At 30.7% G+C, this 55,236-nt stretch overlaps 8 protein-coding genes and 1 long non-coding RNA gene across 9 annotated transcripts; 2 read left to right on the top strand and 7 right to left on the bottom strand.

Moving 5' to 3' along the window:
* The first annotated feature begins 6,665 nt into the window (after nucleotides 1-6,665).
* LOC107932864 (ferrochelatase-2, chloroplastic) lies at nucleotides 6,666-10,443 on the top strand. Its single transcript, XM_016864979.2, has 9 exons — nucleotides 6,666-7,053; nucleotides 7,139-7,439; nucleotides 7,530-7,673; nucleotides 8,623-8,724; nucleotides 9,124-9,227; nucleotides 9,325-9,451; nucleotides 9,552-9,704; nucleotides 9,789-9,889; nucleotides 9,985-10,443. Exons 1-9 carry the CDS (start codon nucleotides 6,989-6,991, stop codon nucleotides 10,298-10,300), a joined length of 1,413 nt encoding a protein of 470 aa, XP_016720468.1. The 5' UTR covers nucleotides 6,666-6,988; the 3' UTR covers nucleotides 10,301-10,443.
* Nucleotides 10,444-10,815: 372 nt separating this feature from the next.
* Nucleotides 10,816-11,872, bottom strand: LOC121220012 (uncharacterized). The gene is made up of 2 exons (XR_005917080.1): nucleotides 11,597-11,872; nucleotides 10,816-11,060 (listed from the first exon to the last, which is right to left on the bottom strand). It is a non-coding gene; the product is annotated as an uncharacterized lncRNA (long non-coding RNA).
* Nucleotides 11,873-14,942: 3,070 nt separating this feature from the next.
* LOC107932889 (abscisic acid receptor PYL2) lies at nucleotides 14,943-18,676 on the bottom strand. The gene is made up of 3 exons (XM_016865008.2): nucleotides 17,815-18,676; nucleotides 17,669-17,715; nucleotides 14,943-15,762 (listed from the first exon to the last, which is right to left on the bottom strand). The coding sequence occupies exon 3, from the start codon at nucleotides 15,758-15,760 to the stop codon at nucleotides 15,191-15,193; it is 570 nt and encodes a 189-aa protein (XP_016720497.1). The 5' UTR covers nucleotides 15,761-15,762; nucleotides 17,669-17,715; nucleotides 17,815-18,676; the 3' UTR covers nucleotides 14,943-15,190.
* A 154-nt stretch (nucleotides 18,677-18,830) lies between these two features.
* Nucleotides 18,831-20,912, bottom strand: LOC107932888 (protein REVERSION-TO-ETHYLENE SENSITIVITY1). The gene is made up of 3 exons (XM_016865007.2): nucleotides 20,710-20,912; nucleotides 19,706-20,088; nucleotides 18,831-19,345 (listed from the first exon to the last, which is right to left on the bottom strand). The coding sequence occupies exons 2-3, from the start codon at nucleotides 20,042-20,044 to the stop codon at nucleotides 18,923-18,925; spliced, it is 762 nt and encodes a 253-aa protein (XP_016720496.1). The 5' UTR covers nucleotides 20,045-20,088; nucleotides 20,710-20,912; the 3' UTR covers nucleotides 18,831-18,922.
* A 6,853-nt stretch (nucleotides 20,913-27,765) lies between these two features.
* LOC121220011 (putative uncharacterized protein DDB_G0271982) lies at nucleotides 27,766-28,695 on the bottom strand. Its single transcript, XM_041099041.1, has one exon. The coding sequence runs from the start codon at nucleotides 28,634-28,636 to the stop codon at nucleotides 28,055-28,057; it is 582 nt and encodes a 193-aa protein (XP_040954975.1). The 5' UTR covers nucleotides 28,637-28,695; the 3' UTR covers nucleotides 27,766-28,054.
* Nucleotides 28,696-33,423: 4,728 nt separating this feature from the next.
* On the top strand, nucleotides 33,424-34,226 carry LOC107932841 (NDR1/HIN1-like protein 6). Its single transcript, XM_041100091.1, has 2 exons — nucleotides 33,424-33,571; nucleotides 33,655-34,226. The coding sequence occupies exons 1-2, from the start codon at nucleotides 33,424-33,426 to the stop codon at nucleotides 34,224-34,226; spliced, it is 720 nt and encodes a 239-aa protein (XP_040956025.1).
* A 3,340-nt stretch (nucleotides 34,227-37,566) lies between these two features.
* Nucleotides 37,567-39,234, bottom strand: LOC107932872 (delta(8)-fatty-acid desaturase 2). The gene has a single exon (XM_016864988.2). It carries the CDS (start codon nucleotides 39,060-39,062, stop codon nucleotides 37,719-37,721), a length of 1,344 nt encoding a protein of 447 aa, XP_016720477.2. The 5' UTR covers nucleotides 39,063-39,234; the 3' UTR covers nucleotides 37,567-37,718.
* A 4,792-nt stretch (nucleotides 39,235-44,026) lies between these two features.
* LOC107932840 (glutaredoxin-C6) lies at nucleotides 44,027-44,689 on the bottom strand. Its single transcript, XM_041099040.1, has one exon. It carries the CDS (start codon nucleotides 44,624-44,626, stop codon nucleotides 44,129-44,131), a length of 498 nt encoding a protein of 165 aa, XP_040954974.1. The 5' UTR covers nucleotides 44,627-44,689; the 3' UTR covers nucleotides 44,027-44,128.
* A 7,069-nt stretch (nucleotides 44,690-51,758) lies between these two features.
* LOC121220010 (protein IQ-DOMAIN 1) lies at nucleotides 51,759-54,127 on the bottom strand. The gene is made up of 5 exons (XM_041099039.1): nucleotides 53,847-54,127; nucleotides 53,574-53,753; nucleotides 52,929-53,156; nucleotides 52,548-52,661; nucleotides 51,759-52,477 (listed from the first exon to the last, which is right to left on the bottom strand). Exons 1-5 carry the CDS (start codon nucleotides 53,910-53,912, stop codon nucleotides 51,878-51,880), a joined length of 1,188 nt encoding a protein of 395 aa, XP_040954973.1. The 5' UTR covers nucleotides 53,913-54,127; the 3' UTR covers nucleotides 51,759-51,877.
* Nucleotides 54,128-55,236: the final 1,109 nt, after the last annotated feature.

Raw genomic sequence — 55,236 nt, 5'->3', positions numbered from 1 at the left:
ACTCAACAGAGCATTTAAATATAGTACATATAGACAAGGGCAGTGGTAAGCTTTTCAAAAAATTGAATCCGATTTTGTTTTGAACAATCTCATTATAAATAAGAGGACAATGCACTTCAAATACACTCGAATTATAAATATTTTGTAGTTGAATTGATAAATTAAAAAAAATAACATTTTGATATAGATGGACTTGGAATTTTGTGAATCTAGGCCTAGAATAATAAATGGCTTAATGGACGTCTTTATAATCTTTACTTTTTGGGTCCATTATGGGCTTATCCATGGATCCCGGCCATGCTGGAACTGAATATATAGGTAAATTCCATGAAAGGTCCCTGTACTTTGTATTTGTTGCGATTTCAGTTCTCCCTATTATAATTGACCATTTCTAAATTTTCTAATGTTTGAAATGTGGTATTCTCAATCATGAAGCTATTTTTTTTTTCCGCAAGTTGCATAATATAGACTATTGAAATGGTGAAATTGTATTTTTACTATTGTAAAAATTTACAAGTTAATTCCGCCTTCCAAAAAACATTTTCTTACTTCGCCCCTAATCATATCATCACATGTTTTAACATTTAAGCTATGTCAAATTAATTTTACTTTTATAAATAAGAGTTTTTATTAATATTCAAAATTATATTAATTAATTTATTATTGTTAACTATTAAAATAAAATATTAAAAATATTTCTTTATTAAATTTGTCTTCAAACTATTTAAAAACAAAATTGAATAGTAAAATTCAATTAAAAAAATCAAACTTTAGTTTCAGAATTCAATCAAGCAAAAGTGAATTGGTAAAATTCGATATAGAATTAAAATAGAGTGGTAAATTTACCTTTAGTTCAAAAGTATAAGGGCAAATATCAATAAAACTAAAAAATGGTGGCAAATTTCAAATTGTAGCTAAACTATAATGGAAAATCTGCACATTAATCCAATAAAATCCTTAGCTTATAAGAAAAAGAAAAGGGTTAATGTACCATTCGGTACCTGAAAGTGGCTTCAAGGCTTAATTTGGTTCCTAATTTTTTTGTCCTAATTTGTACTTAAGTTTGGCTTTAAGATTCAATTTGGTATCCAAACCAAACAATATCATGTGGCCAATGAATGTTTGACATATATGCTCTCAGTGAAAAAAAAAGGGTTCTTAATTAGGAAAAAGAAAAACTTAAATACCAAATTGAATTTTGAATCCAAATTTAAGTACTAAATTAAAGAAAAAAATACGTCAAGTATCAAATTAAAAAAGTTTAAGTACCAAATTGAGAAAAAAATCTCAGATGCTAAATTGCACATTGAAATTAAAATTAGATACCAAATAGTATATTAACCCAAAGAAAAATACTAATATGGACGCGGGTGAATAAAACACAGTGATGGGGCGCTAAATGAAAATTTTACACACGTATAAACAATTGACGAAATTAAGGAAACCCCTCGAAAATGCCAACTGTAACCACGCTGGAAATCCGGGCAGCTGCCCGAACTTTCCCTCTCTATATATCGACCCCACTTATCTCACAACTCTCACTACCCGCACAATTTTCTTTTGATTTAAAGCTTAAAAAGAAAATTTTCAAGTTTTTCAGTAACCAATCAACAATGGCTTCCTCAATGAATTTTCTGATGCTTCTTTCCCTAGTTGTTTTTGCTCTAATGGCTTCCGCCATGGCTGCCGAGGCTCCAGCTCCAAGTCCTACGTCAGGATCCGGCTCGTTCTCTCCTTCATTCGTCTCTGTTTTCGCCGTCGTGGCTCTGCTCTTCGGCTCCGCTCTCCGGTTCTGAAGGTGGTGCACCTTGTTATGGCTTCTACGGTTGCTGTAGAGAGGCTCCTGGATTTATATATATATTCGGCTTTGAATTTCAATAATAATAGTAGATCTAAGGGATGATTCTATATATAATATGAGAGAGATGTAATTTTGTGCATCAAAGATTATTTGATTGTTGATGTTTGGACTTCAATTATTTTGTTAGTATTATGAGTGGTATTTTCACTTTTTATATATTCTCCGTTTTGTTTCATAGTTTCTTACGTAGTTTTGAATATTTTCTTGCGTTTTCGCTGCAGCCAAACAATTAAAGCAGTTACATTCTCTACAATTATGTTACATTGCACGCTACTGATTATTCTACTTCCCTCTGAAATTTGTTCAGATTGTAAAGTCAACTTTACCCTTTCATTGCTTCACATTTCTCGCAATAATGCTAGTTAGTGCTTGCTCACCACTATTCTTTCAAAACATTCTTTTTTTTTTCTTTCTAAATTTTAAAGCATCTTTAAATACTTTACCAAAAATTCAATTTCGGTTCTAACTTCTAAACCTGGAAATTTGCTTCGTGGTTACGCACTTCGTGGATTCGAGACGAAAAGTTGATGCTACTTGATAACCATTTTTAATGGTTTATATTTTATTGAACTTTTTTTTTGGTACCTTTTTAAGTTCATGCTTTTTATTATTATAAATAATCGTTTAAATTTAAAAAAATCCCACACGATTTTGATTTGTCTTTTATTCTTATATTCTAACTGAGAAAAAAGGAGAATGAAAAGACTTTTCTTTTGGTCTGTTCAGTTTTTTCTCTAATAAAATTATGCTCATTTTATTCAAATCTAATCATTGTATGAAGTTATTTGGAGATAATAAACTCTCTATATCAACTTATAATTAAGGTATGTTGAGCGAAAATAATCTACATTCGTATCGGTTTATATTTTATTATTTCTTTTTTTAAGCCATCGAAAGAGCTTAAAGCTTATAGCATAAACTCATAAACCCGAGAAACCATCAAACTACCAACAAAACAAAGCCACAAATTCTAGTTCTTGCATTTCGGGCGGATACTTTACCGGAAATCTGACGAAACATATTGGCCGGAAACTTTACCGGAATAGAATGTATACCCTGAGGTTCCGTTTTACTACTGGTATGAGATGTACCAGCCGATACCATTGGTACTTCTTTGGTTTGAACGCCAACTATTAGTACATTAATCAAAGCCCACACATCATGTAATTAACTGTCATTGATATGACTGTTTTTGTGATTTGCTCATGTCAACGGTTGGTGAATCCTACCAACTATAATTTCTTTCTCCATAAAGTCATTGTCATTGAAATAAACATAACCAATATTAATGGTGAAAACTTTAACATACCAAAAAAATTACTGTGAAGGTAAAAGTATTATAAAAATTTTTATATTTATATTTTGTTCATTTTATTAAAAAAAATGAGTAAATCAGTTTATATATATTAAATAAAAAAGTTAACTCTTAAAAACTAATCACTATACCTTACGAGATATACATGGCACATTTAGTCTAACATACAGACTTATTTTTTAAATTAAGAATGAGAAAGTACAATCTTACCCTTATCCCTCGGCCGTACATTTACCCGAAATCTGTAAATGGAAATTTTATAAGCAATTAACCAAATTAAGGAAGCCCCTTGGATTTTGCCCCCAAAAAAGAAGCCCCTTGCAATGTGCCAACTCTAACCACGCTGGAAATCCAGGCAGCTGCCCGAACTTTCCCTCTATATATACCGACCCCACCTGTCTCACGCCTCTCACTGGCCTCAAAAAATTTCAAATATTTTTCTTCCTTTCGATTTATCGCTTAAAGAGAGAATTTCAATTTTTCATCAAAAAATGGCTTCCTCCATGGAATTTTTTTTGCTTGTTTTCGTCTCTGTTTTTGCTCTAATGGCTTCTGCCATGGCTGCTGAAGCTCCAGCTCCAAGTCCTACCTCAGGAACCGGCTCTATCACTCCCTCATTCGTCTCTGTTTTCGCCGCCGCCGTGGCTCTGCTCTTCGGCTCCACTCTCGTGCTCTGAGTATGATGCATCTTGTTACGGCGTTTCCATGAGTTTACGGCTATGGATGCTCTAGAAAGTGTTTCGGATTTTCATTTTTCTATATAATTCATTTTAAATCGGCTTTGAATTTTAGTTCTAGTAGCAGATCTATATATATGAAGTGAGGTAGTTATGCTATTTGCACATCAAAGATTATCGATATGGTTGATGTTTTGGATTTCAATTATATTCAGTATTATTATGGAGTAATAATGTTCTTATTAGTATAACGAGAGATATTTTCTCTTCATATACAACTCTGTTAGGACCTTTACTATATTTTCTTGCGTTTTCTCTGCAGCCAAACAATAAAAAACAGCTACATTCTCTACAACTATGTTACTTTCATCTGAAATTTTGATCTGTTTGTGAAGCCGAATTTACCCTTTCAGTGTTTTTGTATTGTTCTCGCAATAATGCTAGTTAGTGTGTCCACTACCTTGTTTTTTGTGTGTGTGTGCCGCTATCACTGATCATTCAAAACCTTTTTCTTTTTTTTTTTAATTTTAAAGCGATTTTAAAAACTTTACCAAAAATATATATATAATTTTGGTTCTAAGTTCTAACTTCTAAATCTGGAAAACTGCTTTGTGGGTACGCACTTCCGATAATTCTTTTTTCGGTTCGAGACGAAAAGATAATTGTTCTCTGACAATTGCTTGTGGTTTTATATATAATCTAATCTGGTATAGAATGTTTTATATTTTTCGGGTAAATTGTTCAAATGGTCACCTAATTGTGCTTGTGTTTTTGTTTTGGCCACTTAACTTTACAAATTTTCAATTTAGGCACTAGTATTTAAATTTGTTCTAAATTGATAATGGAAAGTCTTTTCTTAACTGGTATAATAACATATTTAGTCCTCAATTCTTAGTTATTATATCAATTTGGTCCTAATTTTGAACAATTCAATAAATTTAACCCTTCATATTTATAAATTTTATCAAATTGATCCTTAAACTTTCTAACTAAAACTTTTAGCTCTTAAAACAGAGACATTCCATATCTATTAATTGTCTTTATTTATAGTTGAAATTATCCAATTCGGTACATAACCCTTTTTGTTTATGTTTTTAAGAAATTAAAGTTAGAAATTAATTAAATATAATAGAAAATACAATTTTTAAATATATAATATATAATAAAATTATATAAAAAATTTAATATTTGTAAAAAATAATTTTTGTTTTTAATCCATTGGTAAATAATTTAACTCTAAATTATATTATTAGTGATACGTATTACTTATTATGGATTTAAAAATTAATAATAAATAATAAATAGAACACATGATAATCTCTTAATCAATTTATAAAATTAAAAAACACTATTAATCAATTCTTTTACATTTTTTCTTATGAAAAATTAAATGTTCATAATGTTTTCTTATATAATTATTGATTGAACAATTGGATTTTTCAAAGCTATATTTTTTAACTCTGGATTTTATTTCCAAATTCAAAGGCCAACTTCGAGGATTATTTCTATGTACCTTGAAGGAAATATCATAACGTTAACAACAAGAGTAAATCTAAAGTTTTTTTTTTTAAGGTTTTTCCATTTTCTTTAGACAAAATTTTATCAATCAAAGGGTTATAAAATATTATATTTAGAAGAAAACTAATGAAAAAGAAAATAAAGTTTCAATATAAACCCATTGGTGTCGGGAATTAACTTGAAAAATGACTTGTTAATCGAGAGAGGTTTTTTTTATAATAATACGTAAATTATATAGTTGGTCACTTAATAATGACCATTTGTATAGCTTACCATAGATTTTATCCTATCAACTAATCATATAATAATGAGTAAATTATATAGTTGGTCACTTAATTTTTATAAGTTTTTATTTTAGGCATTGAAATAAGAATTTTGCAATAAGGGTATTGTTCTTATAGATCTTTTTATTTTGGTCATTTGTTATTTGTTTGGGGTTAGGCGATGTTATTGTACACATATTTTAGTCACTTAGCTTTAATAAATTTTCGTTTTGGTCACTCTTATTTTCTTCTTCATTTTTTTTATATTTGATTTTAATTAAAAAATTATGTTTCAAAACAACTATTATATGAGATTTATTAATTATTATTTATTTAATTGATAATTTGATTTTTTTTGGAAATATTTATAAAAAAAAATCTCCACCTTTACCGAATTATGATTAAAATTAATAAAAGCTTAATTATTTAAAATAAGTCAGTTGTGAAAAAAATTATCTATATATACTTTTTTTTCTTTTTCTTTTTTCTTTTTTTTTTGTTTTAAAGGCTTGCAAAAAGTCGTTGAGCTAAAATATTATTAAGTTTTTGGAAACCTTCATTTACCAAATATTATAATGAGAGAGTTTTATTAAAAAAAATCTAAAACTCTATTTATTAAACACCCTCAATATGTTGATCTCTCAACAATTTATAGTTCAATTCCGATAACCCGAAAAAAAATTCTAAACTCACTATTGTGTACAAGTTCTCTCAAAGACTTATTATAATTTAACTTTGGATAATTCCAATTATTAATCAAATTGTGGCATGTAATCTTTAATTCTTATTTATAGTTAATTTGAATAGATATTTAGTGCTTATAATTATTTTTATTTTTTTGCTTAAAGCTTATAATTTTACTTAAAATATTCAAAAATAGGATATATATAATTTTTTAATAATATAAAATAAGATCATAATATGAAATATAAGTTAACTTATGCTTGCAAAAAAAAAATCAAGCTTGGGTGCTGAAAAATTCCAAAAAATTGGGAATATATATATAAAAAGTATAAAATGAGAAGCAGTGCCGTAGCATTTGAGCTTCATAGGAAGCTATGGAGGTTTAGGCCTCTCCATCACATTAAAAAGCCTACCTTTGAACGTCTTAATAAAAACACTAATAAAGCTCTTAACTTTCTTAAACAATACGTGTTACTCATTGGGACCGTAGACCGTAGTTGTATTCATTTGACTTTTTTATTTTTTTTCATAATAAGAATTTATCCATTTTCTTCTCAACTAACCCCGCAGAATTCCACCTAAAACTCAGTTTCCATTGATTTTTCTTTTTTATCATTTTCTTTTGCTCTTTTCTATCCCAAAGAGAAATAGTTCTTCAGATCAATAAACCATGGAAGCAGCAGCAGCATCTTTATCTGGATCCAATATCTTCCATCGTAATTATAGATTTTCAAGGTTAGCCCTTTGTTTCTTTCTGGGTTTTGATCAAAGATTTATATATGAAGTTTTTGTTTCCCATTTTTTTTGTTTTATTTTCCAGGTCGATTAATCGGCGCAGATATATTGCTTCTGGGTCACGCTATTTCTCAAATTCTGATTTGAATACTCAAAATCATAGCGTTTTCAAAGGACCCAATCTCAGTAATGTACAAATTCAAAAGAGAAATTTGAGGCTACAAATGAATTGCGCTCTGGGTGTTTGTACTTTCCCTGAAAATGTTATGGAATCTCATCACTCACATATTGTGGAAGAGAAACTTGGGGTCTTGCTTTTGAACCTTGGAGGTCCCGAGACACTTAATGATGTTCAACCCTTTTTGTATAACTTGTTTGCTGATCCTGTATGTTAGGTCTCCTTTGATCCTTTTAATAAACATTTCGGGGTTTTAATTTTAAGTTTCAATGGTGTGATTAACGTTTGTTTTATGTAGGATATTATACGGTTGCCTCGGCTATTGAGGTTTCTTCAACGACCATTGGCAAAGTTAATATCTGTTCTTAGAGCTCCTAAGAGCAAAGAAGGGTATGCTGCTATCGGTGGCGGTTCACCTTTGCGTAAAATAACCGATGAACAGGCAAGAATAGAAATCCTTCATTGTAGAAAAATTGGCATGTTACTTGATTCTAGGATAGTGTTGTATGAAAGTGAATGTGTTATGAACTGAATGACGTTTTTGGTTCGTGCTTAAAGGTAAAGCTTTTGTTGTTTGCATTTATTATTGTATTTCATAGCTTGAAGAATTTCTTAGATGTGGATGCTCTTAGCTTGATGTTGTTTTTTCCCTGAAGTGGACCGTGTTATGATTTGTGCTTTATGGTAAAAGCTTGTGTTGTTTGCATTTCATTAGTTTACTTATAGCTACAGGAATTTGTTTTGGTTGGATGCTCTTAGCTTGATGTTTTTTCCCCCCGAATTGGACCATGTTATGATTTGTGCTTTACGGTAAAGCTTTCATTGTTTGCATTTCATTAGTGTATTTATAGCTTCAAAAATTTGTTTCGGTTGGATTCTTTTTGTTTGAAGTTTCTGTTATTTGTATGGATATATTCTTCCTTCCAAACTGAACTGTTTATGATTCGTGCTTTATGGTATTGTGGTTGCCTTTAGCTTGAAGCTTTTGTTTTATGTATATCTATTGCGAAGTGAACAATGTTACCGGTTCGTGCTTTATGGTAAAGCTTTTGTTTTATTTTTTTGTTGTTTGCGTTTCATTAGTGTATTTATAGCATCTTGAATTTGTTTCAGTTGGATGCTCTTAGTTTGAAGTTTGTATTTCTTGTATGGATATTTTTTTACTAAGGCGCTCGTGCTTTACAGTAAAGCTTTTGTTGTTTGCATTTGGTAAGTGTATTTATATAGCTTGAAGAATTTGTTGCAGGTGGATGCTCTTAGCTTTGATGCTTTTGTTTTTCGTATGGATATTTGTTCTGAAGTGAACTGTGTTATGATTTGTGCTTTATGGTAAAGCTTTCATTGTTTGCATTTGATTATCATATTTTATAGCTTCAAGAATTTGGGTGCAGGCAGATGCTCTTAGAATGGCTTTGGAGGCAAAGAACATACGTGCTAATGTATATGTTGGAATGCGATATTGGTTCCCCTTCACCGAGGAAGCAATTGAACAGGTTCGGCATTTTGTTGGTCAAGCAAAATTGCGTAGTTTTTAAGTTTCATAATCATTGGTAATGCTATGAACTTTTGTGATATTATATCGAAAAGGAAAATTTTATGTTGCTCCGAGTTTTTATTTTTCTTGAAGTAGCTGTGTCAATGCATATATGTGGACATGAGCATGGGATATGACACTCCGAGGATCCTCCAAAACAAATTCGTATCAGAAACTCTCACTTGAGTTTGAGTATATACGAACACATTGACATGTCTTGGTGCAAGTTCTTGGTATCATATGAAAATGCCGTCGAAATTCATATAAATTGAAATTATACCTCTCGTTTTAACACTTAATGGTCTATCTCCAAAGTGCATCGAGTCTAAATTGTTTAGCTTTTCTTTTAACGGAACAGATTAAGCGGGACAGAATAACAAAGCTCGTTGTGCTGCCTCTATATCCTCAGTTCTCCATCTCCACAACTGGTTCCAGCATCCGTGTTCTCGAACGTATATTCAAGTAGGTTTTCGATAATTTGTGTTGCACCTTTCTGCTTAAAACATCCTTTACTTTATCTCCTTCGTAAATGGCTCTGAAATGCGGGTTTATGTTTCAGGGAAGATGCATATTTATCAAGACTACCTGTATCCGTCATTCTTTCATGGTATCAACGACAAGGTTATATTAACTCTATGGCTGACTTGATCGAGAAAGAGTTGGGTAAATTTGCAAAGCCTGAAGAGGTTTGTTGCACAAATTTGTTAATTGTAATTTGATATCCTCAAATTATGGTCCTCTGAACAACTTTATCATGACGGTTTCTAATATTCCTTCAAACTTTAGGTCATGATATTCTTTAGTGCCCACGGGGTACCTGTCAGCTATGTCGAGGAAGCTGGAGATCCATACAAAGATCAAATGGAGGAGTGTATCTACTTAATCATGCAAGAGCTGAAAGCTAGAGGGATTGGAAACGATCATACCCTCGCTTACCAGGTTTGTTTTAGAACCGAGTTTCTGCTTTCACTTCGGAAAACTGAAATCTTTATACTCAACTTACTCTTCACGCTATCCTCTCAGAGTCGAGTCGGTCCTGTCCAATGGCTAAAGCCCTATACCGATGAAGTTCTTGTCGAGATTGGTCAAAAAGGAGTGAAGAGTCTTCTAGCCGTTCCTATAAGGTGCGTTAGTTCGAAGAGTTCGTTCGATAATATTTGCTTTAATACTGGTTTATGTATTAGTTATATTAACTTTAACTTCCCATCTCAAATTCCAGCTTTGTGAGTGAACACATAGAGACTCTCGAAGAGATCGACATGGAATATAAACATTTAGCCCTCGAGTCCGGAATCAAGAATTGGGGTCGTGTTCCTGCTCTAGGTTGCAATTCTTTATTCATCACTGACTTAGCTGATGCTGTAGTCGAAGCTCTACCATCAGCAAAAGCCCTGTCAGCCTCAACGGAAAATGACGAAGAAGCCGAATATGATCCCTTAAGATACCTTGTCAAAATGTTCTTCGGCTCGATATTGGCATTTCTCTTGCTATTGACACCAAAGGTAGTGCTTGCATTTAGGAATAGCCTCCTTTAGATAGAAGATTAAAGGAAAAAAAAAAAGCTTACTATGTTCATCAAGATTATAGGGGTCTTTGATTTTGATAAAAATTACAGGAACTTGTTTGAATGCCACTATTTTGGCTTTGCATAAAGAAAAAAGAGATTTTTGAGGACTAAGTTTCAATTTTGTTGAGTTTAGGGTATTTTCAAGTTAGCCAATCGAATCATTTTGTGTTTGATACTCGAGTGTGGAGCATTTTATGTCAACTTTTTGTGATCAAACTAGATAGAATCGGATTTTGTATTCGAATTAATCTAGTTTGAAATTACATGTTTGGGTCAATTTGATAGGTTACAAGAAACAATTTTTCATGGAGGGCTTGTTCTTTCTATTAAAAAATGGATAAGTTAATCTTTTTACTATATATAAAAAGTACAAACTTATCCTTCTATTTAAAAATTAGATCCATTTCCACCATTAACAATATAAATTGATGAAATCTTATAACAAAAAGGATCAAATTACTTTTTCATCTAAGGTAATAGATATTAGAGGCCAACAAATATGGATTAACAGTTAGTTGCTTTTACAGTTTCCTCAACTTCGTACAAATCCAAAAAACTTCAACTTGAATGGACCAAATTCAGGAAATACATAATCACTTGACTCAAAAATCCTAAACCTCAATTTTGAATGATCTAACCCTCCCATTCGCAGCTTTGAGCAAAACAATCTAACCCACATGCAATGCCCCAATGCCTTTCATCTGCAATTCAATGTATCCTCCTTAACACTGCATCAAATTCAGAACATATATACAAGTATCATCATTAAGTTCAAAAATTCTCAGCAATTAATGAAAAACAAGTAAAAGACGCACGACAAGTGGGGGGGAATCGATTGATTGCAATGGATCAGCAATGAAGATTTTTGATCAAACGCAAAGGGAAAAAGCATTATGATGAGGCAACTGATTAGATATGTAGGGAGAAGTCTAGGCTAGCGTTTAATACTAAAAACACAGCCCACGCCTTTTTATTTCAACCCATATCAACAGCCATTGCTAATAAGCTTTAGGCATATTTGAATTTTGTTGTGGGAGAGGTTGCGCGAGTCGCACTGCAATGACTTTAAAACAAGGACTAGGGCCCTCTCCCTTTGCTTTTAACTTCGACGCCATTATCAACTACCAGCATAAGCTTTTTCCCTTTTGCTCAGACCTTTTACTTTACACCCATCATATCCATATCAATCATTTTCTACTATATACAATAATACATGCTACGATGAGGGAAACCAAAAAAATAAGTACACTAAATCAGAAACCACCGTAAAAGGCGTTCTCGACACGAGGACGCTTGGCTTCACTGCAAGATCAGGCGGCCAACCACCGGAAGAGGGAAGTGTCTGGCCACCATATTTGCATTGGTGGCTGTCGCCATTTGTGAGAGAGTATGGAAAAGGAAACCCTAGATGGCATACAGAGAGCGATTTTATAAGCAGTGGGAAGAAAAGTGGGAGCAAGCAACAATACTTTAGTTTAATGGGTCTAAACTCGAAGGCCGCGAGTGTTGCTTGCCTTTAAGATTAAACCCAACTATAGGCGTTTATGGTACATCTTCGGATTATATTAATATATTTTTTATTTTAAAATTAAATCTAATTTAAATATAAATTTAAAAATTCTTTTAATCCCGATCATATTTACAAATAGTTAATTTAAACTCGCATTATTTTAAATGTATATTTATTTTATTTTATTTTATTTTAATATTTTTTATTTATTATAATTTTATATATAATTTTTTAAATATTTTTAATGTTTACATTGTAGAAGTATTATATATTACTGTAGATTTAATTTTTGTGTTATAAATTACATAATATACAAAAATAATATAATATAAAATATTATAAATTTAAGAAAACAAGGTAGTTCAAGTCGTTGAACATATTTTAAATGGGTTTATTTGTTTGTTTAAATCCATTTTTCGTACATAATGTTTTTACTCAAATCCTACTAAATTTCAATCGGGCCTTGGAGCTTAGGCAAGTAGTTCAGCCCATAAATAGTCTAGACCCAACAAATACTTGCCTACCCACATTTTCAAAATGTCACACTTTCCTTCTATATATGTGTGTTAAAATATGTCATGTCTATATATTCTTAATAAAATTAAAATTTAGTCCCTATATTTTTATTTATAAGAATTTAGTCCTATTATCTTTTAGATTTCAAAATTCAGGTCTAATTGTTAACATTGTTTTTTTTTTGTTAAATTAGTTGGCGTGACATTTTGAAATTATAAAAAATCACCTGACAGTAGTGTAACTGAAAAAATGACAATATAATGAACCTAAATTTAACAAAATAAATTTAATTTTATTAATAGTTGGACTTGAATTATGAAATCTAAAAAGTAGAGGGACAAATTTTATAGAAATATAAGTATAGGACTAAATTTTAAATTTGTGAAGAGTACAGGGACCCATGGCATATTTAAAGCATGCATATGTGGGGTAAAAATACCTCTTTTATCCCTCTCAATTTCGATATTGAGTAAATCGGTCTCTCTAAAAAAGTCAAAGCAAATTTCATCCTTGTTAATTTCGAAAGTGAGCAACTAAGAACAATTAATCAAAACATTAATGTTTTACGTCAATTCTACATAGACCTATTCAAGGGTTAAGTAGCCCGCCCGGCCTGACTTGGGTCAAGCTTGGATATGGATTTTTGTACCTTGACTCAGCAAGAATTCAATTTAAATAATAAAAAAAATATTTACTATTTTAAATTTAATTATAAAAGATATAAAATATCAATTAAAAATATATTATTTTCTTATTTTTTGAACAATAAAATGGACTTTTTGGGCTGATCGGGTCGGCCTAAAAGTGGGCCTGGACATTAAACTTTTTTTGGAATAGGGTCTCGACCCGGCCCATGGATAACTCTAAATCTACATATACTATATCGATGTAATAACAAAATCATCTCTTAAAATTTGCACATTATGTCAATTTGGTATTGATTTAACAAGTTTAACCCACAACATTTACACATTCCCTCAATTTAGTCATGATTTAACAAGTTTAACCTACAATATTTGCACATCCTGTCAACGCTTATATAAAATATATAAACATCGAGAGAGTTTTACTTGAATATTATTTCTAATTTGTACTAATCAAGTTACAGATCGGATTGTTAATATGGTACACGGTGGTTCAGAGAGTATCAATATGATAGTAGAGCTCCCCCAATTTGATCGAAGACCTTGCTAATGATAAATCTAAGGATTTATTTTTCTCGACAAAGAAAAACTTAAACTTGTACCATAAAAATATGGTAATTATAATAAAAGAAACATGAATAATAAAAAAAGCTGATGAACTCCACTCATTTTTTTCTTGAATCAAAATTAATGTGATAGCATCACGGAAAAGAAAAGTTACGGATTTTATCTCTTTAAAAGAAAATCCATGAAAGCTTTATTTATGCCATTGGCATACATACATGAACAGTAGTAATTGGCTAAGATGGGGTTTGAGAAAATCAATGAAAGAGAAGCTTTATTTTAATGGGATTTGTTTGATAGTCACAGGTTTTTTGCTCACATTTTTGAAAAATATATTTGACTTTCATCTTTTCATGCCTCTTGATGTTGAATTTTGGGTTGACTTTCAAATCCACACCATGTTTTCACCTACTTAAACCATCACTCATAAATTGCACTATATATACATCCAATTCTCGTGAATTCCAAGTATCGAAATATATGGGAGGATTCCCTTACACTATTATGAAATTATGTTTTTTTTTGTAACGGTTGAATTTATCGATATAATTGTATTTGTCATGTATATAAATTTTTGAACCGATCAAATATTTCTATCATATCGGTTGTGTATATATTAATATTTATTGAATGGTTGACAATTTTTATGTAAAATAAATGTATCCAATTTAACATGCATGATCTCTATAAATATAATATGAAATATGACAGTTCGATTGTTATGAAAAACCTTTTTTCTTCTCGAAACCTTACAAAAATAGTAACTTATTTTAGCACCCAAAAATTTATAATTTATTTCTCTTTTTATCTCAACATTAAATAATATAAGTTAGAATCTTGATACAATACCTAGAACTACTCGTAACTCTTTCCCAACCCTTGAATAGGAGGGTAATGCATTTCAGCGCACTCGAACCTATATCTTTCTGCACCAACAATAATACTAATGCTAATCAAGTTAAGAGATTAAACTTGTAAGGTCGTACTCTTTTTTATTCAAATAAACTTTGATTTTTTATATTTTTTATTCATGAAACATTCAATTTTAATTAAAAAATACAATTCACCACTTCCCATCCCAAGCTAATTTTTTATTACTATAATATAACCCTTTATATATATACATACTAATTACGATAAATATTTAATACAAAATCTAACCTATCCATAACTTGCAATTTCCAAAATAAAAAATATGAAACGTTTAAATATTCAATCACTCAAAATAAAACCTAAAGATATACAATAATATTTTCAAACCTCGAATATCCAAATATCATTGAAATTAATATATTAGAAGTTAGATTATATTTTGTTTTCTTTACCTAAAAAATAAATAAATTAATTATTATACATTGGATCAAAGAATAAAGTAGTTATCTCAATTAAAATCTCATTTATTTTACTGTTAAAAAGTTAGGTGACTAATAGAATACTCAAACAGTTACATGTGATATATCACATATACCTTATCTTGACATATAAAGACCAAACTTTAACATATAGGAAAAGATAAAATTAAAAAAAAAAGGGATGGATTTAGTAAAAAAATAAAAAGAAGTAAAATCAAACTAAAAAACCCAACATCATCATCTTCTCAAAAACCACCCCTTAATAATAATATTCAATCATGTCCATGAACTGAACCGGCTATTGCAATAACCCCAAGCTTTTGTAGGTTCAACTTCACCACCGTGTCCACAAACATCTTCGTATCTTCTCCACTATTCCCTTCCGGTATATCAACGATATAAGATTCCAAAACAACTGTATAAACCTTACCTTCCTCTTTAAACTCACTCACCGACGTCACCGACCGGTAGTTCCTCAACCTATGTTCACCACCGACGACCCTAAAACTCAATATATGCTTCTCATCATCCAACATCTCCAACCTCTCCGTACTCTTCGACGCCGGTAGACCCGAAACGACGGTGACTTCCCTAACGCTTCCTACACCGCCGTCGCCGCTGCTCATGTTGCAGCTTTTTATGAAGTGCTTGTATTTTTGAGGTGCTTCGAAGCTACGAATGAATGGCCATACGGCTCGGACCGGAGCGTCGATGCGTTGGGTTATGAGGGACGTGCATGTGTTGGGTATTGGCTCGAATTTGTGGTATGTTTGGATCAATGGCTTAAGCTCGGTGTATTCTTCTTTGGTTAGGCCATGAGGGGGTGGCTCCGCTGAGTCCATGCCTGTTGTTGACGATGAAGAAAAAACAAAGGAGGCTTTTGAGTTCATATAGAAGGAAAAGAGACTAAATGACAAAGCTTACGAGAATGGGTTAAATGGCTTTTATATATACATATATATGGGTCAAATTATGATTTTGGTCCTTTTATTATGCTTAAATTAGAGTTTTAGTCCCTATAGTTTAACATCTCTACTTTTATAACATCATTAGTCACCTTATCAATTTTGATTAAATTGCTAATGTGGATTTTTTTCTTAAGAACACTTCTTCCATGACTTTTTCCTTGTTATTATATGTTCATGTATTCTTTATATATTTGTAATTCAATACCTTACTTTTACTTTTATGAATTTACTCGTCTGCTTTTTAGATTTTGAAAAATATAAGTGAGTACCACCATAACAAATTTTTTTTGTTGAATTCAAGTCGGTCAGAATATCATTTTTTTATTACATAGCTACCAAATAAATATATAGCGAATTTAATAAAAGAATTTGAACAATATTACCAATTTGACCTAAATTTTTAAATTTAAAAAAGTAAAAACACTAAAATTTTGAAAATAAAAGTATGCTCTAAATGCATACTAAAACTATAAGGACTTGAATTATATTTTAACATTTGTAGGAAGGAGGGTTTTTAAAAAAAAATTACATAAGTATTTTATCTTAAATACTTAGACTAACTAATGATATTATAGCTAAAAGAATAAATCATGTCAAATTAAAATATAGGGACCAATTTTTAAATTTAAGCGTACCAGATCGATAAAAAAATACTTTGACATATATATACATTGTTTTTTATGGACATATATGCCCTTTGGGGGCTTTTGAACCAACAAGTGAGTAGTTTGTGTTTTTGTGATTTCCTTAAAATAATAATAATAATAATAATAATAATATGCTCACTTCTAAGTTATGTAAGAGATTTCATGGTTAGAAAATTAGAATGGCTATATTGGGAAAGGACTTTGTCTTCTAGCTTTACTTGAGATTCCATCATTTGTGTTGGGATTTTCCCTTTTGGCAAGATGACAATATATATAATTTTTTAACAAGTTGTATGCATAGTTTAATTTCAAATCTCATAACCCAATGGTGAAATCTTACCTGGGTTAATGTCATTTTATTATCTTAGTTACCCTTTATTGGTAAAAGATCCAACCTTTGTTTGACAGCATTGAAGTTTTGGGTTGAAATGAAATCATGGCAAAATTACTTTTGTATCTGCCAACCACCATAACTCAATTTGTGTGCAATAACCCAATAAGTGATGTTGTCTTATCTTTAAACTAATAATGATTGTTACTTGTTAATTATCATCTAAATTAATTGGGTTTCTAAAACCAACAAAAATATCAATTATGTCTAATTCTTCTATCATTTTTAAAGCTGTAATTTAATCTATAATGTCATAAGTAAGTCTAAAATGATAACATCAAAGCCAAAATTTGAAATTGCCAATAAAGACTTTGTATAGTTAATACGCACTTTTACTATTCTATTAACTTATATTTTTAAAGGATTAATCTAAAGTTTATCAATTTTTAAAAGTAAAACATATTTCTATAATTATAAAATTTAAAAGGTTAAAATATTTTATTTTATGGGGCCATAACCCCTTACCTCCTCCTGCACCGTACTGAGTCTTTAATACCTGAGTTCGTGTATTGCAATGTGCAGGTTTTACTTAGGTTAATCAACTTTAATCTAGGTGGTTCCAATTCTTAGTAGTAAACTTTTAAAAATAAGTGGTAACTTGAAATTTACTTTAAAACAACAATTGACATTCGATTAACATCTAAAAGTAAACAGTATCAAAGTAAGAAAATAAAATTATCCAAAATTAAAAGTAAGCATAGCATAGGGACTAAAAACAGAAATAAACCAAAAATAATTACTTACTCGTCAATCCTCATTAACCAAGAACAACAAAAGCAAAGCTCATTGCCCTAAAAAAGGAACACAAAACACAAGGTGAGACTGTTCTTGAAACATCTATATATATATATATTGTGTAATAATTCATGAAGTTTGTGATTTAGTAGTACCAGTTAAATGACAAGAACATGTAAGGGATGGGGTGTTGTCTTCCACTGTTGAAAAGGCAAATTAAAAATTGGGAGATTCGTGGATTTCATGTGACATCTCTAACAAACTTTACACCCCACGTGCTCTTTAACTTCCCTTTGCAGTTTGCTGGATTCTCCCGCCCACCTCACCCACTGCCCCGCCCTAGAGGTGCCCATGTGTACGCACCGTTTGTTTTCGTTAAATTCGTTATTTCAATTTTCAAGCCCTCAGACATTTCATAAAGTCAATCAACAAAATCTCATTATCGACTCCTCAGCCTCCCCACAACAAATAAATAATAATTTGATATAATTTTTTAAAACATAATTTATTAATATATTAAATTTTCATATAATATAAATTACAGTAAAAGTACCATGGAGATCCCCATACTAAGAGTCAAAATACATTTTGTCCCTCTACACAAAAAAAAAATATACAAATTAGTCCTTATACGTTAGATCAAAGTGCAAATAAATTTTTCTGTTAAAAATTTCATTCATTTGTACGGTTAAAAATCGAGTCTTGTACATCACCATGACGTACATATGGTACACAACTTGTCATTTTGTTATTTCGTCAGCCAAGTTAGTTTTTAACAATACAAATGGATGAATTTTTTAACAGAAAAGACCATTTTATTCTTTGATATAATATACAAAGATTAATTTACTCATTTTTTGAATAAAAGAGGCAAAATACAATCTGACTTATGGTACAAAGTCTTACATAGTAATTTTACTTATATATTACATATTAGATAAAAATAAAAATAAATATTTAGCACATTACCAATGGAGCCTTTAAATTCGATTGATAAATATATTGTAAAAAAATAAAACACTACCAATAGATATATATCTAGAATATCGGAGCACAAACCCCATCCATCCATAGGATTGATCGTAGTTCCATTTGAATGAAGGGTGAAATTAGGTTAGATAAAAATAAAAATAAAATTATTATGTGTTTAGATTTGAATGCAATTATAAGGTTAAAATGAAAATAAAAAATAACCATTAACAAATATGGTATGCAACTTTCAAGCAACAAAAAAGATTTTCAACTTCAATGAAAACAGCACCTCTATCTTTCCAATAACGTTTTGAAAAAATAAGTTCCCAATAGAAACCACCCCATTAGAAGTATAGAGAATGAGAACAATCCAACCAAAAAGGGCCAGCCGACCGATACTAACCCGAGGCAAAGCACCACCGTGGAAGGGAGGAATGATCTTATTATCGACATGTTATTGACCCAATGCCCCTTGATAATTACTAAAGCCACCACGGTTATCATGTTCCAATCCATCGATCCGTCGTAGCAAAGTCGGTTGAGACAATTGGCTACGAACAAGTGAGAGTTGCACGTGAAGAGGTTGTAGCTCTTGTGCTCAAAGTTACGTGCGCTCGACCGTAATGCATCATCCCATGTGATTGCAGTCCCGTACTCGGAATGTTGGTAACCTGGCTTGCATGTATGCCCGGACATGTTGGGAGGAAAGCAACACTATATTCGACAAGACAAAGCAGTTAATGCCGACTCACATATGACAAGGGTTATAACTAGAGGTATATATGGAGAAAAGCAACACTGTATCCAACAAGACAAAATAGTTAATGAGAAAAACCAACTCACATACAAAAAGGGTTATAACTAGAGGTATTTATGGGTCAAACCGGGTCAAAGATTGAATGTTGAAGCTCGAACCTGATCCATATTTTAAACGAGACTTTTTTTATCCAAAGCCCATTTTTTAACCTAATATTTTTGCCCAAAACAAATTTTGGACGAACCTTTAAACTTGGGCGAGTAGCCTGACCCGAACAAATCTAGTAACTATGCTCTCATGTGCATGAAGGAATGTACCTTTTCTCTATCGAGTTGAACATATCGAGCTGCAGCACCAAAAGCAAAACCATCAACATTGACAAAATTCGACACCGAAAAGTCAAGAACCGCTCCATCCTCTCGGCAAATCCCTACGTGTCCTATGAAAGGTGCTAACCATGAAACAACAGGGAGTGGTGTCCAAACTAGACAACAGGGAAACTTGGAATTCTTCGAATCAATTCCATCCAACGGCCATAATTCATGCTCAACTTTAGAAGTGGAACTCATAAGTTCAATATCGTAACCTTGTTTGCGATCCATTATGGGAACACAGGGGTCGGGTCTATGTAGTTCTTGGTGGTGAACTATCACCATTTCATAAAGCAATCATGCAGTCACAAAGATGATAGATTTACATTCTACAAAAAAAAAAAAAAAAGGAATCAAATACATGGAAAAGCTTTTAACAAGCTCGAACCCGAGTCCGACACTAAAGTGACATAGAATCTAAGAATAAATACACAAGATCCCCAAAAAATTCTATAGCCTAAATAAAGATTCATTCAATTGGTAAATTTTAGACCCCTTTCGGTACCCAGTAATCACATTGGAGCCAAATAAATTCAAAATCGAGTCCAATCACGAAAGGGCAAAAAGGAGGCAAATATCAAAGCTAACATATAACTATCTGCAATTTTTCAAACAGATAATCAACTTAACAGATCTTGTTTTTAAATCAAATTAAACACTAAAAGTTACAATTTTTATTAGGAAATTTGCAAAAACAAATCATTTTTCTCTACCTAACAGTATTCAATTCAAACAAGCAAAACCCAGAAAAGATATCATCATACAACAAATAAAAACAAGATCTTTAAGTCCAAGTAATTCATATTCAATCAAAACAAGCAAAACCCATAAAAAAATATCACAACACATTAAATAAAAACAAGATCTTTAAGTCCATGTAATTCATATTCAGCAAAGAGGGAAAAATGAAATTTTTGAACCAATGGTGAAAAGCTTTTAGTTTCACTAACCTGCCATAAAGTAGAGATCTTTAAAATGATGAAGGAAGAAGAAAGGATTTTTTTCTTAAGTTGTTGTTGGTGATGTTCATGTTGAAGAAGCAAAGGCAAGAAGTGATTTATATATTGTGACAAAAAATAAATTTAAAATTGGGAATCAATAAAAAATGAATAATTTATATAATTGAAATACTACATTTGCTTGTTTTGGAATTGGAAGGTGCATGAACCTGAAACCATTTCTGGAATTTTCAATACCAGGTGGGACCCCTCACCTCACCATCCTTTACTTTCCATGTAGGTTCTTTAATTTTGCATTTATTATTATTATTTTATGGTTTGACAGTTAAAACTTTGTTCTTAAAAACCCGCATACAGATTGTGTAAGCCCAATCCATGGACTCTCGTACATGTTGTAGCGTCACAGTGCTTACGCCAGTTGCTACGACTTACCAGTGTATTTAAGCCTCAATCATAGTTCAACGTATGGCATATTTAGATTAAAAGAGCCGTCATCTATAAGCTAGTGTATCAAGCACTTTTCGGCCAACACTCAATGGCCTCTGATCTCAGAGCTTAATGCCTTCATCCTTCCTACGGCTCTCCACCAGTCCTTAGTCTTCACTGGATGAACGTACTGAACCACCAAAACTTCTTTTGTGTATTAACTATTGACATTTTTTAATGGGATAATCCAACAAGGCTGAGATGATGGTGGAGATGTATGGTTTATTTTGTTTAGTACCAGGCAGAGGATCATTAGATTGGGTAGTCGAGGATGAAGGGATATCGAAACTGGAGTGACAGAAAGTGAGAGAAGAGGGAGAGAGGATCCATTTTCTGCAACAGCTTTGTCTCAACGTGCTATACCTAAAATTCTTATAGGTGAGTCGAAGATAAGTGGTCAAATGGTTTATCTATAAGGTGTCAATTGAATGTACTTTCAATCATTTCAAATAAGATTGATGGTTGGAGTCAAGTATGACGATTAATAATTAGGGCCCTTTTAATTGTTGAATAGTAGGATACTTTCGGAAGATGATCCTGAAAGGTTCTCTTGAGGGATTTCTTAAATTTATTTCTCAATAGCTGCGATTAAGAAGGATGTAACACCATTACATAATAAAAAATCATGCTTTCAACAATAATATATAATTTTTTTTAAAGAAAAAATCATAATTTATATTTCACACTATATATATATTTAAATATAAATAAAATAATATATGATTTGCTGTCGTTTTTAAAACTTTTTCTTTTAAAGAAAATTATGTGAAATTCTTTTATGTGCCATTGAATCTGAAAACGGCAATGGCTGCGCTCGTCGGTCAAACTTTCTCGACGACATATCCTCAACGCTATATATAAAGGTTAAATTCCGTTTTTAGTCCCTAATTTTTACAGAATTTAAGATTTAGTTCTTATACATTAAAAGTTAAGAAAATTTTAAAAAAAATCTTTCATTTCTTTTCGATTTTAAAAATCTCAGTCTAATCATTAACATCATTAGCAGCTCATGTCAAAATTTATCAATTTGGTATGTTTATTTTTTTTGTTAATCATATGCCACATCATATGCGGACAACTTCATCGACATCCTAAATTAGCAAATTTTAAAAAAAATGATGATAACAATAATAATGAGAGGACTAAAAATTTTTAAATCGAAAAAAGTAGAATGAATTAGTTTTTAAAATTTTAAGTTTAATGACTAAATTTCAATTTTTATCACAGTACAAGGACCTACAACATTTGGACCTTATTTATTAGTGTATGTGTTTTTTACACAATTTTCACAATTCGAGTTGAGGTTTGTCTCTCGATTTCGTGGAAAGTCCAAGTGCCTGAAGAAGCCACTTGGGGCATAGGTTTATAAAGCGTGAGCATGCCTCTCCTCTAGTAACTTATAGCCTATAGTTTGGGTTCAAGCATCAAACCCTACCATAGGTAAATGATCACCATTTCCTTTGGTAGGTGATCGTACACCACGCAAGGACCTTTTTGACGAGGCGCTCTTACTTTATGAACTTGGGTCTCTTCAAGCATTCAAATTCTCTGTAGAGTTGAAGAAACAAAACTCTAACTAAACCTGAGACAATATTGAACTATTAAGAATTCCACCGATTTTTAACAAATGATATTTCAAAGAAATTTTCAAAAAAGAAATAAAATTGAGCACCCCTTAACAAAATTTATTACATCTTGCAATCATTACATGTCTGACATTATTAAACATTATTAAGCACATGAAACTTTACACTTTTTACATTTGGAGGGAAAAGAAAAAAAGTGTGCTTGTCCATACATGCCAAAAACATGTGTTTAATCGGATGAGAGTATTCCACTGTCTCAAAATTCAAGCCATCCTTATCCAAATTAATACCAACTGATTTTTTACATAAAATAGACATAAAACATATTTTAATTACCCAAAAAAATAACATTTTATATATATATTTGGATATATTATTTCCTAAAAATAGGTTGGATGAACCCATCTATATGCATAGCAACCTGGGCTTCAAAGTCCATTGGGTTATTCGTTGGGTTTGACTCGAGGTCCAATCCAAGATGGGGGTTGAACAAATAAAAATGGAATATATCTATCGAGCCCATCTTATGGTGGACCAAAAAGTCCTCAATTTGGTGAATTTATCTTTTTTCAAATGCTCATACTGGACATATTTTCGGTCAAATTCTACTATTAGTCCTTGTATTATGTCAAAGTTATAAATTTGGTCTAATTTAAGCGATGTTAGTTATTGTACTTTTCAAAATTTGAAATTTTAACCTTGAACCAAACGGTAGAAATTAAATTTGTTAGATAAAATTCTACTATTGATTTCATAAACCATGGATTTAGTCCCTATTTCCCAATTTTATCATTTTTAGTTCTCATACTTTTCGAATTTTTGAAATTTCAATCCTATCTCAAACAATAGTTATTAAATCCAAAATTTAACTCTTATGAAATTGGATAACAAATAAAAAAAATTGGATAAATCCAAGTCCAATTTCATGAGAGTTAAATTTTGGATTACAAAATCCATTTTAAAATTTGGAATTTTCAAAATCCAAGATTGTTTAAAATAACTTGAGAACTGTTTTGTTCTCTCTTATTTCATACTTCCTTCAGAACCCAAACAATAATGAATTAATCTTACTTATAATATGTCATCAACGAAACTCAAGGTTTTTAGAATTTGATCAATAGGCAAACAGATCAGACCACTGGTTCTCGATTCGATCAATCTAATCGGTTTGATTGAATAAATTATTAAAAATATTTAAAGCATATAAAATCGATTCAACCAATTCGATCATCAGTTCGACCGATTCACGAGTCAACCAATTTGATTCCTTATTCCCAACTAGTAACCTGACCAATTCTTGATCCAATTAATCTGACAGGTTGGTCCAGTCCGGTTCTGAAAACAATAATGAAGCTTTATGCATTTAATTTAATATAGTATAAATATTTAAAATTTTCATTTATACCATAATTTCCACAATTTTAATTTTAAACCCTTGACTTTTAAGTCATACCTAAGTAAGTCCACTTATACCTAGTGCAATCGGCCTAACTAGCTAGTCTGGTCCAGTTTTCAAAATTGAATTGGTGCTCAAACTGATTAGGCTTTTGGTTTGTTGGTCCAATCGGTTTGAATAATTCAACAAGTTCAATTGGTTTGACTAGTACAATTGGTTCGACCAGTTCATTCAGTTCTATTAAAAAATTATTAAAAATTCATAAAAATTATAAAAAATTAAAATAAATGGTACTTCAACCGCCTAATCAACCGGTCCATTTTGATTCCCAAGTCAATTGATCTAATGCCTTTCTCCAAACCAGTACCTTAACTGATTCCCGGTCCAACCGACTAGTCTAGTTTGGTTCGAACAACAATGTTCAAAAAAAAATCATTCAAAATAATTAAATTAAAAAAATGTTTTTAAGACTTAAAATTAGTTGAAATTCAAATCGAAATTTGATTTATCCAAACAATGAATTTGGATTAATTCAAAATCTTAAATTTCAAATATTTTAATTTCCAAACAAAGAATATGGAAATAATAAATGTATAAATCACAAATTTCAAAGTTAAAATTTTGAAATCAAAATCAAAATTTCCGTTCCCAAACGCTACCTAAATGATTTATCAACTTAATAACTTAACATAAAGTGATTTTTTAAATGATCTTATGGATGATTATGGTATTAATTTAACTGTTTAATTCACATTATAAATTTATAAATGAAGCTAGAGCATGTATTATGATTGTTGTGAAAAAAATCTAGAAATGCAATATTATCATTGAACCGAATCGCAATTATCGGTTTCAAAAGTTAAAAACCGAATACACCCCTACATACAAAACATTTTTAACAATCCGATGATTTAAATGAAAAGTTTTGAATAACGCAATGATTATTTTATAACTTTTTAAAGTTAAACAACCAGAACATAAACTCACTAATAAATTAGTGATTTTGGGTATAGTTTACTCGAGTTATGTATATATTTCACGCTATAACAATGGTACGAATATTAATTTATTGTAGGTTGGGTTGTCATGTCTATCATCTACCTTTTTGGTGAGAAATGAAGATTGAGCAACTCTTTTTTCTTTTTGTTGTTTGTTGATTTTCTCTTTGTTCAATCTTCTTTTGTTGCCGAAAGTTGATGTTTCGTTGTGTTTGAAATGATTTGGTTTCGTTTATAGCCACCAATTTTGGCTAATTAAACCTAACATGTCCACAACATTTAACAAGTTTTTGCCATAACCAGAATTGCCTTCATTGCTCAAACTTACCAATATTGCTTTCACACAATGCTTAATTACTTCATCTTCTACTTTGATATATTTAGCTTCTTCTTTTTCTTATACTCACATTAGCTAGTCTATAAATTTATGCTGCCAACAATCTTCAACTCTTAGTCAATCACATACATTAAATCCTAAATTTAAGCATGGCGGAGGGACTCAAATTAAAATGTCCATAATATTTTACTATATACAAAAAAAATTAGGGTTATATCACAATTTGATCTTTGAACTATATATATATTTTCATTTTGGTACCCAAACTATCATTTTTGCCTCAATTTACCAATGTCCAATGAGAATATGTCATATGTCATATTCCTTCTCACGGTAAATTGAGATGAAAAATAATAGTTTTAATGCATAAAAAATTTAGATACCAAAGTGAGAAAATAAATATAGTTCAAAGTTTAAATCGCAACATTTTGCAATATTTGATTTGATAGAACTTATAATACATTTGTAAGCTGCTCAAGATACATTACATGTGTGTGTAGATACAGATATATGAGAAAGGATGAAAATACATTTTACCAAAAGTGATGACTAGTCTATTGTTTACCATATTCTTTAGTTGCTTTTAAACTCAGTAAAAAGAACATTATATGAAGAAGACTCCCCTAATATCCCAACTTACATCAGAACTCTTTCTCAAGGTCTTTGGCCCTCAACTTTACAAATAAGTTTATTAGCCATTTGCTATTATGTATTGTAAAGGTATTAATTTGCCATGATCAATTTGTTAACTTAGGATGGGTTTGGATGGGCGATTGGGTGCGGTATGGTGTGTTTAATTTATTTTCTGTCTCACCGCCACCGCTATTTCTACACTAATCGCAATTAAACGCACCGCCCATTCAAACCCACCCTTAATCCTCCCCAACAGCCCACTTCGGAACGGTAATGAGATAGGACAGAGACGGATTTCTTTCCTCGCCTCAATATATAGGGGCATAGGCAAGAAAGTAGCTAGAGCCGCAGGGGACTTGGTCTTCAAAATGATAAATCTCTTAGTTGTTTGGAAATTTGTTAAATATAAATTAATATAATGATGAAATTATAATTTGATTATTTTTAAAATTTATAATTCATTCTTATCTCTAAAGTAATTTTTTAATTTCGGTCTGATCGTATGTATATTTGAATTTAATAGTATTTAATAAATTTAATTGATTGCCCATGAGATAATACATCCTTGAAGCTCACCATCAAATGGACCGTTTCCTTGCATTGTGAGCCCTAACACTATTAGCCAATAATAGTGCTTCAAAACAAAGTTAATTGGGTACCAAATTAAGCACAAAATTAAGGGGAAAAAATTATGTATTTCTTGCTTATATCATTGATTAAGTTTTGGAATTCCAACATTTACTTGGATTTGAGTTGGCATAACATAAACTCCAAATCCAAGGTGAAGCAAAGGGATGGCTAGAATTCATGTAAAGTATTAGGTCAAAGTTTGATTTTAATCCCTCAATTATACTCAAATTTTGATTCCTTTACTTTTATAATATCATCAGTTTGTCTAAACAGTTAATACTGTTAACTATATTGATTAAAATGACAACATTTTTTTCTTAAAAAACTTTCATTTTGTTAGCACAGTAAGTTAGAAAGACTATTTCGGGTTTAAAGTTAATTATTTGGATTTATTAGCAATATTATAAAATTAAAAATCCGAATTATAAAAGTAAAATTACTAAAATCACTAACATATGTTAAGTCGAAAAAAAGAACGTTAGGGGAACTTTGCCCTCATTTAGGAATTCGAGCATAATGTAACTACCAAATATCAAGCGAGGGCTAAAACCGTAATGATAAAGAGCTCAATGCTCTTTAAACAAAGTTTAGAGTTCAAGTCTTATGAATATAAAAAATAACGTTGAGAAAACATTTTCCCCGTTTAGGAATTCGAGCCCAATGTTGCTACCAGATATCGAGGGACTAAAACCATAATGACAAGGAGCTCAATAGAAATTCGAGCCCAATGTAACTACCAAATATCGAGGGACTAAAACCATAGTGACAAGGTTAAAAGAACTTTTATCTTGGGTTAGAAATTCAATCCTAATGTCACTACTAAATATTGAGGACTAAAACCATAATAATAAAGAACTTAATGCCCTTTCAGCTAGGTTTAGACTTTAGCGTTCAGAAAAGAACAACGTTGGGAACTTTTTCCTCGTTTGAGAATTCTGAGTCTAATGTAACTATTGGATATCGAAGGACTAAAACCATAAATAAACCAAAATATTTATATGTAATTTTTTTAAAATTTTTGGATTAGTTTCCCATGGTTGATTTCCAAAGCATTTTCATAAAGAGAGATGGAAAACCCCCATTACACAAAAGAAAAAAGAAAGGGCAAAAACAAAAGAACAATGACACAGTGCTTTATATCCTGGTTTTCTGAACTAACCCTACTTTAGGACACACTATCCCTACACTATAAGGGAACCTATCTCTCTCTGTACGGCCAAACTCCATTGATGGGTACTCAAAAAAGATCATCATCAAAAAACACATCAGCTCAGGTCCAGTCCTCCAGTTCCAGTGGACCCCACCCTAAAACTATTGTCAGCCATTGATCATTTCCCAACTCCCCTTCATCACAACCGTCCATTTCCTCTTCCCTTGCTACGAAATCACCACTGTTGTTGTTGTTGTTGTTGTTGATGGTGGTGGTGGTGGTGTTATTATCATCGTCGAAACCCATCTCCGTTACCCCTATCTCTTTTTCGGGTAACTTCCCGGCGTGTACGACGAACTCGATACCGGCCATCACGGTGGAGGATGAGTCAGACATGGAAGCCCCACAGCTCTCGCTCTTGACGTCGCTGACGGAGAACGGCGGTGGAGACAAATAAAGCGGCGGAGAAGATGATGAAGATGATGATGACGGCGACGGCAAAGTTACCATCGGCGGTGAAGTGTTGGGAGAAGAGCTTGTCGTTGTTGCTGTTATCTCTTTGTAAAGCTCTTGCATTATCTCTTCTAGTTTCCCTTCGTCGTTTGAAAACTCGCTTTCGTCGTCGGATTCCGTCAACAGGGCGTTTAACTTACCGGCAGATTCGCCTGAAAATCCATACTCCGGCGATCCTAGCATTAACATTAACTTTTCTTCTCTCTTTTTTTTTTTTTTGGTTTTGTTTGAGAGTTGAGGAGGATATAGAGAGTAACGCGCGTTATAAAGAGGGAGGGAAGGGTGACACGTTGGCAAAAGGGAGTGGTGATGCCACGTAGGATGGTTGGTGTAAGAAAAGTGACGTGGCGTTCAAGGGGCAAAATGGGAGTGACGAAAATAAAGACAAAAGATTTGTCAAAGTAGTCAGTTTTTTGGAAGCAGTGGAAGAAAAAGGAAGATTTTATTTGAAATAAATAAATTATATAAAAAACAATTGTTTAGTACGGTAGAATTAAAAGATATACTATTTTTTATTTAAATTGGAAGTATATATAATAAAGGGTAAATTTCACCTAGGTCACTAAACTATTACATTGTGTTTACTTAACTTCAAAAAATTACAAAATAGTTATTGAATTATTTGAAAGTTTTTATTTAATTCACTAGTCTATTAAGTTTTTTTCTTAAAATCTGGCTAACAAGCTCAACGATTTGACTATCAGTACGGTAGATCAGTACCCAATAGTAGAAGAACATACATTAAATCTTAGCCCATCTTATGATTAATGTTGGAGATCGAAGAAAAAAACTGTTCAAATTTTGGCTCATAAATTCGAATGATATCCAAATTCGATTCATAAAAAAAATGGACTGTAGAAGAAAAGAGAAATGAGAGCTTTCAATTGTTGCAAACAGTGCGAATAGAGAAAGGCATACAATAGCAATTTTAACAGCCTAGTGATTTAAATGAAAATATTTGAATAGTTCAGTGATCATTCTATAATTTTTTAAAGTTGAATAACTAAAATATAAATTTAATAAAAATAAATTTATTTATTAATAATTTAAAAATGAAAAAACTAAACAAAACCGAAGAGTTTTGTCATTATTTAAAGGAATCAACTTCAGGCAAAAGGGCTGTTTGGTGTTGGGTAAAAGACAGAGATTGCCTCGAGGAACTCAAATGTTTAATTTTACGATATTACCCCTCTTATTTTAAGTAACTGACTAATGTTTTTGTCTTTAGCATAATTTCATAACTTGCTTTGCAAAAAATAATTTTTTAATTTGTTAATATTTTACTAACATTAAAAAATCAATTGAAATAACACTATTAAATATTATTAAATGGTTTATTTAAAAATTGGTATTTTAGCTATTTATATGTAAGAATTAGAAAATGTATACATTCACTAAAAAATTTAATTTTCAACCTTTACATATTGTGTATTTTTCTTTTAATTTTATTTTTTTCATAACTCTTTCACCTAAAAAATTAAAAATAGATTGTTAGTTAAATTTAATTGAAAATATAAAAAAATAGAAACACCTATAATTTCAAGATAATAATTTTCATCTTTTCTCATTCTTTTAAAATTAACCCTCAATGTCATAATGAAAAGTAAAATTGCAAAAAACTAAGAAAATATCAAATTACACAATGTATAAATGTTGATGGTTAATTTTTGTTAGAACCATTACTAAATTGACATAATTTATAAATTTTGAGGGTTAAAACTGTTATTATGTCAGTTTTAAAAGTTATCACTGTAAGCTCGCTGGTGACCAAAAAAGACAATTGAGCTGTTGGGTAACTATTTTGTAACTTTTCATAGTTAGATGATTAAAAAATAAATTTACTAATAACTAGGTGTCCATTTTATATTTTTCATAAATGGGTGACTATTAATATAGTTTACCCATTTAAAATTTGATAATTTAGCAATTTATATGTAACAATTACAAAGTTTAATAGCTTAATAATTTATATAAATAACAAAATAGAAAAAAAAAAAGCAACAACTTTTTTTATTTTTCACAAACTACAAGATAAATTTCATATATAGAGAGAATAAAGGGAAATTCATATAGAGGGATTAACAACACTCCATCATGAGCAAATCAAATGATTTTCAGTTACTTTTTAAATATTCATTTTGAAGATCAAAACTTTCAAATACAAAATATATTTCAATCAACTCTATAATAATCCCATTTGTATGCTTAGATTTTGGCCGTGATAATCGTTGTAAGCTTACAATAGAATTTATATCATGAATTTTCGTCAAAATAAAAAAGTAAAAATTATGTTAAAAAAATAAAGAAAGCGATAATCAAATCAATAAAATTAAATGCATGTATTATTACTTTTATGCATATTTTATTTTATATTCTTTCACGTGGTTTATTATAAAATTCATAAATCTAGTAAGTTCAATTAATTAACAAATTATCAAATTAAATTAATTAATTTTGTCACGGTTTACTAAATTTAAGTAATCAATTTATAAGTTTACGATATTTTAAATTCATAATAGAATATTTAATCTGGGAACTTAATAGTTTATTGAAATCATATCTTTAATTCTACTCATTGAAGATTATTTTCATTTAATAAAATATGATTACTAGATTTCTTCACGTGAAATTTAGCCATTTTATTCATATAATATTTTAATTAAGATCGTTTAATTCATTTAATAAATGATAATTAATAGGTTTCTTATATGAAATAGCTATAATTTTATTTTAAAAATTAGACGATATGTTATCATAGATAATTGATTTAATAAAGAGCTTACTCCATCTTATCATAGATAATTGATTTAATAAAGAGCTTACTCCATCACTATAAATATTGTCGTTATAAGTGAAAATTTGAAATTTATTATATAAAGTTTAAATTAAATTAATAACAAATTTAGCTCTCGATTTTTTCACCAAGTCCTGCAATGTTATTTACTCATATTATTTAATGATCCCATCTGTTTTCTGCTGCTGGGGGAAGGGGGATTGTTCATAAACAGGAAGCTGAAAGCTCTAATTTTCATGGCGAAAATGCAATTACAATCAACACCCCAATATTTTATTTGCGTTTCAATGAAACCCCATCATGATCCACTGAATTTTACAGAGCTTTTTGGTTTTCATCTTCAATACCTCTCTAAAAATGACTACCTTTAGAAGAAAGAAATTTTTCTTCAATTAAAATTGCAGGCAGGGCCTTGTTGAAGCAAGCTCCTTGTAAGTTTTTGGTAGCTGGGATTTGCAGAAACCCTGCAAATTAACTTACCAATCAGACAGACATTTTTACATGAAAATGAGAAAGTGGTCCCAATATATATACTTCGTTTAGTGGTTTAATTCTTTTCCATTTCCATGATAATTGACAGGTTTCAGGAACCTAACCTCATTGTTAGAGCTTATCATAAGCATTGGCCCCAAGAATGAATTAAAAGCTTCTTCTTCTTCTTTTTTTCAATTTCGAAATCAAGCAAGTTAGTCTCTCTCAAATAAATCGAAATAATTTAATCTCTCACAATTTTAAAAGTGAGTAATTAAGAGTAATTAATTACGGTATTAATAATTTTCATCATTTGTACATAATTTTGATCGGTAATAACAAATTTAGTTGTTGATGTTTACATATTTTGTTAATTTAGTCTTGATTCTAAAAAAGCAAACAAATTTAGCCTTAACATTTACATATTTTAAAAAATTGCGGGCTTAATTTATTAAGCATGATCAAATTAATAGAATGTGTAATTTATGAGAACTAAACTTGTTATTATACCAATCAAGTATATATAAATTTGACAAAAAAAAACATTAATACCATGATTAATTGTCCTTAGTCGCTTACCGAAATTGAGAAAGATTTTGATAATTTTAAGTTTTCAAAGTAAGCTTCACTAACCACTAAAATAACTGGAACACATTTCACCATAAATGAAACCTAATTATGACAGAAGAGTCTCAACCCTCTAAAATTTTGAAAAGTTGACATTAATCTCTCCAAAATTTTTAAAAATTCTCACATGCAAACACTTAATTTTCTTAAAGGCTTTAATTAGCCTCAAGGTATTATTTTAGTTAAATTAAGTGATGGAAGCCTGGAATTAACTTAGAATTTGCAGAAAATGAATTGCCTAGTTAATAGTAAAAATTAAAAACATAAGCAATCACCAAATGCATGCCTTTGAGCAGAAAATTGGTAAGAGATGGCAGAAAATGATGAAGCATGTGAAAGACCAGTTCCAACGTCCCATAAATGGTTATAATCTCATATTGGGCGGGGGGCATTTTTTTATGTGTTTAAAAATATGGGTAAACCACTCCTAAAATTACTTAATTATTAATATATTTACATTTTGATCATTCTATTTTTAAAAAATTAAAAATAATTATTAAATTATTCGAAAATTTTTATTCAAGTTATTGAATTGTTAAATTTTTTTAAAGTCCGACTAACAAGCTCTACTTGATTCGACAATTGGTATAGTAGATTAATATTATTAACACGCAAAAGAACATACATTAAATTGGGATTGATTTGACACTCAATGTCAGAAATAAAAGAAGAAAGTTTTTGAATTTTAGTTCATAGATTTGTAGCATTCAAAATTGTTTTATTAAAAAAGCCTAAATTATAGAAAAAAAGAGAAAATGAAGTTTTCCATTAATATAGATAGTACAAACAAAGAAGGCCATACAATAGTAATTTTAACAGTCCAATGACTTAAATGAAAACTTCGAATACTTTAATAACTATTTTGTATAAAATTAAGTAACTAAAGTATAAATTTACTAGTAATTTAGTGACTTTAGTAGAATTTATCCTAAATTATTTTAAAATTTGGCGAGGCGGCACCATCTTCTTTGGGTGAACTGTACCTTTCCTTTCTCTTCAATTCCTTTCTTTGAAATTCACTCTCTCCTATACAAATTTCCACCCTTCACCCTTCCCTTTTTTCACTCACTCTTTCCTCTTCACAATGTCAGACAAAGTACCGTCGTCCAGCCCCACCGTCGCAGCTGCCGCCAAAGGCGGCACCGATGAACCACCACCCTCCACAACAGCCCCAGCAAACGGCGGCGCCAAAAAAACCCACCTTTACAACCCCACGTCACGCCCAACTTACCGTCCACAACCCCATCACGTAACCGTCCGCGGCGGAACTACTGTTGCTGGACCACCCTCAAAATACTCATACTCATTCTTTTAGCCGCCATAACCGGCACCGTCCTTTACGTACTTTACCGCCCTCACCGCCCTTCTTTCACCCTCGCTTCATTCCGCATCCACCGCCTGAACCTAACTACCAGTGCGGACTCTGCCTCTTCCCACCTCTCGACCCTTTTCAACTTAACCATTTCTTCCAAAAACCCGAACGCTTACCTCTCTTTCTCTTACGACCCTTTCACCGTCTCGTGCGTATCGAGCGACGGCGACGTGTTTTTAGGCAATGGAACGTTGCCGGCTTTCTTCAGTGGCAGCAAAATCGAGACTACTTTCAGGGGAGTCGCGGTGGCGACGTCGAGCGACGTAGACGCCGAGACGATGAATGGGTTGAGACCGGAGCTGAAGAAGAAAAAGGGGTTCTTGTTGAAAGTTGAAATGGATACCCGAGTGATGGTGAAAATGGGTAGCTTGAAGAGCAAGAAAGTGGGGATTAGGGTTACTTGCGATGGAATTAAAGGGATTGTACCAGAAGGAAAGTCGCCGGCGGTGGCTAACGTTTTTGGAGCTAAGTGTGAGGTTGATCTAAGGATCAAAATATGGAGATGGGCCTTTTAGAGTTTTATCTCAAAAACTTAGGACTTAAGCGCCTGAATCAGAATTGTTTAAGGATGGAATTAATAATAAATGGAAATTTGATCTAATATTAGGAATTAAATTATATTTAGTCTCTCAAGTTAAAAAAAATTATAAATTAGTGTCTTTTACTTAGATTAAAAAGTAAATTTGTACATTTGTTGAAAAAATCATTAATTTTTACAACTAAAAACTTATTCATATACATCAGAATGAAGTACATGTGGCGCATCAAGTGTAACCGGTTGATTATTATATTAATCACGTTAGTTTTTAACTATAGAAATAGATGAAATTTTTAATAAAAAATTCAATTTACTTTTTAATCTAATGCTTATAAATCAATTTACTTATATTTTTTAAGTAAAAGAAACAAAATACGATTTAACTATAAATACATCACCTTCTATTTGTAAAATAAGGGTTTTTCTTGACTTTGTTTTTCTAAATCTAATACTTCAAGATTTAATATATAATTTGGTATTTGTATTTCACACCATTTTTAATGTGGTATCTGTATTATTTTTTTAGTCAAATTTAATATTCGTATTTGAAAAAAGTTATGTATTTTGGTACACAAAGGTAATGGTGTGAATTTTTTTTTGTTTAATTCGAGTTTTAGAGTTGATGGAAATATATAATTAACTTATAATATCAGCAATTAGCTTTCCTCAAATCAACTCTAAAACTTGAATTAAATCACATCCATCAAATTGTATTCGACAAATTAAATGTAAGATTAAATAAATTCACAATTAACACTAAATTTATTCTATTAATAAAAGCATGAATAATTCAAACTCAATTAAATTAGCAATTAACTTTCATCAAATCAACCCTAAATTTTGAATTAAACATTAAAAAGTTAACATTCGTTACCTTTGAGTACCAAAGTATACAACTTTTTTGTCAAATATAAGTATTAAACTGAATAAAAAAACAACATAGGTACCAAATTAAATATATATATATTAAACTTGAATACCAAATGATATATTGAGTCAATACTGTTGTTATCTAATTAATTAAATAATAACTTTACCTATTAAAAATAAGAGGTGTTTACGACTCAACTACCTATTTTGTTTTGAATCGGATTTAGTTTTATATTTTTTAACCACGAGCCATTTAGGTGGATCTAAGCGAGGTAAACTCGTATTTGAGTTTAGGTCTATAAATTTAATTTGTATTTGGTTACAGGCAATTCTTAATTATTAGTAAATTTAAACTGTTACCATAGTTGCCGATTAAATCTAGCTCGATTAGTATGTGTATTGTTGCCAATGCAGGAGTATATAGGTTCAAGTAGAGGTGCTCATAGGCCGGGCTGGGCCCTAAAAATTTTGGCCCGCATCCTAGGCCCAAGCTTGGCCCGGCCCGAAATATGGGTCTAAAATTTTGTCCATGCCTGACCCGAGAAAAAATTCCTAAGCCCGAGCCTGGCTCGGCTAGGCCCATTTTTTAATAAACACCAAAAATTTATTTTAAAAATAAAAAAATAAAAAAAAGTATTTTAAAATTAAAAATATATATTTATTATATTCGGGCCGGGCCGGGCCAGGGCCAAAAAAAGTGGTGCCTGAGGCCCGGCCCGTTTTCTAAATGGCCTCGTTTTTTGCCCAAACCCATATTTCGGGCCTATATTTTTACCTGAACCCTCCTATATTTCGGGCGGACTGCCAGGCCGGGTCGCCCGACCCATGAGCACCTCTAGGCTCAAGTGCACTGAAGATTATTCTCCTATTTATGAATTGGGGAGGAGGTATGAGTAGTTTCAGGTATTATATAAAAAAAATATATATTATTAATATTTATAATGATTTTCTTTTTTACAAAATAATTTTTGAGTATTCAGCTTGTATATATTTATTAATATTTATGCTTTCACTTTTTCGTTTCACATGGTGATGTATCTATGAGCTGGATTTTGGGGTCCAGTGTCACCTATTTTATATCTGGCAAAACACAAACAATTTAGCTTTTAGACGTCCACTTAACTCAATGGGCTTTGGCTTTGTGTCGTCCATCTAAATCTTTTTCATGGCTCTTTATTATATCCGAAATTAAAAATATTCCAACTTGAAATCTATTTAGAATATCCAAAAATTTTAAAATTTAAATTACACTATATAAAACTAAATTGACTCGTATAATCTCGAGTTAGGTAAAAATACTATGGAGGTCCTTATATTGAGAGTCAGATTGCATTTTGTCTTATCTATTCAAAAAATGAGTAAGATAGTTCTTGTACATTAGATCAAAGAGTGAACTAATCATTCTGTTAAAAATTGTATTCATTTTTACTGTTAAAATTTGGTCCTTGTATATCAAAATGAGATACACGTGGGATGTAACGTGTCATTGTATGGTTATTTCTTCAGTGAAACTAGTTTTAACGGTAGAAATGAATAAAAATTAAAAAAAAACTCTACTTTTTAATCTAATATATAAGAACTAATTTATTTATTTTTAAATAGAATGAACAAAATATAATCTACCTTCTAAATAAATTCTACATAAAGTTTTTTACCTTTCAAGTGGTTCCAATGTAGACAGCAAGTGATAGGGTAGTGTTTTGGTTTTAGGGTCCTCTCTACCACTTTTCACTCATAGGGTATTGCTTTTCATTTGCTCTTCAACAATCTCATCCCTTTTTCTTGTCATGGCAGGGTATAGTTTTAGGGAAAGAATTTTACTTCGAATTTTGGAAATAATATTATTGAAGGAGATAGTTATGAATTTGATAAAAGTAATATGGAAGCATTGTATGTTAGATCAAATTTTATTTTTTTACTAAAAAAATAAGTAAATTAATCATTATACGTTAGATATAATATCAAACTGGTCATTTCCGTCAAAAATTTCGTCTAGTTCTTTTGTTAAAAGTTGGCGTGACTAATATAATAACTAGACAATTGCACATAACGTGCCATTGGCATACATGAACTAATTTTCTACAGTAAAAATGGGTGAAATTTTTTACAAAAAGATTAGTTTTCTCTTTAATCTAACATACAAAGACTAATTTACCCTTTTTTACATAGACAAAACAAAATGCAACCCAACTCTTAATATAAAATATTTGTGTTACTTTTATCCTATAAACTTTAAAAGCAGTAATATTTAAGAAACATAAAATTGACAAAAACAACACCTTAGTTACATCCAAACAAAAAAATGCAAGAGGAGCCATGCTTGCCAACTCAAGCATTGGTCCACATTCTATGCTGGCAATGCCCCTTTCAAGGGTCCACTTTCCCAATCAATTTGTCTCTTTGATGTAAAATAAAATGGAAAAAAAAAAGCATAACATTACCAATGGTGGAAAACCAAAACCATGTTTGAATGAAACAACAAATTTACAGCCATTCAAGACAACAAACTTAATACTCAAATATATGGATGTCAACATGACAGACAAAAAAATTTATGGCAATAATAATAATAATAATAAGCATATTCATAAAATAGTTGTCACCCATGTGTGTTGACAGCTTCCCACACCAAGTTCTTTGGAACAGCATTGGTAAGAACCCTAGCTTGTAATGCAGCTGATTTAAGCGTCTCAATTGTCATTGCATTAGCTTTCCAAAAAGAAGCACAATTGTAAGCCAAATTGTGTTTCTTACACAACTCCTTAACAAATGGTGAAATTGTCCGTAAATGGCACCTAGGCAACCTCGGGAACAAATGATGCTCAACTTGGAATTGCAACCCACCATAGAACCAATCCATCCAAGACGAACACAATATATTAAGCGTCCCGTCGGTTTGTTTCTCGAACCAATCATTCCCGTTCGGCGGGCCGACGTAAACACTCGACGAGAAATGGTTCAAACAGAACTGAACATGTTGGATACCGGTCACAGCAAAACTTACAACCACAAACATTACTCTTTCGTACCAATTAGGTAAGAAAGAGACGAGTAATGGATACCATGTCCAAAAAACAAGTATCCCAAAAATTTCTTGACCTTTGTTAGGGACTTTTCTTTTAGACAACAACAAGATGATAGATTGAGCAAATAGGTTGATCCTAGCAAAGCACATGACAGGGTAAAATGTGCAATGTTGGTAACTAACTAAAAGCCTTGTAAGAGAATCAAAGTTCAGTTTTCTACCGTAAAATGCAGATGTGATTGAATTAAAGAACTTTGAAGATACCGTGAAGAAAGGCATGTGTTGAAGGTCTGGATCAAAATCTAAGCTGTTACAGGCAATATGGTGAGCATTATGTGTCCATTTCCACCATCCCATGCTGATCCCAGCAAGACAATTCCCTGTAAGAAGTTGAGCCAACCTGTTGAGGTTTTTATTAGACATGACAGTGTAATGTCCTGAATCATGCCCTATCCAACCACTCTGTATCCATAAAAACCCCATTAACCCACCACAACAGAGATGAACCCAAGTTTTGTCACAACATAAAACACCATAAACACAAGTGAAAAACAGCAATGCTATGATGGTAAGTAAAATACATGTCCCGTGTCCTTTCTTGTCGAAAAGACCCATCTTTGAGAACTCAACAGCTAGCTTTCTATAATCTTCGGATATATCAGAGACTAAGTAACCTTCAAGGTAATAACCAGTGAAGAACTTGTCGAGATATTGCCAAGCTATGCCGGGATGATAAGCTATGAAAGCATCGGTGGCGTCTTGACCGGCGAGGTTCAGTAATGGAAGTGGCCCACCAGGGTGGTGGTGACTCCATTGAGTTACATTATAGATCTTGCCTTGGATTGAGATCCAAAGATCATCTGGTTTTTTGTGGGTTTCAAACTCTGTTTTGGAAATGTACCTCTTTGAATCCGCCATTGATGCTCCAATGAAATGAAAGCTAACAAAAAATATACAAAAAGATATAATCTTTTTAGTGAGAAATGGAGAAAAAAAAAGGGGGTTTTCTTTTATGGGGTTTGCATGTGGTGGAGAATGGAAGGGAAGTGATATGAATTTATCATGATGTAGAGGAAAATGGGAGGCGGGGTTTATAGAGCTCACATGCAAAGCAAAAGCCAAAATAAAAAGAGAAGGATGAAATTGAATGAGGAAAAATAAGGGATTTAGTCCCTCTACTTTTTTAATTTAAAAATGTAAGTCTTATTGTTAAACCCTATTAACATTCTTTTGTTAAATTCAAGTTCATTTCAATGGTTTTTTGTTTAATTAAAACTGTCAGATCGACAAATTTAATGGAATAATTTTAACAGTGTTAATAATTAAACTTGAATTTTGAAATCTGAAAAGTACAAAGACTAAATTCATGAAAAATAAAGGAGAGGGACTAAATGCTAAATGTACAAAGAATACAGAGATTTGAAGCATATTTAACCTTTTTAAATTTAACAAAATGTAGTGGTTGCTTTTTTATATTTTTAAAATAAATTATCTAAAAGATAAAATGAAACTTATTTATATTTATTATAATACTTTTTATAGAAAAAAAATTAAATGTGTTTCTATTGAATTAAATGAAGGCAATTGTATAACAAAATACTTTTTTTAGTTAAATATGGGTGGTTTTCCTTTTAAATAAATTCTAAAAAAGGTATGTAAATAAATAGGTTTTAACTATTTGAGATTTTATTGCTCAAAACTTACCCTTGTAATTAATATAAAATCTTGTTGACTTAGGGTGGGTTTGGGTGGGCGATTGGGTTTGAGTGCGGTGCGGTGCGTTTAGCTTACTTTTTGTCTCACGCTACAGTATCTAATCTCACCGCCACCACTGTTTTTACACTAACTGTAGATAAACGCACTGCCCATCCAAACTCACCTTTAAAAGAGGAAAATTTAAATACATCTATTTTATTATATGGTAGAAATAACGGTCCAATCACTTTAATCATCAAATAATTCAATGTTTGAATAGATCTAGAGAAATATTATAATAAGCAAAGAAGTACATGAAAATTCTTTCAAGTTGCAAGTAATTTTAAGATTAAGATTGAAATTTTCTCATGTTTTTCCTTTTTGATAATATGAAATTTAGTCATAATTTTGTTCGTTTTGGTGACGGGATCTTTTTGTTTGCATTAGTTTCGAAATTTAGGAACTTTTTTTCTAATTTAGTCTCTGAATTTAAATTTTATTAAAATATAATAATGTGACACTTTAAATTTGTGTCGTGCCATTCATCACCTAATAAAGTTGACAAGTTTCGAAATAGATAAAATATGTCAAGAATAAAGTTAGAAAAAGTTGTGATGGAGTAGATATTAATTCATCCCTAATAGAAATTTTCCAATTAATTTGACAGCTTTGGTTGTTATTATTATTATTATTTATACTTAATTAGTCAAGATTGAAGTTTACATCATGAAAATATTGTTACTTGGACGACAAGAAATGAAGTCAAACCTAACACAATCACAATTTTGTAGTAAAATATAACCACGTGATGTTAGCTTAGTCCTTCAAGACAAGAGCTTTTCTTCATATACTTATTAATGTTATCATCTTCATATACAATACTCTCTTCTAAATTATTTAAATATGTATTGATTTTCAAAGTATAAATCAAATTACATTGGACCTACCTATATTTATAGAGAAGGATGTCACGTGATGACAACATAATTTTTTTACCATTACATAGAAATAAAATCTTCATCGTCTCTCGGTGCAACTAGTCTTAGGGATACAGTAAGCGGCTTCAGTCCCCTAAAATAAGGAATTTCACTTTTAACCTTTTACATTTTATAAGATTTTAATTTAGTAAATGTTAAAATTACACTTTGACCTTTTTAAAATAGAAATTTTTTTGATCTAATAACAAATTATAGCAATCTAAAATAACTTAATTCAAGCTCCTAAAAGAATTCTCTATCTTCGCCCTTGATTATAATTGTTGGTCGATGTGCACCATCGTCTCCGTTCATGTAGTGATAAGATTAATTACAGTTATTACTACCCTTATTTTATTATGTTTAATGAAATTTAATTTATTTGAAAAATAATAATCATGGTAGCATATTCAACCTTTCAAAAACGAATATCCATATAATTTTGAAGGGTAGTTGAAGGATATGGTTTGGAATGTTAGATTAATTGAAAAAAGAAAAAGCAATGAAGCATGTGGTTGCTTTAGGTGCACAAAAGCTATAATATAGTCACATTCAACCCCCCCTTAAGTTCTAAATCTACTTTATGTTATTAATTATTGATCTAATTTCGATAATTAATTACCATATATGAAAACAATATATATCAAAATTATATATTAATTTTATATGATATACAAATTTTGATTTTGCGTGATTATATTTATAAATTTTAAAATTCGATCACTTTTCACAAATTATTAATACAATAATAAGCCTATAATAGTATTTGAAGTTTACTCTCTCTTTTTTTATACATGCACGAACAATATATTTACCCGCATGATTTATTTGTTTTTCTAAATATATCCAACTGAAACAAAATTACACGCATACAACTTAATCAAAATCAACGTTTCATGTATATAATTGCACGAAATTAAATTTCTAGTATAGCATTATGTATTAAATCAAAGTTCATGAGTAATCCTAAGATTCATCTTATATATAAAATTATACTAATAGCCAACAAAATAAGGGAGCAATGGTTAAAGATATTTGTTGGCAGTAGAAATGCTCATGAGCCAGGTGATCCATCCCATGTTAGACTGAGCTTGGGTTTAGTATTTTCAATCTCAAGACAACTCGATCCAGCTTGGTTTATTATTATTTTTTAAATAAGTAAAAACAATTTTATATTATTATTTAAATATTATTATTTTTTAAACAGTGAAATGAACTATTTGGGTGGCTTGATCATGTCTAGACTCAAACTTGAGTTGAAATTACATTGATATTTAAAAACTTAATTTTTCTTTATAGATATTAAAAGTTAGAAATATTTAAGCAAACTCAAAAATATACATAAACTCGGTGATAACAATAATAATTACAAAATAGTCGTGAAAATGACCCAAACCCGAAATTCTTAGTAACACAATAGCACTTATAAACAAAGTTGAACAAGGTTATTTAATGACATTATTAGATAAATTTTTTTGAAATACAGACTTTTAAAAAGTGATGATGTCTCAGAAAGTCATGCTGAACATGGTAATACTCGAGGTTTCAGTTGCCTAAAACAAAACATCATTTGTTGGTATAAAAGCTTATGTGTCTTGTTCCACCTTTTCATATTTGTTGGATAGCTAAACTTGTTTTTAATTCCTACGATGATTATGTTCAAGAATAAATAAATTTCGACACCCTTTTTTTTATCAAGAGACTACAACAGAATGAAGTTGAGAATTATAGATTATGGTATATAAAAATCCATATTCAAACTGCATGCAAATGGAATAGGATGTTAATCGTTAACACATAAGCTTAAACTTCCAACTTGACGTAATCAATCAATATTTAAAATCAATTTGATCATAAAAAAATTGACTATTTAAACATCAAAATAACTTGAAATGATTTGAATTTGTAATAATCAAAATTTTATCAAAACCCCAAAACTAAAAGAAGATTATAAAAAACGTATATTATAATATGCACACTTAAGTTATACCGAAACAAGCACACATCAGTATTCATCCATCATTCGTATCCGAAATCAGGATTCGATCCATAAGTTCGCTTATGTGATAGCACAGTGTGTGTGGATGATATTAAAAAAACAGCCTAAAATCACTTGAAAAGTACATGGAAATGAACTCACTCCAATTATTTATAACCTTACTGCTCAATTCACTGTCTGTGAATTCCGCTCTGATTACATTTATTCCAAGGCTCAATAGTCTTTATTCATGCTTTAACATCCCCATCGAGGTTTTTCACTCCTTTCTTTTTATTTTCTTTTTTTCCCAACAAACTCAAACAACTTAAACCTAATAACACTTGGAACTTGAGGTTTATCGGAACAAAATAGCCTCAAAATACCAAAACTCCAAAAAAAAAAATTAACATATTGATTTATCCATTATTTAAAAAAATGGAGTAGAAATATTAGATTAAAAAATGAACTAAAAGAAAAAGAGATTCATTTAATAAAATAAAAAAAATGAACTTGATCATAGTTCATTCTCGATACCTAAATTTGATCTCATCCTACTCCTGTCTTCAACAACCTGACAATCAGGTTGTTAAACTGAAGCTATGACACAGCATTAACTACTGTCTGCTGTGTCGGTAACAGTTTAGTACCATGTCTTTGCCTTCTATTTAACCTCATCTTCTTTGTCAGATTCCCCCCTTCCTTCCCCCCAAATTTGATATACTCAGAGCCAGTAATTTTATGTACAAATTAAATCCAATTATCTGTACTTGAATTACAAATCAGATTACATTTTGATTTATTTGCTTGAAAAAATGAGTAAATTAGTCTTTAAATATTAGATCAAAGAGTAAACTGATCGTTTTGTAAACCATTTCATCTCTATTTCTACTATTAACACCTGGTTTATGTACATCAGCATGCATGAAGTACATGTGACAATCACATATCACTCTTCAATTATTTCGTCAACCACATTAATTTTTAATAATATAAAGAATTAATTGACTTTTTAATTTAACATAGATAAACTGAGTTAATTCATTCACAGTCATGTATTAAACCATATATGTGTATATGAGAAATTTTCATCTACAATGAGAAAATTTTCGTGGCTCAAAAATACTTAATAATTGGCAAAAAGACCCCACTTTTAAATGACCCATACCACTCATTGATTGCTTCATTTTTATGTTTATCGATTTATATAATAATAATGAAAGGAAAAAAACTCCAGATTTGAAGAAGCATTGAAAATGGAAAGCTTGATCATTACATGATTTTTAAAGCTATATATAAGAACAATAATAATTATATATAATATAATGTTTATATATATATCATACCCAGAGAGCACCAACTTCAACGAGCTTTGAAACGAGGTGACCACTGAGGTGAAGAGCCACGAGGGATTCAAGGCCACCGATGCAGGTTCCACCGATAAACACGGCGGGGGAAGGGTGGTTCATGGAGTGGATGCCACCGTGAGTTGGAGATGACGACGGAGGAGGAGGAGGAGGGAGGGAAGCCATCTCACGGTCATCGAGTTCGATGACGGTAGGATGAACCCCGATGGTGACCAAGAGCTTTTTCATGACGTGACACATGCAACATGATGATCGGCTGAAGATGATGACGGGGTGCTCCGATATCAGTCTTTGGATTCGAGTCTCCGTCGATTCCTCCTCGTCGATGGAGAGACAACTGCTGCCGCCACTTGTGGCGGTGGTGCTCATGGGGGTGGTGTTGGAGGAAGAGGAAGAAGGTGGTGATGGTTTTGGTAGTGATGTGAGATCAAGGTGCACAACGTCACTTGACCAACTTCTTAGGCTTTGCATTGCCAATAGAGAAACAAAGTTAGCTTTATTCTTTTATGTATACTCTTATATATATATATATTGGGAGCTGAATTAAAAAATTTCACAAGTTTGGGTATAATAAAAAAAATTGCAATTTCAGTTTATATTAATGAGAAATTTTCAAAAATTTTATGAGTTTACCAACTTTTTTTAAAAAAAAAATTTGAGGGACTGATTAAAATTTTTAAAAAATATTGTGAAATTAAAGAGAGTTTTTTAAATTTAAAAAAGAAACCTAATAAATATTTTCAAAAGCCATATATATGAGAGTGATTGTGGTAATATGAAATAGAAAAACAAAGTGGGGTGTGAGACTTAAATATAAACCAAGTGGGGCTTTAGGCTATTAGAATTTGCTTACATCACAAAGGACTGAGGCACATACCTTCATTTAACTTCTTTTGGGATTCTTGGGAGTCGGATCAATTTATTTTATTTTTTATTTATATCGACTTCAAATTTAAATTATTTTAGATTCCAAAACTTGGAATTTCCCCACCCCCATTAATTGGTACAATTCATTTTCAGCCTCTCTTAAAAATTTTAGTTTTTCAACTTAATCCATTGTAGCTCCTTGGTTAAATAGGAAAAAGAATGCATTTTTGGCCCCTTTAGAAGTCATTAACCCAAATTACTCCTCACTCGTGATCAGGACATTTCCTGCTTGACACGTGGCAGCCGTTTTTAATCCCCTTTAACCATGGAGACTGTGGGCCCTCCATATCTCTCTGGTTCCAAATTTTGGCCAATAAATCTGCGCCACGTGGAATTTAGCTTAATCGATTTATCTAGAATAATCCAAACTTTCTTTTTAAGTTGTTACAATTATAACCATAATCACCATCAATTATTAAAATAAACTATTGAATTAATTGTACCAATAAAATAAATAAACTATTGAATTAACAATTAAAATAAATATGAAGAAAGATCAAACATTATAGAAATTTTAATTTGGAACAGTATGCGAATGTATAAATATTTTAATGTTAAATTTTACAAGTATAAATATAATCTAATTACAATATAGTTATAAATTTGTGTTCGAACAATTAAACCAATATAACGCGTAATTGGATAAAGAAGTAGACTATAATCAAATGAAAAATTCATCCATGACAACTATACATGATATGAATGGAGACTCGTAAATGATTACATATATTCTTCAAATACTAAAATTTATATTAATAGTAATTGAAAAATTTAAAAGGGAGGCCAATTGAGTTTTAACTCAATGGATATCGTTATTGCGGCAATAGTAATGACAACATGGATTCAAAAGTGTTTTAAGCACGTATTATTGTTGGATTTATCGGTTACAGGACTATGGATAATACTAGGAACGGTATAAAAATCAATGGTAAACAATCTCTAATGTTATTAAACTATTAGTAAGTTTACGTTTTGATCACTCAACTTCAAAAGTTACAAAATGGTTGACAAACTATTTAAAAGTTTTCATTTAAGTCACTAAACTATTTGAAATCTTTTATTTAAGACACTAGGTTGTTAAGTTTTTTTAAAGGTCTGATTAGTGAGCTCCAAGCGACGATTTGACAATAGGTATAATAGATCAATACCTATCGATGAGTAGAAGAACATACCTTAAATCTAAGTCAATTTGACAATTAATGTCAATGATCGAAGAAAAATGTGTTTGGATTTTGATTCACAAGTTCATGGCATTCAAAGTTGCTTTATGAAAAAAATTGAACTGTAAGAGTGAATGGGAAATGAAAGCTTTTGATCAGTACAGGCGATGTAAGTAGAGAAGATCATATAGCAATAATTTTAACAACCTAACAACTTAAATGAAATTTTAAATAATTAATAATTATTTTATAATTTTTTAAAGGTGAATGATGAAAATGCCAATTAAAAAAAACACAAATTTTGATGAATAGCTGGAAGAAACTAAAGTCCAAAAGACATAAACATAGCAAACATAAACTAGAAGGGTTTATATGTGTGGACCCACCATCATCAATAAGAAGGGTTTCCGATTAAAGGAACACCGTTGATGGTGGTAAATAAATATGATGTCCGCCATATGATGATATCTGAATAAGCAAAGCGAATTACATCACAAGCGTTGTCCTTGTTACTTGGGGTCCCACTTAACCCTCTCTCCAATTCAATTATTCCACACTGTTTGGAGTACTTCGGTTGGATGGATTAAAAATTTGATTAAATTATTAGTTAATATTTTTTAAATATCCTTTTAATTTTAAATTCATTTTATAATTTATTTAATCAAGTCGAACTAACCAATCATGTCGAGAGTGGATGGTTTGACCACTAATCCGATTATGAAAACACTGATTCTTCATCTTCATTTTTTAGGTCAAAATTTGTTATTAGACCTATTGTACTTTGAATAACTTGTGAATTTAATATATGCACTTAAATTTGATCAATTTCAGTCGATGTAATTTTCAAAATGATCAATTTTAGTCCTAACTAGATGGTGGTAGATACATTTGTTTGGCTAAACTTTTCTATAGTCTTATATTATACATAAAATCTTAGATTTAGTCCATGTTTTCCAATAAAATTATTCTTAATTTATATATTTTTTGAATTTCAAAACGTCAATCTTAATGCAATGGATTATTGTTAAATTTATTAACTGGTCTTTTTGAAAATAATATGTGAAAATAACAAGTTGACATGGTATTACACATACAATAATATGTTTGTCGCATCACATTTTGAAAACAGGAGAATGCAACTTAATGGATTTAATAGCTACCATTTGATTGGGACTAAAAATTTTAAATTTCAAAAAGAACAAGAATAAAAAATGACCAATTAAAGTACATGTACTAAATATACAACCTGCACATAATGTAGAAATTAATAGTAGAATTTAACTCTCTTTTTTTTATATGTAAAAAATATCATAGTAGAATTATTCAAATTTTATTAAATAGAATCTTATAATAAGTTATTATTTTATTGACTTTGAATTATTTGGATAATTGAAAGGCGAAATAAAGGATTAATGTATAATTTGATACTTGAGTTTTGATTTTTTTCTAATACAATATTTGTGTTATTTTGTGGTCTAATCGGTGTGGTATTTGTATTTGATAAAAATTATATATTTTGATACTTAAAGACATTAGTGTTAACTTTTTAATATTTAATACGTGTTTTAATGCTGCACTCTTAACGAGAGATTGTGAGTTTAAACTTTAAAAACGATATTGTTAAGAAGAGCAACAACAAACCCTCAACATGAATCATAAAATAAATATAAAAAATAAAAAAAATCAATTAATATATGAAATAGAATTGGGAATTTAATGTACATCGATATGTTGTACCATACCCCGAGATGATAATTGATGGATGCATATACTAAGGTCCCATAAATACTATACCGTCAACAACCATTTCTTAAATAGGAATCAGATCCATACAAATGCAACATTTATTTGATGCTTGGTTGCTCTATCATATAATAAAATGTTATTGCCACGGTTAAATTACACAAATCAATAATTTCATAATTATTCGATTGAAAAAACTTTTAAGTAATAAATATTATTGAAATAGCTTTGCTCATATTTATATAAAATCAAAATAATTGTTCACCACTTTGTATATTTTTATAAAATTCAAATTGAATCCCACAAAATTACTCAAAAAGTTTACAACTTGATTAACTTAATATTTATGATTATTTAAAATAAATTTTATGCACTTGATTTAAAGAGCGATGATTTTAGATTAAATTCTATTATTAGTTTATGTACTCTAAGCATGTTATGGATTTAATTTTGATATTTTGATCTGATCATTCGTAATTTTTGTATTTTTAAAATTTTAAAACTTTAATCCCGACTAGATATTAGTTGTTAAATTCATTGAGTTCTTTTATTTTCAAAATATTACTCGACAAGCATATTATCACGTGATTAATGCCAAGTGAGCTTGTTATTTTCACATATTATTGAGAGAAGAGTCAGTTAAGTGATTTAACAACTACTGTTTGTGCTAAGATTGAAATTTCGAATTTCAAAAAATATATAGACTATAACTTTACACATAATACAAAATTAATAACATAATTTAACCAAACAAATTTAATTACTATTTTTTTATAGCACTAAAATTTTAAAATTAAAAAATATATATAGGAACTAAAATTGATCAACTTGCCATGACTAGATTCTAAAAAAACCCATAATTATTTGAGCCGAACTAAGAAATATACCAATTTAAAGAAAAAAATATTTGACCGATTGATATAAAAATCAGTATGAACCGAAAAGTTAAATAAAAAATTCTTAAAAAACTTATTTTTAATTAATATCTTAAAATTTATTTAATCGAATTAATTCAAGAAATTGAGTTCGTTGACCGGTTGACGGTGACACATCAGGGGGTCAGATAGTGGGACCTGATGATGTCATGATCTGAATCTTTGTCGCGCTTTGAAGGTTATGTCCCCTTCGGAAAACTATCCGATCAGATCCGTACACGTGGCAATAATAATCATGTTGGGGCAGTGATAATTGATAGGTCATTGGGTAATAATTTTAAGGGTATTAAATTTTGGTACACTTTTGTGCAAGAATATTTTATTCTTTTTATTTTTAATTTTTTAATTCCATTATCTAAATTATTGAAATGTTTGTATATATACACAGTTAAGTATTGAATGCACACACACAACACTATTGAGTGAAGCAATCACGAGTTTTAAGAAGATTAGTCTTTATGGATCGCAAGTTATTTTTAGTGTAAACTACATAAAAGTTATTAAATTGTTAGTAAATTTATATTTTAGTTATTCGACTTTAAAAAGTTACAAAATGATTATTGAATTATTCGAAAGTTTTTATTTAAGTCATTTGGTTGTTAAAACCGTCATTATATGGCCTTTTTGGTTCGTACCGACTATTCCAATCGAAAGCTCTCATTTCTTTTTTCTTTTACAGTTTAATTTTTTTTTATAAAATAATTTTGAGCATCACGATTTACAAATCAAAATCCACATAGCTTTCTTTTTCAATCTCTAGCATTGACTGTTAGATTGACTTGGATCTAAAGTATGCTCTTTTACTCATCGATGGGTATTGGTTCACCGTATCAATTATCAAATCGTCGCTTGCTTGCTAGACTTTTTTAAAAAATAACTTAATAGCCCGTTGACTTAAACAAAAACTTTCTATTAGTTTAATGACTTAAATGAAAACATTCGAATGGATTAATGATCATTTTGTAATTTTATTTTGAATGAATCCAAAGTATGACTTTAAATTAGGGTACAAGGCAATAATCATCACTAAATTATTGATTTTGTTTTATTTCAATCCCTCAACTATTACATAATGCAATCTCAGAGTATCATGTCATCATATATTAATAGAAGCTAAGTTCAGGGACCAAATTGAAAAAAAAGAAACTGCCAAGTCGGGAGATTAACATGAACAAAAAGAAATTCAAGAAATAAGGTTGAAAAAGTTGTCAAGTTCGAAGACTAGATGCTACTTTATTCCCAATAAACAATAGAGACCATTTTACATTATGTTTTGTTGTCGGATATAATATTTTTAAATAGTAAAAAACCGTGTCATCTGTCGTATCATCACTTAATGAATAATAATAACACGAATGAAAAAAATAATTTCAAAAGATAACTTTAAATTTTTTATTAAGACTTTAATTAAATATTATACTTTTACCAAAAAATTATTCAATTATTTATTTATTTTAGGATGACCCAAAAATAAAGTTTAGTGCAAATAGTGGACCACCAAAAGTTGGTTTTTCCATTCATTTCCTTTTTCAATACTTTTTTGGCAACTAATTAAAAGCTTTTTACTTTTTCAATATTAGCTTTTTAAAAATGATAATTAAATATTTTTGAACTAATGATTTATATGTTTTTTTAAGCACCAAAAAAGGGTTCCTTTTCTTTTTAATAATTATCTTCAATTTTATGATTTGAAATTGCTGAATGATGATGATGTTGTAGGGGTGATCATGGGCCGAGTCGAGCCAGGTCAAACCCTCCCATATTTCAGACGGGTCGTCGGGTCGAACTGGACCGTCTAACCCATAATCACCTCCATGATGCTGCCTAGAAATTACAAAAATAAATTAAGTTATTAGTAATATAACTCTAAGCTTCATGTTATAAACAGTACTCCAATTATTTCGAAAAATGCAATCAAGTTTTTCTTTTACTTTTTTTTATATATTTGAGTCTTTCAATTTAGAAAATTACTTAATTAAATTTTAACAATTCTTTCTAATATAACACAATTGTCAATAAAAGTAATGTTGAGGCTTTTATACTAAAAATTGGATTGCATTTATCCTTTTTACTCAAGAAATTGGTAAATTAGTCCCTATACATTAAATCAAAAAGTAAATTGATATTTCTGTTAAAAAGTTTCATCCATTTCTACTTTAAAAAACTAGTCATTGTACGTCAGCATGAGAAAAACATGTCATTATTTGGTTATTTTGTCAGCCATGAGAATTTTTAATAGTAGAGATGAACGAAATTTTTAACAAAAAGGACCCGTTTGCTATTTCATCTAACATACAGAGACTAATTTACTCATTTTTAAGTAGAGAAAACAAAATGCAATACGACACCTAGTACAAGAACCTCTATGGTATTTTTACCACAATTGTCTTATATGTCAAATAAAAAAAATTATAATTTGAAATGTTTGATATAATCAAGTGAAAAAAATATTTATTAAAACAATTTCAACTTCTCCTTTCTCTCTTTCTCACCCTAAGTGGTTAGTCATGGTTTTTTTATTATTATAATTTTTAGCATTTTTTTCTTAAAAAAATATAGTTTTCTTATAATTTGTTTGTATATATAATTTTTTTAATGTGGTATATAAAAAATAATGTCACATCAGTAAATTGTTACTCGTAAGATGTTATGTTAGCAAAAAATAATTGACTCAAGTTTAAAATTATTTAAAAATTTAATTGATTCTCGAATGTAATCAAATTAAATTGAGTCGATATAAAAATATTTTAATATAAAAATAAAACTAATTTTAATTTAAATTCAACTCTATTATTTACGCTTTTTTAACTTGTAAATCAAAGAGTAAATTAAGCCGAGTTTAAAATAATCCAATCAAACATTACAACTCAAATCGGTTTTCAATTCTCAATGACATACTAATAACAATGAGCAACAAGATGTTGGACTTTTCAAGTAACATACAATCAAATCCCGTTTTAATTATACAAACAATTTCCTCTCTTTGAGCTTTTTGAATCTCTGTTATCGAAACCAGCTGACCTCTTGAACTCGAACTCATCCATGGACTGCCTTTGGAATCCGTGATTGCCACTTCTTTGTTTCGCCTTGGTAGACACCGTCATGTTCATGTAGTTCGGCCTACTATTGCCACTGTCCCCCGTCGCATCCGATGGCAAGACGGTGGTTCCGGAAACTGGTGTTGTAGAAGTGCATATTGACGATGAACCCGAGCTTTCGTCGAATCGAAATTCAGAACTTGGACTTGAAGATGATCGAGTAACTTGCCTAGTATGAGGCGGCGGCTTTGCGGATACCCTAGTGGTGACATTGTTCTTCCTCGCTTTCATTGAGCACGGTTCCGAACATCTTTCATTCTTTCCCGAGAGGGACTCTAAGCAAGTCTTCGAAGGGTCGGTACGTGTTGACAGTTCCATCAACCGCGTCTCCCATGGCCTGGCTACCATCCAACGTTCGAGCCAATTCCACCCCCAACTGTTCTTATCAAACTCTTGGCTTATAAGACACGGAATCAAACCATTTGTTCGAGTAGTTGAACCCGGGACTGACTTCCATTGCTGTAAAAACACAAAGAACATCAATCATCATCTGAAAATTAATATGAAAAAATCGCAAAAAAGTTTATACCTTTTGAGCAAGTGAATAAGCAAGAGTCTTTTCTCTCTTGAAAGGCCCCTTTTCCCTCATTTGTAGCTTTGTTTTAACATCCTCTAATGTCCCTTTGCTACCACACCAACCATCCTAAAAAAATAAATGTTCAATAACATTCATTAGTCAAAAGTAAAGATGTTTGAATCAGACCGGAGTGACCGGTCAGACAATTAGACCCGGATCTTGGTCAATAGAATGATATTGAACTTGTTAGACTGACTAAAATATAAGTTGAACCACTGGTTAAACCGATTCTTTTAAATATTTTTTAATCGAACAAGTAGGCAAACCACAGGTCCGGTTTTAAAAACATTGATTGAAAGTGATAATTTAATGAATGTTTCGGTTAAGCGTTACCTCGGCTTGTTTCAAGACATCGTCCTTGCTACGATGACCATCAAGCATCTTCCGAACCGTTTGCCCCTCGATCGACATTCGAACACGACGAGCCCTGACTCGAGCTTGAACACGAACGAGAGCTTGCATGCATCGAAGCGTCACCGAGGCTTGTTTCCGAACTTGTCTACCTCGAACCAAAGCTTGTAGCCTCACAATTCCTTTTAAAGCCCTCAATGCTCTCCTTGCCTACATATAAAAATTCGCATTCAAACCCGAATCCGAGTAACAAGGGTGAAGCTAGAGGGAGGAAGTGAGGGGCTTGGCCACCTCCAAAAACTGAAAAATTGTCCCTTTAGTCTCTTAAATATTTGTAAAGTTATAAGTTGATTTAATAATAAAATTGTATTTCAGCCCCTACTATATTTTAAAATTCAATTATACTCTCTCCAAAAACGAAAAGGTTATATTACTTTTGAAAATTGTAAAATTTTACATATTAATACAACGAAGAAATTAAATTTTTAATTCTCTCAAAAATTTATAATTCAAATGGGAGTAACATAACGAAGGACTCTACCATTGGAAATAAAGTTTATTTTTTCACATTCCATCACTTTCTCGGATACCAAACATGTAAAGGAAAAAAAAAGACTTCAACTTTACCAAGAAGCCACGAAAAGCTGTTTGAATGCGAATGGCAGCCCATTCTTGCTTTAAAAAACTGAAATCTTTATAAGGAGCTCGAACAATGGCGGCCATGGCAGCAATGAAAGAATCAGAGCTTTGAGAATCTGATCTAAACTTTCTCCATAGCTTCCATTTCTTGTTGTTATTCACTTTCTCCTACATAAACACACAAAAAGGAAAGAGCTTTAAATCTTTAAAATGTAAATAAATATTTTTACGGTGGAATAACATAGAAAACCCAGAGCTTACTTGGTGTTGTTTTTGGGTTATTTTGAGACCAATAAGAGATATTACCCATTTCCCTGAAGCACCCATCGACACAGTTCAAAAAAGCAAAAAAAGGGCAAAGCTTTTGTGTAAAAAAATAATGAAGAAGTTCAAGAGAGAAAGGTGGTTTTACAAGGTCCTGTTTGAGTGTTTTGAAATTCAAAACGAACCATTGGTTCAAGGTTGGTTTTTGGGTTAATATATCTCTTAGTCCCTAAATTTGATAATTATATTGATTTTGGTACTTGTACTTTTTTCTGCCCGTTTTGATACCTGAATTTCGTAACTAAATCTATTTTAGTCCTTTAACTTGAATTTCATTATATTTTGATGATGTGACATTTTAGTATCGTGTCACATCATCATTCAAATTTTTTATTATTTTTTTTAAATTTTTAGATGATGATATGGCATAATCATATTGAGTACATCACCAAATTTTTACATTTGTTAAGCTCAAGGATCAAAATAAACTTAATTGTCAAGGTTAAGTACCGAAGTGGAGGTAACATCTAAGGTGAGGTCTTATTATAATTAGACCCATGAGATCTTTTAGCAGTTGGGGTTAAAAGACGGAAATAAAGAGACTGTAGCAGTTTGATCAAGCCACGTAAAAAAATTTAAAAATTGTGCTGGTGACGTGAAACTTGTTAAATCAGTTATCGAAGACGTTGCTTTTATCTGGAAATCAATTTCTCTCTTTAGTGTTGAATTAATTAAAAGGTAAATTCATGTTTTTCAATATAAATCATGACATGATAAACTATGGGATGTTTCCTATTATTATGACAATCTTTAATTAGATGCCACCAACATAAATTAAGACCTAATTTCAAAATTTAAAGAATAAAAGTTATATTAATTTTATTTTTGAGCTTTGATCCCGCCCACAATGTTGCTAATTTTTTACATTTTGTGTCTATTAGAACTGAATTTTGAGGATTGGTCCCTGGATCTGTTTCACTGTTTTGTCATAAAAAGGCATGTTCGTTTTTGTCCATTAACGTCACAGTAAAAACAGTTTTAATGTGTATAAACAATTGGAGTAATTGGCTTATGACACTTTATGGACAGTGTTCCCTCTTTCATTCTCACCAATAAATTATTTTTCGAATTTAAAAATCCGAAATTCAAACTTCACATAAATTTGGGTTATAGAATCACATATTGTATTTTATATTTTTATTTAAAAAATAGATAAAATAGTATTTATGCGTTAGATTAAAAAACATATTAATTATTTCTGTTAAAAACTAAACAATCACATGTATTTTATGCTGATGTATAAAGACCGATTTTTAACAGAATAATTAATTTTCTTTTTGATCTAACGTATAGGGACGAATTTGACTATTTTTACGTAAACGGAGTA

The sequence above is a fragment of the Gossypium hirsutum genome, chromosome D08 (assembly GCF_007990345.1).
Source record: "Gossypium hirsutum isolate 1008001.06 chromosome D08, Gossypium_hirsutum_v2.1, whole genome shotgun sequence".
Lineage (NCBI taxonomy): Eukaryota > Viridiplantae > Streptophyta > Magnoliopsida > Malvales > Malvaceae > Gossypium > Gossypium hirsutum.
The sequence above is the reverse complement of the archived record's forward strand: the minus strand, read 5'-3'. Positions and strand labels throughout refer to the sequence as shown.

Coding starts and splice junctions, on each gene's coding strand:
- LOC121220010 (XM_041099039.1), bottom strand. CDS start 53,912: ATGGGTGCTTCAGGGAAATGGGTAATATCTCTTATTGGTCTCAAAATA. Junction 52,662..52,928: donor ATGTCTTGAAACAAGCCGAG/GTAACGCTTAAC, acceptor TTATTTTTTTAG/GATGGTTGGTGTGGTAGCAA. Junction 52,478..52,547: donor CTTATTCACTTGCTCAAAAG/GTATAAACTTTT, acceptor GTGTTTTTACAG/CAATGGAAGTCAGTCCCGGG.
- LOC107932840 (XM_041099040.1), bottom strand. CDS start 44,626: ATGCAAAGCCTAAGAAGTTGGTCAAGTGACGTTGTGCACCTTGATCTC.
- LOC107932889 (XM_016865008.2), bottom strand. CDS start 15,760: ATGGACTCAGCGGAGCCACCCCCTCATGGCCTAACCAAAGAAGAATAC.
- LOC121220011 (XM_041099041.1), bottom strand. CDS start 28,636: ATGTTAATGCTAGGATCGCCGGAGTATGGATTTTCAGGCGAATCTGCC.
- LOC107932864 (XM_016864979.2), top strand. CDS start 6,989: ATGGAAGCAGCAGCAGCATCTTTATCTGGATCCAATATCTTCCATCGT. Junction 7,054..7,138: donor CGTAATTATAGATTTTCAAG/GTTAGCCCTTTG, acceptor TTTATTTTCCAG/GTCGATTAATCGGCGCAGAT. Junction 8,725..9,123: donor CCGAGGAAGCAATTGAACAG/GTTCGGCATTTT, acceptor TTAACGGAACAG/ATTAAGCGGGACAGAATAAC.
- LOC107932888 (XM_016865007.2), bottom strand. CDS start 20,044: ATGGTGATAGTTCACCACCAAGAACTACATAGACCCGACCCCTGTGTT. Junction 19,346..19,705: donor TTCAACTCGATAGAGAAAAG/GTACATTCCTTC, acceptor TGTCGAATATAG/TGTTGCTTTCCTCCCAACAT.
- LOC107932841 (XM_041100091.1), top strand. CDS start 33,424: ATGTCAGACAAAGTACCGTCGTCCAGCCCCACCGTCGCAGCTGCCGCC. Junction 33,572..33,654: donor CACGTCACGCCCAACTTACC/GTCCACAACCCC, acceptor TCATTCTTTTAG/CCGCCATAACCGGCACCGTC.
- LOC107932872 (XM_016864988.2), bottom strand. CDS start 39,062: ATGGCGGATTCAAAGAGGTACATTTCCAAAACAGAGTTTGAAACCCAC.